At 43.7% G+C, this 72089-nt stretch overlaps 2 protein-coding genes across 3 annotated transcripts in view; one reads left to right on the top strand and one right to left on the bottom strand.

Moving 5' to 3' along the window:
- The window catches only part of Pou2af3 (POU class 2 homeobox associating factor 3), an 8489-nt gene extending 7370 nt beyond the window's left edge, over positions 1 to 1119 (top strand). Inside the window, exon 5 of the mRNA XM_051156440.1 lies at positions 690 to 1119. Within this exon, the coding sequence (XP_051012397.1) occupies positions 690 to 1058 (369 nt within the window). The 3' untranslated portion in view covers positions 1059 to 1119. The remainder of the gene's footprint in view (positions 1 to 689) is intronic.
- Positions 1120 to 34830: 33711 nt separating this feature from the next.
- Pou2af1 (POU class 2 homeobox associating factor 1) lies at positions 34831 to 57973 on the bottom strand. Of its 2 annotated transcripts, none has more exons than XM_051156439.1 (5): positions 57764 to 57973; positions 39722 to 39846; positions 39304 to 39346; positions 38953 to 39179; positions 34831 to 35868 (listed from the first exon to the last, which is right to left on the bottom strand). In XM_051156439.1, the coding sequence occupies exons 1-5, from the start codon at positions 57777 to 57779 to the stop codon at positions 35554 to 35556; spliced, it is 726 nt and encodes a 241-aa protein (XP_051012396.1). In that variant the 5' UTR covers positions 57780 to 57973; the 3' UTR covers positions 34831 to 35553. The 2 variants fall into 2 exon arrangements, with proteins under 2 accessions (XP_051012396.1, XP_051012395.1); XM_051156438.1 differs by having other exon boundaries at positions 38953 to 39218; positions 57764 to 57969.
- Positions 57974 to 72089: the final 14116 nt, after the last annotated feature.

Here is a 72089-nt window from a genome sequence, read left to right as displayed (position 1 = left end):
AGAGAGGAAATTAACACCACAAAGTGTGTATTTAGGTGTATATATAATATATACTTAATATATATAGAATATCTATATTAGGAAAGATATATATATATGTGAGAGAGAGAGAGAGTATTTTAGTGAGGAGAGAGCACATAGTTCCTGCTCTGCTTCCAAGGTGGTCACCATAAACTTAAGAGGTGGTAGAGCTCTGGCAACTAAGGGGAAATCCATTGGTGACAGGATGGGGAGCATCTCATCTTGGAGTGTTCTAGATGCTGGGTCCTTAAGGACTCAGCTTTTCCTATGTGTTTACTTGGCTCCTAGCAGTCAAAGGTATGGAGAGACATCTAAGGTGCCACCTGCAGCTTATACTGTGGCATGCAGCAGGATTTGATGTGCAGGTGACTGAGACACAGTGAGGTTCTGTAGCTTAAGAACAAAACACCCTGCAAAGCATGGCTTTTAATAAAGAGGGCAGTGAGGCAAGGCAATTGATTGTTGGGAAAGAGAAAAGGAAATATAGGATGTGGTGTCGCAAAACCACAGTCAGCAAATGAGATTACCTCCAAGGATTTAGGCTGAGGGTTTGGAGCTTATTCTTACCCCTAATTTTCTCATTTTGCACAAGAAAATCCACACTGCTCAGTTCTTTTGATCCTGTCTAAGTTACCAAGCTTTTTGTCCCCTGGTCTCCATTTCTCTAGACTCCAGGGTCACCTTCGGATTCCTCCAGTCTCTCTGGCTCCTTCGACTGCGGCTACTCACCAGCTCAGCTGCCCTCCAACGCTCCAGAAAATCCCACCTCGTCCCCTTCTCTGGAGTCCCTACACTACAGTGTCCCAGAAGAAGGCTACTCCTGCCACCACTGGCCTTCCCACACCCAGCACAACCACTTCTCCCCAGCCGCCCCCTCCGCCTGCTACTGTGCATCCTGTGAGGCAGAACATTTGGATGCTCTCAGAACCACGGAGTTCTTCTACTCCAGCACAGACTGTGTGGACTTTGCCCCCCTGGAAGCCACCCCTGGCGATTTCTATCAGAGAGAAACCAGCTGGGATGCCTGCTACAGTTAGTAGAAACCACACTGGCATGTGCCATGGGTGTATCTGTTTCTCTACCGCGTCTAGATGACACTTCAAACATTCAGCCCGTTCACAAAATATCCCACACGTGGTTTACAGCTCACTGTTTGCAACTACCCAACAACTAGCGTAGGAATCAACACGAAGCCTTCAAACCCTGGTCTTGTGACACTCTTATTTTGTATGCTCACTGTTGACAACTTTTGTATGGATTTTTCCCCCAGTGCCTTGCTTCTTGGTGTAACAAACAAACTCTTTTGTAAACTAATAAATGACTTTGTATAATATGTGTCGGGTTTTTTTGTTTAAGCTCCACTACTAGTATCATTTGAGTTCAACATTATTAACTAACCAGATAACCACTAACTGTACTTGAATAGTTTCATCTAACTGATTTGTGCATTTAAAATTATTCTAATATAATGGGATGCCCTGAGTGCCATAGAATAGAGGGGTAGGCATCACTGAGATGCTGCAAAAGGGAAAACCTGCTTTGGTTAATTGAGGATGTGCTTTTTGGAGCAACATCAAACAAAGACAGGATGACTCACTGGTCTCTTGTATCCAGCATTAGTCAGTGGAATGTTAATGTGACCAAAAGCACACACTTTACCTACAGCAATGGCAACCCTGAGACAACTCTTTTGCATCCCCAAAGTACTGTTTTATAAACTTTCTCAGCAAATATTGATCTTCTTTCTCTTGGCATCTGCCATATAGTAGATCCAATGCCACGATCTGTGGTTATCTTCTCTTCCTGAACTCCTGCCTAAGATCCTTAAATATGTATCATGCATGCCCACACAGAAACTTCTAAGGCTGTCAGTGTTGTTTACAGCCGACTTCCAGAGTTTGAGTCATCCAATCAATCGGCTAAAGAGCCCAGCTGTCTCTCAAGGTCAAGGAAAGTAATGGATGTGGAGTCGAACTGCTCTAGTCAGACAGATGACACCCACTAATCTTGTTTGCTGAAGGCATCTGGACGTAATCACAGGAGTGAAATCTGGGGTGCATTTCCCATGTCCCACCTTTCGACACATGGGGCAGTACTGGCACCACAGCTACAGTCCTCTGAGCCCTTCGTATGTGGTGTGCTGTGTGCAGGTTTCTTAGGCATTATCTCATCCACTCTTCGTAACAACATGGAGAGCAAAATAAGGAGTACGTGGCAAAAGCATTATTATTTATTCATATTTTTATCAAATGCAGAAGTTATTATTTGGACCACTATCATAGAAATTAAAGACTCAGACACCTGTTAGGTTTTTCATATGCCTTAAACACTGGAGTTGGGCAGATCTTAACCCCCTAAACTACCTTGTTGTCTCCCAGCCACACATCCCATCCAAATTTCCCATAAACACTTGCACATGCTCAATTTGGGCTGCTTCTCTCCATCATGCCAATGCTCAGAGCAAGCTCCTCCCAGCCACATGCTTCTTGTTCACGCTAACCCATAGCGACTTGCTCCTTTCCTCTTCCTTCCTCCTCTCCTGCATCTTCTTGTCCCATGATCCTTCTCCCCTCCAAGCCTGCAAACCTTAGCCCGGCCCACCTCTCTTTTGCCCAGCCCAGGTATAGACAATTTTATTGGCCAATTAGGGATAATTTGGGAGGCAAGGTTACACAGCACCACTTGGTATACACGAGCGCTTGCTCGTAGAACAGTAATGATCTCTGAAGACAGGCAATTAACACGTGTATACATAGTCGTTCCATATCAACCACAACACAGAATACTTAAGTCAGTGGCACAGATCCTCCCTGACAGTAGCACCCGAACGTGAGTCTAAAGGAACCCCAAACTCTGCTCCTTACTCTTGAGTGGCAATAAGTTAGAGGCACCTTTTGTAAAGCACTGTTAAGTAGACTATGGAATCATTAAGCCCATTGGGAAGGTCTGCTGTCAGCCCCAGGGCAGTGTGAGGTCCTAAGCAGGGGGAAGCTGACTCACTGCCACTCTGAGGCCTTCTCTTTATGAAAAGACAGGGGTGCTTTCAGAACAGCAAGCACCATGTGTCCTCTCCCTGGGAACTTAAGTAAGGCTTGGGCAAACAGGACAGGTTCTAGCCTGCCTCAAAGAATAACTGTGCCATGGAAATGAACGATTGCTGCCAACAATATTAGACTTTTGATGGCCTGAAATTAAACTGATACTGGCCTGAAGTCAGCACATACCTATTCATACGGTCCAAGGCCGCTGCATACTCTTCATCCACCTCCAGCAGCTGTCCCCAGGGGAGAGCAGGGGAGCAAACACTGCCCAGTGGTTGGTGCTAATACATCCCTGCCCTAGATTCCATTCCTCCTCGTGTCCCTGCCTCTCCTCTTCCCCCTTGCTCTTCTTCTTCCTCCTCCATTCTCCTCTTTCTCCCATCAGTTTGGTACCTTCTCAATCAATTCCCTCCCAGTTTTAACAAAGCATTTTCTGACATTCTTATTTTCTTGTTCTCTCTCTCTATCTCTCTCTCCCTCCCTCCCTCCCTCCCTCCCTCCCTCCCTCCCTCCCATCTCCCTTTCTTTCTCGTATGCACATATCTGTGTGTCACTGTGTGTGGAAGCCAGCAATAGACATCAACAGACAGACAGACAGAAAGACAGACAGACAGACAGACAGACAGATAACCATTTAACCTTAAAAATAGAAATTTTGATTCGAAGCCAGACCAATAGGTCAAGTAACGTATGACTAAGTGGATGGACTCTGCCCACACATCTGCCACAACTCACAGGGAAGCCCTGGAACTGCTCATCACCAACAGCACAGGACAGCCTAAACATGTGGTTCTCAACCTGTGGGTCACAACCCCTTTTGGGTTGTGCATATTAGATATTTACATTACAACGCATAAAAGTATCACTGTTAATGAAGCAGCAACAAGATAATTTTGTGGTTGGGCTCACCACAACGTGAGGAGCTATATTAAAGGATTGCAGCTTTAGGAAGGTTGAGAACCACTAGCCTAGACTAGCATCAGCACACACCTGGACACGTGGACAGCATGCCTGTGCCTCAGCATGAGAAAACATGGCCAGGTAAGTGTGGGCTGGGGCCAGGTGTCTGCGTGTCCTCCATGCCCTTTGTCTACACTGCATATGCAATGCCCCCCCCCCCCAGTTCAATGGAAGGACCTATTAGCATAATACTAATCACTTATTTGCTCTGTGGCTCCTGTATCATCTTGCTAACCCACAAACAACCACACAAGCGTCAGATCACTATTGTCTCATTTTTATAAATGACGAAAATGGAGATAAAGAAGTGAAAGAAAGTGTCCATGTCACGACGCTTCTATTTTCCTTCCTTCCTTCCTTCCTTCCTTCTGTCCTTCCGTCTTTCTTTCTTTCTTTGTTTTGTTTTTGTTTTTATTTGAATTTTAGAGACAGGGTTTCTCTGTGTAGCCTTGACTGTCCTGGACTCACTTTGTAGACCAAGCTTGCTTTGAACTCACAGAGATCCACCTGCCTCTGCCTCCCTGTATGCTGGGATTACAAGCGTGTGCCACTACGCCCGGCCAATACTTCTAATAAAAATTTTTACACACAGGGTATCTGAGGATATAATCCAAACTCCCAAAGCTTCTTCTGTATATGCTCTGTATATTATACCTAAAAAAAAAAAAATAATCATTTTGGAATTCGACCTTTCACCATAAAGGTTATAGCTGGCTCTTAGCTGGTTCTTCACACAACAGAGACCTTTAATGAAATTATAGTTGGAAACTTAAAAGAATAAATCTGTTATTCTCAAACTATCTGAGAATACTAGCCAGTATAAAGCAAATGCTAAGTAAGAGCTTTCAACGTGCAAAGGGAAGGACTGAACGGGCACTCAATTTTTAAACCTGAGCTCTGTGTGAAGTTCAGTTTGGACGGGCACATACTTACTTTCAAGTCCTTTGGAAATGTAAATTATGGGTCAACTCTTGAACCCAAGAGAGATAAAATGACACAGAGCATAAGGTAGCAAGCGCTTGTAAACTATTACCTCATGTAACAGCGCAGAGCACAGACATCTTGGTGACTAGTCTAAGCCTGCAGTGAACATGTGGGAGGGCCCCTGTAGATATACAAGGACAATTGAATGATGGAAAGGGGGCTGACTGCTGATACATGTATTTTATTTGTTTATTTATTTATTTATTGACAGGATTTCTCTGGGTAACCATGGCTGTCCTGGACTCACTTTGTAGACCAGGCTGGCCTTGAACTCACAGAGGCTGGCCTGCTTTTGCCTCTCCTATTACTGGGATTACAGGGGTGTGCCACCACACCAGGTGATAAATGTATTTTTATTACTAGCTTGGCAATCTAAAAAAAGATGGTTTAGAAAATCATTAGATTATGGTCAACGCCAATAACAATGTGAATAACCAAAGTCAAAATAAACAGTCTCATCATCATTTCCACATTCTTGAACTTGTATAATCAACGCCTAGTACAACACACTGGTAACACTGCTCCAGAAGGTGACCTCACCCTGTCACCCTTTCTCTTACAAGTAGCAGTAGGGAGACGACCCGCTGGTGAAAAGATCTTGATCAGTGAAGTATCTTAAAGCCTTGGAGCTAGGTTTTGACGTGGCCAGAGGATGCCATTTAGAATGCACAGGCTTTAAATGCAGAGTAATTAACCTCTGTACTTACACTCCAATAGGCCTTTGGGAATATTAGGGACTAAAATTATCAACAATTTGAATACGGTTTTGCATGAAAATAAAGCATCATGTGCTCTCTAGGCCAGACAGCAAAGTTGGTTTTGCTTAATATAGATGAGGAGTATCCTTCAGGGCTTTGGGAAATATAGATGTATAGTCTCTGTCTGTCTGTCTGTCTATCTGTTTCTCTGTCTCTCTCTCTGTCTGTCTGTGTCTCTGTCTCTGTCTCTCTGTCTCTGTCTCTGTCTCTCTCTCTCTCTCTCTCTCTCTCTCTCTCTCTCTCACACACACACACACACACACATAGTGAAAGTTTTGATTTCTCTAAAAACCCAGATATGTGAATATGTTTTTGTTTTAATCCCAGGTGTGGAATAAGAGACTGGTTCATAGCAGGTCATTATGATTTGCCTTGTGCACTAAAAGAGGCTGCAGGTAATTTAATTCTGGGGACTCTGGTGAGAGTATAAATGTGAGAGCCCCAAGAGGACCTGTGGCAGCTGCTGCTCTCCTTGCTGTTCTCCCCACTGCTGCTAGTTTGTCCTGCTGCTCCCTTTGCTCTTGCATTTGCTGTTGCTAGACTGCTGGACTGCTAGACTGCTGGACTGCTGGGCCGCTGGGCCGCTGGGCCGCTGGGCCGCTGTGGACCGCTGGGCTGCTGGGCTGCTGGGCTGCTGGACTGCTGGGCTGCTGGACTGCTGGACTGCTGGACTGCTGGACTGCTGGGTATTCTGACAACAAAGATTGAACTTGCCCCAAGGAACCCAACACCCCTAACCAGCAGAAAGTAGCCTATAGAGGTCTATGCCCCTCTTTCCCCTCTAACTTTCCTTTCCTCATACCTAGTGTTGGGGAGTTAGAAGGAATTAGGATGAAATACGGGTTAGAAGGGAGATGCAGGTATACGAATCCAATCAAATATCTTTAAAATATGCCAATACTGTGTGTGTCTTTCTCTGTATGTGTGTCCATATCTCTGTCTGTCTCTCTGTCTCTCTGTCTCTCTCTGTCTCTCTGCTCTCTCTTGTCTCTCTCTTTCTTTCCCTGTCTCTGGTCCCCTCTCTCTTCTTCTCTCTGTCTCTCTCTTTCTCTCTTCTGTCTCTCTCTCTCTCTCTCTCGTACCTCTCTTTCTCCTGGCTGGGGGTGCGGTCTCTTTCTCTTCTCTGTCTCTCTCTCTCTCTCTGTGTGTGTGTGTGTGTGTGTGTGTGTGTACATGTGAAGGAGGTACTCTCCATCAGCTTTCACCTGGATAATTAATGGGGAGAAAAGATGAGACATGTATCAGCCCCTTAACCTGGTAGATTAGTTATGCAGTAAGTAACACAGCTCTTCTGGGCTTTCCTAATGAAATCACCTCCTCCCTCCCTTGTGTAATTTTGTTAGCGAGTACTTGAGAAGAGTTTTGCTAGGATTACCTAAGTCCTAGGATTGCCCTAAAAGAGGGGAGATGTGAATCCTGGGTAGGGGTTAACTTGAGAAATGTTTTCTAAACCTATGGGAAGGTGGGAAAACACTTGTTTAAAAAGCATTATATACCTCATGTCCAGCTTTCTCAGATGTCAATTGTCATCTTAAGGAACTATAAAAAAACAGCACACTCAGGAAGCTGACGCTGGTCCTGTGCTGTGCAATGGGCTACAGACATTGTTCCATTTTCACCAGCTTTTACGTATAAGCAGAACTGCTATTTTTATTAATTTTTTAAGGTTACATTTTAATTTTCAAATTAGATTACAAAGTAATGGGTCTCCATATGGGATTTGCACACACATTTCCCTTTGGTTAATAGCTTCCCCTCTCTACTCCCCCCCCCCATGTCTCTTCCTTTCATCTCCCTGCCCCTCTTTCCCTGTTGCTCCAGCTAGCCCCAGCACGCCCCTCTCACTTTGTTCTATTATCTTCCCCACCTCAAATCACATGAACCTCCTTCGAGCTCTGCTGGCTCTATCCGTCCTTAGTCCCACCTGGATAGTTTACAGAGCCTAGGACCTGCACATGAGAGAACACATTGTCTGTGACCTTCTCAGTCTGGATCACCTCATTTAAAATGTTTTCCTGTTCTACCTGCTTTCCTGCAAATTTCATTTTCCTTCACGACTGTATAAAATTCCATTGTACTTTTTAATGGTATTTGAATATTTTAATTCATGGGGCAGAGAACTTGGGGGTCCAGTCAAGCCAACTCTCATTTTATGGATAAAGACATTGATCAAAAGGCAGAATGACTTATCCCAAAAGAGGGGCCACGAAGGCAAAGGACACCTGGGTCTGCTGTCCTTTGCTGTACATGAAACTCACGTCTTCTCCCTTGTGGGATATAGGTCAATAAAAAGTTAATTTCCTCACATGGAGACACAGGCGTATGTGTGTAATTTAAGTCATCCTCGGGCACAAATGAAACTTTTAGCAGTCATTCCAACCTCAAAATGTTTTTCTTTATTGGGGGTACGGTGTGTGTCATACATCTTGGGCTGACTTCAATCTGTGTATCCAAAAATGCTTTTGAACATCTGATCCTCTTACCTCTATCTCCCAAGAACTGGGGAGTATGGCTGTAACAGGTGACCCCAGCACTGTGTGCGTCCCGGCCAATCACTGTACCACCCGAGCTGCATCCCCATCCCTCAGAAGCTTACAGACAGACTTAAGAAGCCATGAAACACACGAGCCTTGGCAAATAGCAAACACAGTCTTCCTGTGTTACTGTTATTGAAGAGTGCTGACTGAGGGGAGTCAGGGTCTGAGATGCTGTAGACACTCATTTCTGCTTGCTCTATGTTGCAAAGAGACTTTCAGAGACTGGAGGGCACATAGTAAGGCTTGCCAGTGTGACCTCCCACTAACTGCTTCCCCAAGTACGTCCCTTATGTCCCTTACGTTTCTGCTTAAGCCTGTGGCCAGGCACATGAGAGGACTCACACATTCTGTAATACCCAGGGTCTTCCTGTCAGTGCTCTCCTGCACTGAGTAAGCCCCATGGATGGCTTCCTTCTCCACTGGCCTGCTCCTCACACTTTGAGACACAGCACATGGGAAACAGCCCAAGGAAGAACAGGATGGCTTCATCCCAAACCTTTCTTATCTATTCCTCGGCATGCCACCCTTCCACTGAAATTAAAAAAAAAAAAAAAAAATGCAGCCAGGACATTCCCCTGAGACTGGAGCTTGGGGAGCTACAGGAGATGTGATGGTGAGAAAAAGGCTCCCCTCTGGAAACAGCTATGGTAGATTAGAACTCTGAGCTACCAGCCTCCTCAGGCTCAATTCCACACTCTGCTCCCAGAACCTGCTTTTGGCTCACAGGCAAGCTTTCGATGTCAGTGTGAGGAGCTAGACTCCCAGAAGCACCTTGTCCCTCGTGCCACCCACTTTACCAGCCAGAACTAGACACAGACAGATAGAATCTCAAGGCGGCTCCTTTAAACTACTTTCTGGAGAGTTTTAAGCACTCACTGGCAGCCAAGCTTAAAGGCTCAAGCCTTTGTTCCGGCTTCCATAAGAAGATAAGCAGGAGAGCCAAGAGAGTCTGCAGAGGTGAGCTGCACTCGGAGGGCCCCCACACACCATCATCGCCATCCTGAGGAGGCTTATAGGAGACCTGCGAAACATTTAGCCTAGACCTCACCCCCCTGCCTGCCTATGTGCTACCTTCCTGATCCACCTGGGATGCAGCCAACAGAGGCCTGTGGGACCCCAGGAACATTCAGGTCCACCTGAGGCACAGCTACCAGAGCCACCACCAAGAACAGCCAGATGGCTACAGGCCAGCTTAAGGACGCAATCAGCAAGAGCCAAGGCAACATGGCGCCATCCACGCCCAGCTATCCCACTATGACAAGCCCTCAATATCCTAACACAGCCAGAGCACAAGAGAATGACCTAAAATCCAACCTTATAAGGATGATAGAGGCTTTTAAAGAAGAAATGAACAAATACCTTAAAGAAATACAGGAAAATACAATCAAACAGGTAGAGGCCTTTAAAGAGGAAATAAATGAATCCCTTTAAGAAATACAAGAAGACAAACAGAAGACTCAAGGCTTCGATGAACTTGGATGCTATTCTCCAACCCTTCATTTCCCCTCCTGATGGAACAGTAAGAGGCTGTTTGCTTGGCAACCATTTCTGCTACCCTTAGGGACTTGGCCAAGGAACAGGAGCTCCATGATTTACTGGAGGAAGCCGTCTTTGGAAGACTAAAGGAGCCTGGCAATGCAGTAGCCATGAATGCCTGAGCTGCAGCATACCCTCAAACCCACTAGAGAGAATGGGGGATTCATTACTGCCTTTCTTGGTCCAAATAACAGAGAGGGGCCTCACCTTCCCAAACTCTACTTCCACATAAAGCAATATAGTCCAGACTTAGACTCTAGTGCCAAGCCAACCTGAGTTTGATTCTGAGCACTTACTTTGTGACATTGGACAAGTGCCCTAACCTGTCCCTTTCTGGGACACAATTTAGAAACCAAAAGCACACAGACCAATAGAGTAAAACCTCAACATTCAGAACATGGGTTTCACCCTGGGAGCAACTTGTGTAATTTTGTTTAGTTTTGTTTGTTTGTTTAGGTTTCTGTTTGTTTGCTTGTTTGTTGCACTGATCATGGAGAGAACACATCTGGCACTATTTTAGAGATCCCAACTCCTTCCCACAGCCCAGAATACCTAAAAGCTCCCCAAGTTCTTCAAGATATTGAGACATGAAACCTTCTTCATTTGGACGGATAAAAGTATCAGTATCATCAGTGGCACAAAAGTCTGAGAAAAGTCATTGTTGCTTCAGCCATCCACCTCTGCTAACATCCCGCACCCACTGTTTTGTCCTATCAGATCCCCTGTTAGACTGCAAACATCCTCCGTTTTGTCCTATCAGATCCCCTGTTAGACTGCAAACATCCTCCGTTTTGTCCTATCAGATCCCCTGTTAGACTGCAAACATCCTCCGTTTTGTCCTATCAGATCCCCTGTTAGACTGCAAACATCCTCCGTTTTGTCCTATCAGATCCCCTGTTAGACTGCAAACATCCTCTGTTTTGTTCGTTCCCTATACCCAGCTGTGCTTGTTAGGCTTTTGTCAACTTGACACACGTTCTGATCCTCTGGGAAAAGGGAACTTCAGTTGAGAAAAGGCCTTCATCAGGTTGGCCTGTAAGCAAGTGTAGGAGGGTTGTGCCAAAGAGCAAACTGAGCAAGCCATGAGCAGCAAGCCAGTGAGCAGTGTCCCTCTGTGATCTCTGCTTCAGTTCCTGCCTCCAGATTCCCGCCGTGAGTTCCTCCCCTGACTTCCTTCAATGATAGACTGTGGCCTGCAAAGAGAAATAAATCCCTTTCTCCCCAAATTCCTTTTGGTCATGGCCTTTATCATAGCAGTAGATAGAAAGCAAACCAGAGCACAAGCTAATACCGTAGGTGGTGTTATCCCATTTCCAGACGAGAAGCCAGGTTCAGAGGCTCAAGTCAACAAATCACATGGCCATAGTTCCAACATAAACCCAGAGGGACTCCATAGTCTATGCCTTTCCTCCCCCTGCCCCTCCACCCCCAGAAAGGTCAGCCTTCTGGAATGGAATTCTCCTGCTGCAGGTAATGCAAACAACTGGCCCTCTCTTTATTCTGCTCAGGAATGCAGCAGAATACGGATCCTTCACACTGACCCGGCAAATGTAGTAAAATGTGAAGTAAATAGAAAGATCCCAGGAACTCTGACAGGGTGTTCTGGTGCCTGTGAAGGAACTGCTCTGGTACAGCCTCATTTCAGATGGTGCCTTTGAAGTGTGTGTGTGTGTGTGTGTGTGAGAGAGAGAGAGAGAGAGAGAGAGAGAGAGAGAGAGAGAGAGAGAGAGAGAGAGAGAGACAGAGACAGAGACAGAGAGACAGAGAGACAGAGAGAGAGACAGACAGAGACACAGAGACAGACAGAGAGAGACAGAAAGACACAGAGACAGAGAGACAGACAGAGACAGAGACAGACAGACAGACAGACACAGAGACACAGAGACACAGAGAACCAGAGGACAGCTACTTCAGGTGCAGTTCCTCAGGCTCTGTCCTCTGTGCTTAATTGCATTTTTAAGACAAGGTCTCTCATTGGCCTGCAACTTACCTAGCATTGTAAGCTGGCTGGCCAGGGAGCCACAGAATCCACCTGTCTCTGCCTCCTCATTTTTGAGATTTCACGTGTACTCTATATGCCTAGTTGGTTTGTTGTTGTTTGTTTGTTTGTTTTTTGTTTTTTAACATTGGTTCTAGGAATTGAACTCAGGTCCTTATGCTAGCAAAGCAAATCTTTTGCCAACCAAGTCATCTCCCAGGTCCTGACCTATCAGCCTAAAAGTCCTGAAAAAAAAAATTGCAAGGGGCATTCTTGCAAAGAGCTTGAAGTTTCCAGGCTGTTCTCTACTCAAAAGACATTTATTGCATTACTACTCTATACAAAATTCTGTGCCAGTTACTCTGCAGGTGGAAACATGGCCAGGACCTATTTTATCCCTCTTGACAAAGGTTTGTTTTCACATTCCTAGGTGAAATTCTTTTACCAAATCAGAAAACTAAAAACTAAATAAAAAAAAAAACTAAAATATGGAAAAATATAAGTAAGTATTTAATAAGTGGTTACTATTTTGTTTTCCTCTCTAGTGTGCAGACAGGTGTCTACATGCTCTGCTGAGCTGTGGCCCAACCCCTACCAGGTAGAGTAATTTGGAAAGCGGTGAAGTGTTGGCTTAAAAGCAGGTGCTGTTTGCACAGACACAGTACTTAAGTGTATCCATGGATTTGGTTTCCAGGAGACTTTGTTGTTCAAAAGAACATTCTTTTTTTTTCTTTTCTTTTTTTTTTTTCCTTGTAGTGTCAAACTTGGAGAATTTATTTAACATCTATGCCATTCACCACTCTGTGAAAAATGATAAAAAGAATATTTTACTGCATAGATTTGTTGGGAACATTAAGTGAGACAATGTGTGGGAAAAAAAAATGTTTTAAGCAAAATATTGGTGGGAGTTGGTGATTGTTGTCAGTCGCATCATGGTGGGCAATTTGTTTTCATAGTGAAAGATTCTGCTTCTGTAGTGAAGGAGTGTTCTTTAGTGACTGAGTTCTCTCTCCTTTCAGTTATTTCCTCTTTGAACAAAACCCAGATGTGTCGGTCCCATCCTCAGACAAGGAGTCCTCTAATGTGTCCGTGTGCACAAGGATTCACTGGGGATCCACTTGCTGAGGTAAAGGCTCTAATTTAGTAGCCCTGGATCCCACATTTCTAGCAAGCTCCTGGTGGATGCTGACGTTGTTTCTCAGCCGACACACTCATGCGTGTGGCAACAGCAACTCAAATTGTAGTCACGGTGCCTGGGAGAACATGATAGGCTGCTGCACGTCTAATCCAACCCAGGCGGAACGTAAAAGCTGACGCACACACGTTGTTTTGCATCATTGAGTTTCACTGTGAGTTCAATTGCCTCACTCCAGTCCCTGATCCCTGAAAGTGTCCTGAAAGTCCAAAACTATGCTTTCCTTTTGGAGGTGGAAAAAAATTTTAAGGGGAAAAAAAAACCCAAAAATACACAAGTAACTCTAAGGTTTGAATGCCCTGAGGATATATGCTTGAGTACAGGGCTTAGCCTTTCCTAAGCCTCAGTTTGCTTATATATAAATGGGAATTCCTATGGACTCCACAGAACGGTGACGAGCATCTCAACCCTACACCTGGCATAGAACCACATACCAAAGACAAAGCTATTTAACCTTAAGGTTTTGATTTGAAGTTTCCGTGGAGACATCTTGTGCCCTGCTCTCTCTTACATCTCTGCATGATGACCATAATGTATGGTGATGAAAAAAAAAAAAATCAAGATTTCAGCCCCCAGCGTTTCAGGGCCGCTATGGTTGGAATGTCTGGTAACTAGTGTTAGAAGATTAACTTTTTCCCTGTTTCGTTGTTTGGGTTTGCTTTGCTCTGTTTGCTCTGTGGCAGGGGCTTACTGGGAAGCTCGGGCTAACCTGGAACTCCCAATCCTCCCACTCTGACTTCCTGGTCCCAGGGTTACAGGAACCTGGCACCATGCCATTCCTCTGGTGTTCTTCAGAAGGATTCAGTCAGTGACTTGGAGCTCTGAGCTAAGTTTAGTTTTTCTAACTACTACAAACTGTTGTCAGCAAAGGAGTGAAAAAAAAAAAAACTGAGAAAGAGAAACTTGAGACTTGCCTACCTAGTACCCCAAACCACTTCTTCCCTCTGAGAACGAACCTACGCAGCCAAACCAAGCAGCTGGGGTTGGCAACATGGGGCTAAGGACGGGCACCAGCTGCTCCTGAGAGACGACGCAGCCATTAGCTGCCCTGAGTTGCCCAAGCAACAGCCAGCTCAGAGCAGATCTTAGGATGGCTCATGTTGCCATCTTTTCCATCGTGTCATGGGCCAGGAAGGTCAAACCTGACTGATAAGTGTTTCTGGAAAGTCACCGCAGATGTCATGCCAGTGTGAGCTCAGACTGGCTTCAGAGAGCTCAGAGCACTGTTAAGAAGGCAAGACTATGGATAAGGATCCAAATCAATAGATTTTAAAACCATGGAAACATTAAAGCATGAAAGAGAAGTCAGGAAACCAAAGGATGGGGATCATGAACATATCATATAAACTAGCTCAAAAGGAAAAGAATCCAAGGTGATGCTAATAAATGCATCTTTACTCCCCAGGAAGAGAAAAAGACTCTCCGAAGAAACCTGATGGACACTGGCAGCTTATCCAAGGAAACGGAAGAATTAGGTATGCTTTAGTTTAACTGTATTTCTTCCTAAATCTAGTTGTTGCCAACGTGGCATAAAGATGTAAGGCCTTTAAGATACCCATGCAGGTCCTTAGGTCATGCAATGGCAGGATTGGGTTCTCTGAAAATGGCCTTGGAAGAAATCTTTCTACTTGCCCTTTTGCTTTCTGCCTCCTCCAGGGGACTCAGCTGCCACCTTGGGACACAGCAGTCCACCACTGCTTTGATCTTAGACTTCTCAACCTTGAGAACTGAGTAAATTTCCGTTCTGTACAAATTATGCAGCTCTGGGTTCTCTATTAGACCAGCACCAACACACCAAGATATGACTTTCCGTCTCCACTTCCTTCTACTGGCAGCCCATCATGCTGGAGAGATGGCAGGATCCTGGGAAAGAGACTGAAGGATGCAACCAAGCTCTTACACGTGAATCTGAGATACTGCCCCCACGCCTACCCCAAGCTGCCAATCAAAGCAATCTAAGACCTAAGCCATGCATCTTTCTCTTGCGCCTTTCTCCAACATTCTCTCACCAAGTGGAGTAAGAATTGTACCTGACCGTTCACGTTTAGAACTGAGCAAGCTAAGATCGGACAGAGGCCTCAAGTTCACAAGCAACTCGATGGGGTTTGCTTTTCCTGGCCTAGTGCACAAAACTATGGAGCCCCCGTCCTCTTTTTCTTCTCCTTTGGGATGAATGGCAGTCAGTATCCATCTGTTTCGGCTGCTCCTTAAAGGACTAAGCCAGGCGGAAAATGCAGCTAGAGCTATATACAGCAAAAACTAGAGTGAGTCTTCTATCTTCTGTGAATTTCCCCCTCTCATTTTCCAGTAGAAAATAGTTCCTATTTGATCCCCAGTTCTGCCATCTCTCAGGGAATCACCTAGATTTCAGCATCTCAGAGAACAGCCCTGAATTAACCAGTACTTCCTGCCACCCTCCCACACAACTCTGAATTATGACTTTGGGGTGGGCTTCAGAACTGACAGCCAGTCAGCCACTATTTAGGAAGAAAATGGATTTGAGGCCAAAATTTTCTGGTGACTCTCGGTAGAGTCAGACCCTCCCCTCCTAAAAGGTCTCCATGGAAACACGTGGCAGTCCATCATGAAGCTTTTTTGACAATAGCAGCCTAGAGAATTTTTACAACATCTTAAAAATAGCCTATTTGCCAAATCTGACCCTTGGCAGTCAGCCCGCAGTGCCTCCTGCCATCAGCCAAGGTCTCATAAAATCCAATGTTTGGACCCGAGATTGTTCTCAGAGATACACTATGTAAATACCCAGTTGGTATCAGCAGAGGCCAGGAATTTAAATTGAGAAAAACACGGTCACTGAGGACCCAGAAGACGTCTCAAGCTGGATAGCTGTATGGTCCAGGTATCTTCCAAAGGGCCACAGTGGGACCTGGCGTGGTCCTGAGAAGACATTTCAATCTGAGGCTCAGGTGAGTGGTCTTGAGCAAGTAGTTCTTCATGGTGGATATACTACCACCAACATCTTAGGGATGCTACCAATGCCAGGGAAAGAGGAGGTTAGGAGAGCCAGCCCTTATGGCATAGAAGTCCAGCCTCCTGGAGCTGTTACAGAGAAAGAATGCACAAAGGAACCGAGCTCTCCTCATTCAAGAAGCATGGGGAGCGAAGTTCATGTAGGTGACAAACTATTGTGATTGACAGCTACGGTGTGGTCCTTCTATGCGCCCCTGGACACACTATGTGAGAAACACGCCCATGAGGACCATAATCTCACCTCTGAGACATGGTACTCAAGCAGGTGATAGATTTGAACCAAACCCTTTCCCCATCAAGGCTGTACCTCCTAACGTGCCCCAAACAGCATCTTTAACTAGGGACAAAATGTCCACATACTTGAGTCTATGGGGCCATTCTTATTCAAACTTCTATAAACAGTTAATGCCATTAAGTATGGTGATGCTTGTTGTTGCAGTTGGTATACACACACACACACACACACACACACACACACATACACATCCATCCATCCTAGGGCCTTATACATGCTAGACAAGTGCTCTACGTCTGAGCTACAATCCCTAGCTTTCAAAAGCATATAAGGATTTTTATCAAGTCCCCATAAACATAGCTCAGGCTTTTTCTAACAGCTAATATTCAATATTAAATGAAGAGTTTTTCTTTTAACCACTCTCATTTTATGGTAGTAAAAACAGAGAAGTGGAGAAGTAAATTGATCTGGCTAAACTGCTGGGCTTAAGAAATGTCAGGGAAGGAGCCTGGCATGGTGGCGCACACCTTTAATCCCAGCACTCAGGAGGCAGAGGCAGGCGGACCACTGTGAGTTTGAGGTCAGCCTGGTTAAAGCGAGTCCAGGACAGCCAAGGCCACACAGAGAAACAACAAACAAACAAACAAAAAAAAAAAAAAAAAAAAAAAACAGAAAGAAAGAAAGGAAGGAAGGAAGGAAGGAAGGAAGGAAAAGAAATATCAGGGGAGGATTCAAACCCAAGTATTCTTCCACAAAACCAGTACTTGACCCAGGATGCTCTCAGTCCACAATAGCACATCATCACACCAGCCCCCTTTGAGCCAGACTCTCAAACATGCAAAAAATTGCTGAGTAGGCAGCAATGCAAATACCTATCTTTCCTATCTTTCCTGACAGGGGTCGCCCAGGTGGCCACTTGGCCATGGAATGTGCCCAGCCTGATAAGAAGGCAAATTCCTAGCACCTTGTGAGATCAGCACAAATATCAGATTTTATTACTGGGCTGTCAAAGCAGAATCCTAGGTGGTCTTTGCATTTAAGGACTGGCTGACACTGCAGCCCACAGTCTGACATGGAGGAGAAGCCCAAACAATGCCCAGGGGCATTCCATTCACTCAGAGCAATATTCCTAATGCCATCTCAGTTGACTTAGTTCTTCAGCAACTTAAAAACAACAACAACAAACCAAAAAAAAACAAAAACAAAAAACAAACAAGCAAATAAAACCCCAGCAGACTTAGAAGCATATCCTTGTTATCTCCCAAAGCCCACCTTCCTTCAAGGTCAGCTCAAACCTGCCCTCAATGGTAGAGTTTCAACTGCAAACCCTAACTACCTCTACCTGTGTGATCTTGAGTTATTCAGGATACTGGATAACTTGGCACCCTTCTCTGAATAAAACAAAAACGAAACTGTCCACCTCCCAGGGATGTGAAGAATTGGGGGACCCTTCCCGGATAACTTGAGACAACATATTCTCTCTTCCCTGAATTTCAATTTTTCGGATTGTCTGCCTCACCCAGTTAGCATTTTCTTAAAGGCTTGGTTTGGATCTATTTAACCCATCACTTTCCAATCCAAGGTGGTTCTCATTTCTTCTAGAGCTCCTCGGTGTTGGACTTTCTCTTACCTCCATATAACTTGCCCCCTCCCCAGACACAGTGAGGGACTCTAATGTGACCCAGCTGTCACTGGTGGGTGGGAGCCCCTGAACATACAACACTGCTCAACATTCTACATAGAGTCCTAAACTGTAGTGTGCTACATGGCCTGGTTTACATAATTATGCTTTTCATCCTAGAAAAATGAAGCAGGTTCGGTTTGCATTCACTCTGCAGGTCTTAGTTGAGTAAAGTACTCAGAGGTACAGTGTGAGAGTAAGGAGACCCAGGGCCTAAATATACATCCATCCAATCCTGAAACTCATGCTTTTAACTAAATTCAGAATCTTCGTGCCAGTTCCATGGTCAGGGTCCATTCCCCTGGCAGAACGGAGTGTCCCTCCAAACAGAAGGAAGCATAAATAGACAAGGGAACGCCAAAATAAGCCCCGGGCAGCCAGGGCTGCAGGCTGTCTTCCTCCCTTGCCTAGGACTGACCCAACTCTCCCAGCTGCAAGCCTAGTTCATCGCTGGTAAACACACGCAGGAACTGGTGTGAGGTTCAAAAGCAAAACAAACAGAAGTTTCTCATTAAGATTTTTCTCCTTGAATACTTCCTTCTTCAACTGCCAACAATGACCATCAGATACAAAAGGCTCCATCTCTATAGGAAATAAAAACTGATTTTTGAGCTTTTAGTTATAAAGGAAAAAGAACATGCTCACTTTGGAGCATCAATCCATCTGTCTGTTATACCTCAAATTAAACCATTTGCATACTTGCTAAAGGGTTTTTTTTTTCTTTCAAAAATTATCTATCATAACTTGAAAGCCAAAAAGCAGGGAGTGGGGGGAATAACATGGAAGCCAGTCCAGACTCGTTTCTGGGAGCTGCAACTGAAATCCACCTCTGTGGTTGTGGGTGCTTTCCCCATAGACTCTGTTGACTCTGCTTGTGGTCTGGTCTTGGCCCAGGCCAGCCTCTCCGACCTAGGCTGCTGGAAAGGAGCCCAGCCTGGTTCTATCAGTGCCACTAAGCCCTAGCCTAAGCTCGGGACTGACTGTTGGCTGCTCTGTCTTCCTCCTAAAGCTTGTAGCTTCCAAGAAGTCAGAGTAGATCTTTAAAAAAGGTGGTCTTGGGACCCATGTCACACTCGGGCAGAAAGGGGGAGCACCACTCCAGTGCCAATGACTCTCACTGAGCTATACAGCAGCTCAGAGCTCAGTATAGTGACCTCCAGATAGCCAGGTCACTTTCTTTTAGGCTATCCTCCATCAAAAGACCCTGATTTCCCCCAAACATGGAATTAACAACTCTTTAAGGCCACTTTGGAGAAGCGTTTGTCAGTGTCTATTAAAAATGTAAATGTGCATGCTTCATCACACAGCAATTCCACTTCTGCTGCCTTCCAAAAGTACTCATCAGAGTACATAAGGACCTCTGTTCAAGGGTCTTCATCGAAACTAATGATCATAGATGTTTGATTGTAACTTAAATGTTCATCAGCCAGGGAATGATGAGAAACAGAAAACAGAACACAGGGAACCAGAGCACATTCTTACTGTGAAACGTGAGGCCATGGCATTAAACGATGAATGAACCAGCTTACAGTTGTGAAAAGAGCATCAGGATGAATTATGGTATTAAAATGTCATCAAAATAGCATCCGTGTGTGATGCCATTTATCACAGAACAGCAGGAGAGGCTAGTGCTTTCTGTGCATGCATACATAGGTATGTGTGTCAAGGAGAGGGAAAGCAATTGGATAGGGTCCAGTGATTACAGTTCCTCACTGAGTGGGGAAAACCAGTAGAAAATAAGGATTATTGCTCAGGGGGATTTCAGCCTTATCTGAGCACCAAGTCTTGCAAAGAATAATGTACTTACGCATCCCTTTTGAGGTTGTAGTGAATATGAGATAATGTCAGTGGGGATGGAGAGATGTTCGGTGGTTAAGAGCATTGGCTGCTTCCCCAGATGATCCTGGTCAGATTCCCAGCACCCAGCACTCACAACTGTCTGTCACTCCAGTCCCAGGGGAGTCAGAAACCTTGTTCTGGCTTCCATGGGCACTGCATGTAAGTGGTGCACAGCCATACATGCAGGCAAAAGACCCATTCACATAAAAATAATAACTGATTAAAATAATAAAAAGTAGCTTTAAATGAAGTTCTTTCCACCTGAGAAATAGTAGCACACAGTAGTCAAGGAAACTGAAGACTCAGATTACTCTTTGTTTTCATCCCAACTTGGTCATTGAATGGCTGGATATATGACCTTAAATAAGTTATAGGGCTTCTGCACGTCTCTTGACCTTCACCCATCAAATTAAGTTAAACAAATAATAACCCTTCTGAAAATATAAAATAATGGATAAATCCCTAAACTCTTTGCTCAGAACATAATCAATAATTATTGGCCTCACTGACTCCGTAAGTCCTGTGAGGAAGTGTTGAGATGGGGCATGGCAGAAAGCTGTTGGGGAGGGCAGAGTAGCATCACAGCTACAAGAGTTTTATCAGAGGGATGATGAGAGGTTATGGCCTTCCCACCCAAGACAAATGCACAATGTGTCTGCGTGTGTGTGTGTGTGTGTGTGTGTGTGTGTGCGCGCGCGCGCGCGCGCGCACGCACGCGCACACACACACACATGCAGATACTCGCAACACAAGAGAAGACATGGAGGAACAGATGATATACACCAGGCATTCTGGGTAGGAAACAAAGCATACACTTGTCTTTTGAGATCAGAGGACACATGGATCAGGAGGCAAGGCTCCAAGTGTGGATAATCTAGTTCTGTCCTGGTTTGACAGAACTCAGGAATCCTCTTAGCTCTTAAATCAGGAGGCCCACCCCCCAGGGAGAGCAGATCCCTAGAAAGAATCATTTGGAGGTAGAAGGAGAAAGAAAGAAAAAAGAACTTGACTTTTTTTTTTTTTTTCCCTGTGAGGCCTTCAGTTAGTTGGTTGACTCTGGGTAGACAGGGCAGTGGGAACAGGAAGAAGGACCAAGAGCCAGAGTGCTTTTTGTAGAAAATAAGACATGAAGCTTCCAGCCTTGGTCCCCTCTTAGCCAAGCACAGATCCAAACTGCCAACATGCTATGAAAGACACAGGGACCTGGGGAACTCTATGGCACAGCACACTCATCTGAATCCCTATGACTGACTCTGGGAAAACAGGCATGTAATCTCGCCCTTAAAACTCATGCCAGGTACCAACATGCCTCCCCTTGGCTCCCCGCCAGAGCCTGCAAACTCCTAAGTGCAAACTCCAAAGTCCTAAGTGTGGCTTTGCAGAGTTAAATCCCATGTGTCCTGATTAAATATTGACAATGGCTCTCCATGCCTTATCTAGAGTCAATGGAAACCCCATCCCCAGAGAGATACGTGAGTAAAATGTATCCCCACATCACAGCCACCGATGCTATCACACACCAGCTTATCGCATATACTTAGCATACATATATACTGAGCATATACTGGTAACCCTAGAAGATCTAAATTCACACTTCTCAACAAAATCAGCTTTATGAATTTTTAGGCACCCAAACAAGTCCCCTTCAAACATCTGAGACCTCAGATGAAAAGAGTGTTATCACCTGTGGAACTTAATTCATTACTCATTAACTTCCTACCAGTAGGTTGACTTGTATGTGGGGGAGAAGGCTTGGGAAGGCTCCTCAGTGTCTAAACCTTCCAACAATTGCATGCCTTCTGGACCAGAGGTCAGAGGACCTGCCCAAGTGCAAGATGACCAAGAGTCCCAGACCTCAAGGAAAGAATCAGCCTAGAGGGAAGTTTCAACACCAAAGAGCAGCATGCCTTTAGGGCTCTTCTGTGTCACCCAGCCTCTTCGTTGTCTTTTCCAGGAAACATGGTAGGTTCCTCATCAAGATTCCAGTCTTCATTTCCACCAAAGAAATGGGTTTGAAATATTATCTTCTCCCTGAAAGCGAGGAAGGGAGGGCCCACTGTCCTAGGTAACCAGAGAAGGATAATGCTGGGGGTAGAAAGATTAAATAGGGGGCTGCAGGGCTGAAGAGTCAAGAAAATGAGGGCTAAGTAGAAAGAAGAGTGTGTGAAAAATCAAATGGAAACCTACTATCTTATAGTCCAGGTAAAGTATATATAAAAGAGATACTAAAGTAACGTACCCTGCATGACCAAAGGATGCTACTCTTGGGTCACTAAACGAGACTCCCAGTGCCAAGTATGGCATGCTTTCTGTAGGAGCTGAGGTCAAAAAGGTTCCTAAAACAATAGTCTTATCCGTCTTCTTGGTGCACATGCAGACTAGACAATATGGCCCTATGGCTGAAGATCATACAGATGTGAAGGCTACACATCTTTGAGAAAATGCTCTGGAACTGACCTGTAGACTTCTACCCCAATTCCTTCAAGTGCTGGAAGGGGCTATGCAGGTTTCTAGAGCAGAAAAGGCATCAACAGTCTTAGCTAGCTGTGAACCTTATGAGCTATGAAACCAACCTGCTGGGTAAGATGGGTCCACCTGAACAACACTTCTACAACTGTTATGGGGGGCAACCAAATGCTCTCTGATTGGATTGAGGACTGTTCCACATGATGGAATCCACGCTGGTACTGTAAAGCAGGTTAATAACCCACGGTGGGCCAAAGGCCCTGGAACTTTGTATTGCTGTTTCACTAAATTGATATAACATTAAATTGCCTTCCTAATGTCTTCTTATATAAATAAAGAAAATCTACTCTCAGCCTTAATTAGAGAAGCCTCTATTTGCAGTGAATGTAGACTCACGGCTGTTGAAGATGCTGAGAATAAGTGAGAGCTGAGGGTTCTGCCCTAAACAAGTCATCTCCACCATACCCTCTGAGGCTCAGGGAACACTGCAGAAATGGGGACGAGAAGAATGTAAAAGCTGGAAGGTAAGAAGAGGGGCCGAGAAGGGTCATGCACTGGGCATGGCATAGGCATTGCAGTCGCGAACTCACAGTGACTGCTGCTACTGGCATTGGGCCTGCAGAAGACTGTTCCTGTCAATACTCTGCCATGGATCAGAGAAAGATCCATAGGGTCCTACAATTTACTGATGAAATGTTAGCTGTGGATTCTGGGAGAGGGGGAGTCAGTCATTGTCTTCCAGTGGGTAGCTCCAAACTTGTGGTCACAGACAACTCTGCTTAAACTCAGAGGATTTGGGCAAGAGGAACAATTATACATATGAAATTGTCCATGAACAATTTAATTAATAAATAAAGAGGCTATTGGGTTCACCTCTCAAAGAAGGCTTTAATTAATGTCAGAAAGTAGGACAGCTAAGGAAGGGAAACTATTCAGAATAATGGTGGGTGTTGGCCCTTTTAACTCCAGATAGGGATGTTGCTGTGATTCTGAGCCAGGGTATAATATGCCTTATATTGGTATCTTAGTTTGGGTTTTATTGCTGTGAATAAACACCATGGCCCTGGCAACTCTTATAAAGGAAAGCATTTAAGTGGAAGGCCTACAGTTCAGAGGTATATCCATTGTCAACATGGCAGGAAGCATGGTGGCATGTAGGCAGACATGTTGGAGAGGTAGCTGAGAGTTCTGCATGTGTATCAGCAGGCAGCAGGAAGAGAGAGTGACACTGAGCCTGGCTTGAGCATCTGAAACCTTAAAGCCCACCCCCAGTGACACCTTCCTCCAGTAAGGCCACACCTCCTAATAGTGCCATTCCCATGAATCTATGGGGTCCATTTTCATTCAAATCACCACAATTGGTGAACTTTCATGTACTGATTGAGTTCACTGAGGAGTTGGATTTGGAAAGAAGGTTGGCTCTTTCCCCACTTTACACCCAAGTATACTTGTCTCACAGTATTTTCTAAGGACCCTTGTTGTGAGATTGGCTGTCTGCTGCTAACTCTGACAGGGAAGAGAATAGCAAATCACCCCAAGAGTGAAGACATTGAGCCCTTGAGAACATCTAGAAGGTAAACCATCTCCAACAGAGACTGCCATTGTTATCTGCCACTGTAAAAAAAAATGCCAGTGGAGAGAGAAATAGAAGTTCAACCATGGAAAGGTCACCCATTGAGAGAAAAAGCTTAATCAGGAAGCCCAGATGACCAATTCAACTTCCCTAGTCACTTTCTGCTTGCTGTTGTGAGCACTCACTCAATTTGATGATGTAAGTTCTGTCTGCAGCTAGCTGTTCTTTTTTTTTTTTTTTTTTTTTTTTTTTTTTAAGCTTCATCCAAAGGGACACCTTGTTCTGCTAGAGACTCTCTCTTCTGGGAACTCCAAATGTCTGCCTTCACAGCATTTCCCTGTTAGTTTCTGTTGGATGTTTGTAAGCCTCCGAGTTGATGCTTAGCTCCCAGTTGTCATTTGTTCTTTTGCTTGTAATTCTTACCCAATAGAACACTGCTTTCCCCAGGACCCTTCTCTCTATCAAGAACTTTAGCTGACTCTCTAACCATGACTTCCCCTGTCAATTTTTTTTTTTTTTTTTTTTTTTTTTTTTTTTTTTTGGTTTTTCGAGACAGGGTTTCTGTGTGTAGCCTTGGCCATCCTGGACTCACTTTGTAGACCAGGCTGGCCTCGAACTCACAGCGATCCGCCTGCCTCTGCCTCCCTAGAGTGCTGGGATTAAAGGTGTGCGCCACCACGCCCGGCTCTCCCCTGTCAATTTTTGTTGGGTGTTTTGAACAACACCTAACTTGATCATGTTCTGTCTATCTATCTATCTATCTATCTATCTATCTATCTATCTATCATCTATCTACCTACCTACCTACTTATCTGGCAATCTATCTATCTATTTCTTGTTTTTTACTTTGGCTTACTATATATTTAATAAAGTTACTCATTGAGAAATCAGTGTGGTTATTGTAGATAATACTCCAGACTGTACAAAACACAACATTTCTACAGACACTCAAATGCACATGGATGAGCTTTCTCTCTGGACATCTCTAAGACTCTTCTCGGAGGACCTCTGGTTCAACATCATTCCTTATTCCCTTCCACACGGCAACAGGTAGCAGATCTGAGCTCATGAAGATTACATATGGATAGGTATCTGGGTACCTCTGATAGAGTGCCAGAACTTAGGAGGGAACCTCATATCCCAAGACCATTGTAGACAATCTTCTGCTTATTCATCAGGTCCCACAAACTCCTTGAGAGAGAAATAACTCACTCAAGGAACATGTTTGACTTTGCCCCCATCATTGTCATCAGAGCCACCAATTTTGAAAGATATTGGGCCCTAGTCCCCATGTCTTGCATGTATCATCTAATCTATTTTTATAGCAAGCCTTTCAGGTTGCATTTTACAGATGGAAAGACTTAAGCAAAAGGATACTTCCTGTGTGCATGGTTTTGGGCATCAGATGTATGTGAGGAAGGTGAGGTATAGACACTGCAGATATAACCACTACATGATATGGTTAAGGGGAAGGGTTTTACTATAGATTAAAAAAAAAAAAACAAAAAAACATTGAGGCTACCAAATGGTAAAAAACAAGGTTTGACTTGATATCTCTATCACTATGTAGTTCATGGTCATGGCCAGTTAGCCACCAGAGATGGAGTTTTGAGGATTCAACAGGGTGAAATAGTTATGTCTGTTGAATATTTACAATAGGGCCTCACCCACAGTAAGCACTACAGAAATGTTTGTCAAATAGTAAGAAGCTTTCTGAGATTGTGGAAGATGTCCTTGTCCATTTATGCTGTCAGGAGCCTAAAAAGAAGCAATAGAATGGAGGTTGAAGAGTCCCACAGCCTTCTATAGACCATTCAACTCCTGACCTTATCCTTAATCCCACCTGGCAAGGAGAAAGTAAGAGTCATCTCCAAGTTGAGTTTCATGGTAGATATAAGAACTGTCAGGACTTTGGGAGCCTCTGGGGAAGACGGAAAAAGGTATTCTCCTAAAAGGTACCTGGGATGTACCAACGGGCACCCTTAGCCTCAGCTGGAGTTGTTTTGCATTGAGATTTCAGGAACTGCATATTCCAGGAGGTAGGTCTGCATTATGCAAATTATTTGTGCCCAGATTCTTCAGAAGCCAGGCAAGTTGGAAATTGCTGAACTATTTAACTTTTTCTCTCCATCTACGAAGCAAAAGTTGACATTCAAATAATACAGGGTATTTCTATAGCCCGAGATCCTGCTGAAAAGAAAGGGACCACTTGGAAAAAGCTCGGTGATTAGCGGGTTATGCTTGCAGGGTTTAGAAGCCAGTGCCTATCCCATGCCATCTCACATAGGTGATCTTTAGGCCTCTCAAGAAAGGGAATGACCTCTTCCAAGGGCTTTGGGAGTTCAGTCACTTACTCTGACTGACCAAATGGTAGAGGATTTTTTTTTTTTTTGAGGGGAAAAGTGGTCTTTGAACTGGACATTGGAGATGAGTCATCATGGAGCAAGGCCATATCAAACACACAGGGGTGGGAAGTTATTTTGGGAATACAAATTAGTTGAAGTGAAGGTTAAAAGATTGAGCTGGAGTGTTTGTCAATGGAATTGAATTGAAGTTTGCAACATAAGCCCACACACCTATGGACACCTGATTTTTTTTTATATAGAAGCCAGAAATACACACTGGAGGGGGGGGGGAGACAGCATCCTCATAAAATTGGTCAAACTGGATGGCTACCTGTAGAAGAATCCAAATAGATCCATACTTATGACCCTGCTCAAAACTCAGCTCCAAATGCATCAAGGACCTCAACATAAGACCAGATACACTGAATCTAATAGAAGAGAAAGTGGTGAATAGTCTTGAATTAATTCACACTTTCTGAACAGAATAACAATAGTGCAAGCACTAAGAACAACAATTAATAAATGGGACCTCATGACTGAAAAGCAAAGACAACTACCATTCAGACAAGGACTGCAAAATAGGAAGAGATTTTTTTTTAGCAACTACACATCTAATGGAGGACTAATATCTAAAATATACAAAGAATTCAAAAAGCTTGACATCAAGAAAACAAGCAGCCTTATTAAAGAATGGGATACGTATCTAAACAGAGAATTCTCAAAAGAGGAAACTCAAATGGCCAAGAAATGTTTGACATCTTTAGTCATCAGGGAAATGCAAATCAAAACTACTTTGAGATTTTATCTTACACCAGTCTAAATAGCCAAGATCAATAAACCAAATGACATCTCATGTTGATGAGGATGCAGAGTGAAGAGAACATTTGTCCATTGCTGATGAAAATGTCACTGTGGAAATCAGTGGGGCAGTTCCTCAGGACGTTTGGAATAGATCTACTTCAAGATCCAGGTATACCACTCTTGAGGAGATAACCAAAGGATAATTCGTCCTACTACAGAGACACTTGTTCAACTACGTTCACTGCTGCTCTATTCTTAAATAGCCAGAAATTGGAAATGGGCTAAATGTCCATCTATGGACGAATAGATAAAGAAAGTGTGGTACATTTACACAATATAGTATTACTCAGCTATTAAAAAGATAAAATTCAGGCCCGGTGGCATTCAAAGGAAGGATAGCAGGCTACCAAGAAGAGACTTGATACCCTATGAGCATATACGGGGGCAGGGGGTGGTCCCCCTCAGTCACAGTCATAGGGGAGGGGAGTAAGGGGAAAATGGGAGGGAGTGAGGAATGGGAGGATACAAGAGATGGGATAACAATTGAGATGTAATATGAATAAATTAATAAAATATATTTTAAAAGAAAAAAAGATGAAATTCGCAGGTAAATGGATAGAGATAAGAAAAAACATCCTGAGTGAAGTAACCCAGACCTAGAGAGACAAAATGGTGTGTATTTGCTTATATGTGGATGTTAGCTGTTAAGTCTTCAATAAGCAAGCTACAATTCATATAATGATAGAGATAGAGATTAGGTATAAAGTAAGGGACTAGTGGGAAGGGATTGATCTCCCTGGGAAGGGAAAATAGAATAGTTAGCTTTAGATGGTTGGGGTACAGAAACAGGAGGATCAAATGAAGATGTAGAAGGAAGAGGGGGATGAGAGAAAATACAGGGAGGGACAACTAAAACTAAGGGCCATTTGAGGAGTCATAAGGAATCCTAATACCGTAGAATCTTCATATATATATATACACACACACACACACACACACACACACACACACACACACATATATGATCTAAATGAAATCACCACATAATGAAGGAGGCAGAGCCCCAAGTGGACATCTCTCATCACCAAATGAAGCCTTCAGTTCTGGGAATGGGTTACATCTAATCAAACTGTTCAACAAAGGGGTCTCGTGAGAACCCCTATATTGTAAAGGTTATTGCTTGCTCTCCACAAGCCGATGGTATGGCCCTATTGTTGAAGAGAATATCTACACAACTCATTGAACATGAAGAAGCCGACTGGTGTCTACCTAGAGCCTCCACAGCTATGGTACTGAAAAGTATTCTGCATGCTACCAACAGGAGAAAGGCAAGAAACCAACCCAGCTACAAACTCTGTAATCTACAATGATGACCTCACTGCACATGCACTGTTACAGTATACACAATTTGTAGGCGTAACCAACCAGTACCTAATTGGATAGAACTCAACCCCCACACTACCTGGTGGCCAAGAGCCTGAAGCCAGGTAGGCTAGGGAACCAGAGGAAAATCAAACCCTACTGTTGTGCTAAAGGAATGTAGCTACAAAATGGCTCCTAACTATATGCTGCTATACCCATGCCCAGCCATCATCAGAGAGGCTTTCTCCCGCAGTAGATGGGGGAAAATACAGAGACTCACAGCTCTCTGTGCTGAGAGTGAGAGACCTGGGAACACTCAGTCCTAAGTGGGATGTCTCCATCAAATCCCTCCCCTCAGGGCTCAGGGAACCACACAGAATAAAAGGAGAAAAGGATGCAAGAAATGGAAAAGATGGAAGACACCATGGAAACAAGGCCTTCTAAATACAGCAGATCCAACACATATATGATTTCGCAGGGACCATGTGGCAACATATTAAGGGCCTGCACGGGTCTGTGCTGGATGGAGTCCCAGCACTGAGAGAAGTGGTCACAAATTTCTATCGCTAACCCAGAAGTTGTCTCCACTTGATAGCCATTGGCAAAGTAAAAAATTAGTTCTGACCAGATGTACAAATCACTCAAGTGCAAGGCCTCATGCCCAGAAGGAGGTGGTCAATAAAAAAATAAAAAATAAAAAATAAATGGAACCTCAGTGGTGTCTTTGGAAGTTCTTTGTCTCATAGTATTTTGACAGGGCATTTTGGTTTTGTTTTTTCCTGTATAGGTCATTTGTATATGTACATATACATATGTATTTTTATGGGAATTCTCTGTGTATGAATGTATGTGTCTCTTGTCTATATGTGCTTCTCACATTTTTTCTGATACTTTTTTCTTCTGTTCTTTTGTTTGTTTTGTATTATTCTGGTTTGTTTTATCATAATTCTTTAGATTCCTGTTTGCTTTCTAACAAGAGACAGAAAGTGTGTATTCATTCAGACATGTGGAAGATCTCAGAAGAGCTGGGGGAAGGGAAACTGTAATAAGAATATATTGCATGAAAAACCCTATTTTCAATGAAAGAAAAAAAATAAAATTTAAAAACTCAATTGCTATTTCTGTAACTTGAAATCCTGGGTCTAGCAGAAAGAAGTGATCCCTAGGTGGACCCATAGCTTACCCATGTGGGACTTAGAATCCCAGATTAGCCACAAGGATGGGCTCCTCTGGGGAATGAATCTAAAAACAGCAGCATTCTGGAAGCTCACATGAGAAGGGCTGTGGGAGCCTGGAGTAGGCAGCCAACTGCAGATCGCTTCAGCCATCATCCCTCTAAGCCCAGACAGAACTGCATCACACACAGCACAGCGAGGATGAGTCGGCAGTTCTCTTTATGTGTAGGTGATGTCACAACTATATTCTCCAGTGACGAGCTCAGTGATTCCTCACTTCCTGACCCTGACAAGGTCTCTTTTTACTCTTTTTACCTTTGTGAGCTGCACAGAAACCCAGGAGCAGACCTCTGGTCACTTGTCTCTTCAGATGACCAAGAATGTGCCACCTTCTCCACATTATGAACAACAAGAAAAAATAAGAATAAATTAAACTTCAAATTAGTAGGTGAAAGAAATAATAAACACCAGAGTGGAAATAAGTTAAGCAGACTTAAAACACACACACACACACACACACACACACACACACACACACGCCCTTCTGAGACACTGAGACTAGTAGTGTTGCTCTTTAGTGCTGACTACTTTGCATCAGATAAACACTTGGGGAGATCATCCTGGAGAAGATGGATTCTCCCCCACTTCAGCAGCTGTTAATTGCCTGTAGCGCATCATCTGGGAAAAGAAATGCCAACATGATTGATTACTTAAGAGAAACTGCCAGATTCCTAGAAATGAATAAATATAAAATCTAGGTAGACCAATCATCAATCACAAAACTGAACCAGTAATAAAAATATCTCCCAGAAGCATACAGCCCTATTATTGAATTTTACTGAATTCGTAAGGAACTAATACCAATTTTCTATTATTCAAAAAGATTTTTTTTTTAAAACCGCTTATGCATGGTCTTGTGCAGAAAGAAAGGGAGTAGATTTGGGTGGTTGGGGAGGTGGGGAGAATCTGGAAGGAGTTGGAGGAGAGGAAACCTCGATCAGAACATATCGTATGAAAAGTAAATCTGTTTGTCTTTCAAGACAGGGTTTCTCTGTGTAGCCCTGGCTGTCCTGGAACTCCACTGTAGACAAGGCTGCCTCAAACTCAGAGATCTGCCTGCTTCTGCCTCCCAAGAGCTGGGATCAAAGGCCTGCTTCACCACCTCCCAGCAAGAAATTTAAAAAGGGATTAAAAAAAAAAAAAGGAAGGAAGTTCTGTTGGTTTGAAGGAGAATAACAATCCCCATAAGGTTCCGAGTTTGACAGCTTATTCCCCCAGGTGGCGGAACTGTTTGGGAAGGATCAGAAAGTATAGCCATGGTGGTGATTTGGCACTGGGGCTGAGCTTTGAGGTTTCAAAAGGCATGTGCCATTCCCAGTCACAAACATACACACTGCACACATGAACACACATACTGAAAAAAAAAATGTTTGGATATAAATTTCTCAAGTTTTCAAGACTAGTGGGCATTAGCAAAAACAGAAACTCACCGATCATCTTCAAAATAAAGCATGCACATGAAACAGATGAAAAGGATTTCTTAATGGTTTTCTTTAGTTACTTAGCATAGTCAATGATACACTGTTTTTATTTGGATATCAATATTGTCCTATAGCATCGTTTACAGCATCCATTCAGAGCACCAAAATCAAATGAAGTTGAACCCTATTTCATCACAACACTTTGTACACCATCAACACATATAACTGTGATAAAATTTTAATGGGTTGAATGCATGAATAAAACTTCTCCTACAGTACCCAGAGCTGAAGAACTGACAAACAGGTTAAGAATACCAGCTAAGGGATGTTTTTCTCCAAGCATTCTGAGAAAACATTTGGGCAGTATTCTGTGTCTCTGGCTCACTAAAGAAGATACCAGAAAAATACTTACAAGTATTCATGTCAATATTTAGGAACACCTGACAGAACCTCCCAAATTAATCCCCAGTTCTACAGGGGAATCACTGAGATTCTCACAGATTAAGTAAATCAAAATTTTAAAAACAAACAAACAAAAAAGTTAGGTATGCTTTCTGGTGTCAAAAACCTCATTATAGAGGAATTTCAATCCAGCAACAAGGCTACTCTGGCAAGGGACCACATCCAAAGACCTAGGTCTGTGTGATCTGGATAGAATACAGACTCACTCTTAGTAAACACCTTTAATGCCGCTGCCTGGAATTTAGTTCATACTTTTAAGCCCAAACAATGATGTCTAAATGATGTCTGGCAGGGGACCACATCCGAAGACCTAGGTCTGTGTGATCATTGATTTAGTTCATACTTTTAAGCCCAAACAATGATGTCTAAATGATGTCTGGCAGGGGACCACATCCGAAGACCTAGGTCTGTGTGATCTGGATAGAATACAGACTCACTCTTAGTAAACACCTTTAATGCCGCTGCCTGGAATTTAGTTCGTACTTTTAATCCCAAACAATGATGTCTAATTGATGGGCACACAAAGTGACAAATCAGAGAAAGATTTGACAGAATAAGTCAGACATAGGCTATGCCCAACTCTCATGAGAAGAGACAAGAAAGAGACTCTACTTAACAGAAGTACATGGCAGAGGGTGGGGCAAAGAGTTCATAGAGACAGTACAGTTTGGGAATACAGTACAGTTCAGAGTGGTTCAGTTAATGTGCAGTTGAGTTTGTGGAATTCAGTTTATAGAGTTCAGAGGCGTTTTTATTGTTTTTTCCAAGTAGAGCAATTCAGTGAGAAGGCCAGAGAAGCCAATTTGAATCAGTCATCTTGGAGAGGTTTTTAAACCAGAACTTCTGAGTTGAACCAGCCAGCTAGATAGAATTCAAAATGAGCTAGAAAGGCTGAGTTTATTCAGCAGTGAGTCTTGGAGGCTGCAAACCTTCTAGGCTTCAGTTAGTAGACAGAGGCCAGAAGCTGAAGCCTTCAAGGTCCAGGCTTACAGAAGATCAGATTGTATGGAGGCCGGAGGCTTCCAGGCCTAGGGGTATTTAGATATAAGTGCTCTGAGCTCAGCCCAAGCCAAGTATTCATAAAGCTTAGGTGTACCTCTCATCCCAGCCCCTCATGTGAGAAAATAAAAACATTTACACCTCATGTTTAGGTAATAGCGGCTGAGAAGATGACTCAGTCAGCAAACACTGTGCTAGGCTGAGAACCCCAGTTCAGAACTCCAGAGCCCTTGGGAAAAAAACAAATCAAGCTTTGTGCACCTATAATCCTAGCAATGAAGAGGCAGAGACAAGAGGATTGCTGAAACTCTCTAGCCAACTACTCTGGCTGAATCAGTGAACTCCAGCTTCCATGAGAAACGGTCACAAAATAATAAAGTAGAAAGCAATTAAGAAAGACACTTTACATTGTCCTTTGCCCTTAACAGGCACCTGTGCATCCATACACACACACACACACACAAAGAGAGACAGACAGACAGACAGAGAGACAGAGACACAGAGAGACAGAGAGAGGCAGAGTGAACTTATCTTCAAACTTCCAATTAAAGGTCAGTGTTGCCTGATATTCAAATGACTTGGGGTCACTCTGTTGTAACCTTGATTCTTTCTCTGTGGTCAGCTTTGCCTGACCACACGCTTGTCTGCTCCTGGCTCCTTTCACACTGAGGTGCATTGCTTCAGATGAGAGTCCTATACAATACCAATCTATACCAAGCTGGCCTGTCTCTTCCCATCAAATCCTTTTCATCCTGTGTTTATTTTTTTCTCTTAAGTTGTACATTTATGTGAAGAAATAATCGTACTGATTGTTCAAGTGCCTCTGGCCTCTGGAAATGGCTATACAGCAGAAAAATGTGGATGACTTACAACAGTGACTCCAATAGAGCCTAACGGTGAAGGCAGTAAACTCAGAAACTAATTAAACAAATAAATAAGATCGCAATTTTTTTCAAAATCACCAAGAGAGCCCCCTGGAAAAGTCTTACTCACCGCAAGGATGGGGGGGTGGTGACTGCCTTCTCAGGCCTCTCTTTGTGTCACATGGCCTCTCTTTGTGATGTATGTCCAGGGTCCTTTGCAGAGAGGCCTGTGGCAGAAGCCCAGACACCCAGCATCAAAAGAAGTTATTCATGGAGCACAGTAACAGGAGGATTTTCTCCCACTCCGCAAGCCCCCACTTTCCACCATCCACATGCATGGTCCACAATGAAAAGTGCCCAACAGACACAGTGCGGACAGATCAGTTTGCAAGACCGACACTACTGCAAGCTTCTTTCTCTAATGGCACATATGACCAGACTGAGAGACAAGAGGGATTAACTAGAAAAGAAATAAAACACTTTGGCACAGAAAGTCATCTACAACTCTTTATTGAAAATGTTGCACATGAGTAAAATGCCTCAGGAGGAAATATGGGTGGACACCTGCAGCCAAGAGTTAGGGGTCTCAAGATAAGAAGAGAGGGGACGCCAATTCAACCCTAGCAAATGCTCACACTACTTTCTTAGCTGTTCTGGTTTTTTTTCCAGCATTAACTCCAATGTGGATGCCACTCAGGCATTGTCTCAAACCCTCAAGTAGCTGGAAAAATCTTGAATAGTGTTTTTAAATGCAACAGGACCTTAATTAAATAGGCTGAGGCATCCCCCTCTCTTTATTGTTCACAGTAACTACCAATAGAAGTGTAAACTTATCATCTAGAATCTAACATTTAATCTAACCATTAAAGAGGAATAAAACTCAACATAAGCATACCAGGATTTAAAGCAGATATTGAGATACCTGGATCAAAGTAAACACAAAGCAGGAAAAGAAATGGAAAGAAAACGTGGGTGGGTTATCAAAGGTACTGTCATTTTCCAGAAACATCTATTACTTCTACATGAACTCTACAAACTAAAGATTGTGCCTATGTGATAATGGCACCATTAGCAAAGAGTGTACCAGCTGCCCAAAACACATCTTCCTCGGGAGCAGAGCACTCCCGAAACATCGAAACACTCCATACCCAATGCTCCAGCAAATACAATAAAAATTGAAATGAAACCTGCTAACTGGGACTCTAATCCCAGAGGAAGGTGCTAAGTGGGTGGAAGAATCTGGGGCACCAGGATGGCTGATTCACAATAATTAAAAAAAAAAAACCCACACGGAAGGACCAAGCAGGACCCTCCTGGCTGATGGGCTTCACCTGTGTCTTTTCCTGTTGTTATGGCAATACCCTGACAAAAGCAATGTAAGTGCTGGCATACAGGGGCAGAAACAGGCAGACTGGTCATTTAGCCTGTTTACCACACCCAGCTTTCCTCACAGTTACTGTCAAGAAGAACAGCTAGACCAGAGTGATGGGGTTTTTTGTTTTTGTTTTTGTTTTTTCAAAGCTGCTTTTATAGTTGGAGCTAGATCATCCTCCCATCCTTACTCCCTCTCTAAGCACAGGCAACACACCAATTGTCCTGCTCCTCCCCAGCCCGGTCTCCCATCACTCACTGACTGGTCCTACCCACCCTGGTAATCCCGTCCCATCCCCTCTAGCAGACCAGAAACATCTGATTACACTGTAAATCAGACCAGGGCTCAGAACAGCAAAACAAAACAAAAAAACCCATGGGACGTGAGAGCAGGGAGGCCCTATCCATGGGGACTCAGCAGGGAGGCGGTGGCCCCTTTGGTCTCCCCTTGGGACCCTGTGCATTTCAGAATGGCAGAGGAGGTAAGTGGTCTTAGAGTAGAGCAATGATAATACTGCATCCAGGAAGCAGGAGGCACCTAAGAGAAAGGCCACTTCCCTAATGATGTGACACCGAAGGGAAACTCTGAGCTGCCTGCTTCGTGACTTCTGGCATAAAATTTTTCATAGTATCACTATAATCTCCCCCTCTAGAGGAAGAAGAAATAAGAAAGAAGTGAGATGGGGTTGGGGGAAGGGAGAAAGTAGAAGGAAGGGAGGAAGGAAGGAAGGAAGGAAGGAAGGAAGGAAGGAAGGAAGGAAGGAAGGAAGAAGTACAGCTTAGCCTTAGGGAGAAAGGAAACCTATGAAACAGCTACTTCAAACAGACAGAACTTGGGCTTCGTCTGACCTCATTTTAAATCTCAGTTTCCCGTGAGGGGGTTGTTAGAATGCACGCCAGCCCTAAAAGCCTTCCACCGAGAGGGTGTGGTTAAGCTCATACGTGTTGCTTTCTTCTTCCTCCAGTAGCAGCTTGTCGATGGTCAGGGAGTTGATGGCCCTTCTGGGGTCATCCATGTCCTGAAGGACTGGCTCTGGGATAGAGATTGGGAGCTGGACGAACTGGGGCCCAGGCAGAGCCGGGGCTGGAGGTTGGTACTGCAGACCGGGGGTGGGCAGTGTGGAAAGAGGCTGAGGCCACGAGAAATAGGTGAGGGGCGCCTGGTGCTCGGGGCCCTCCAGCTGGGGCCCCACCGTGGGCGTAGCTGTGTTCCTTGGCTGCGACAGAAAACACAGGACCAATGATTAGCAGAACTGGGGGGTGCCCACCTGCATCCTTACCCCATCATGACCCCCCCCCATCATACCCCACCCTACCCTTACTGGTGTTTCACTTAATGGGGCTCTGCCTCCTTCAGATCAGTCTCCGAGACAGGGGAGCCTGACAAGTTTCAACTGTGTCCCGCCTTCTAACTGTATGCTCAAGCATCTTTCTAGTTTGGAAGCTTCTTTTTTTTTTTTTTCATAAAAAGAGATGGAGAAAATAATGATGTCATACCACTGAGTAAATTAAAGGGTTTAATTTAATTAGTAAATTTATAGGGTTTGTTGAATATAAAATGTACTCCAAGTGCAGAAATCTTAAATTATGCAAAATATATGCTTGATAAACAATGAGCTGGTCTCACAGCCTTGGAGCTGTTTCTTGGAGATGACTACTATCTAGCCCAGACAGAAAGGTGGCATGGCCCCCATAGACTCATGTGTTTGAATGCTTGGTCCACAGGGTGTGGCAGAGTTAGGAGGTACAGCCTTGTCGGAGTAAAAGTGTGCCACTGTGGAGGTGGACTCGGAGGTCTCCTCTGCTCAAGCTAACACCTAATGTGGCCCACAGTCTCCTTCTGCTTCCTGCGGATCAAGATGTAGAACTCTAGGCTCCTCCACTACCAAGTCTGCCTGTGTGCTGCCGTGTTTCCCAGCATGGTGATAGTGGACTAAACCTCTGAAACCGTACGCCAGCCCCAATTAAATGTTTTCCTTTACAAGAGTTGCTGTGGTCATGGTGTCTCTTCACAAGAATAAAACCTTAAGACAACCTCTGAGCTTCTTTGGCATCCTTGGGTCCCCATGGGTCAACATAGCTCCCTCAGCTCTTGCCTTTCTAGTACTGACCAGCATTTCTGTGGCATGGGAGCACTGCTGTGCTGGCAAACGTGGCCTTTTCCTGCGGTTGCCTGGTACCTGTCCCTGCTCAACCCCCTCTGTCTCTGAGCTGCTCCCTGTGGTGTAGGGTGGGGGATGGGGGGCGCTATTCTCCCTCGTGTTCTACAAACCATACATCGCATTCACATAACAGCTACTCTCAGAGCCCTCAGGGCAGCGAGGCCAGGCCTGTGTTCCTGCCAGCCTTCCACGGCAAGCAGACGGATAAGAACGTTCTCAGCACAGACAGAAACAAGACCCCCCCTTTCTAGCCCCATCCTCCTCCCACCCCCAGCCCCCCCCCCGCCACACACACACACACACACACACACACACACACACACACACACACACACACACATCATCTCCTCAGCTGCCACTGCATCTTGAGAGTACACTACTAGAGTCATCTGGGGAAGAATTTTCATCAGTCCCCTAGGGCATTCCTCGAAACATGGATCCTGATCTCTGAGGTTTGGAGTAGGGCCTGGGATTCTGCCAGGTCCAGTCAGACCTCAGGGGATGCTAATGTGCCTGGTGTGGGGGCTCCAGTTTGAGAAGCAAGGCTTTGGGAAGTTTCTATAGTTGGACAATGGAGCTGAGGACCACCAACGTGCAGGCTGGTGTGTACATCCTGCTGCACATATTTCTTGCTCTCTTTCAGTGTGAGCCCCTGCTCCCTAACATGGCTTCCTGAAGACAGGCAGGACCTGGGGAAACATTCCTACTTCCGTTATTCCAAAAATCCACATGGACATCATTCTCCCGTGGCTCCTGTACCTATACAGACCCAGGGCAACTGCTGGTTCCTTGCTGAGAGATAGAACCGGAGGTCTTATCTCTGCTGAGAAGTGCTAGGCTGGTAGCTCAAGCCAGCTTTGATGAGTTAATTTACAAAATGTTATCTCTTAACAAATGCAGTTTTCTTGATACACAGAACTTTTCAAAGTGGAAGGTAGGGAGGGGGTAATGGAAGAGGATAAATAATGAAAAGAATCCTCAGTGATGAGATGGCTGGGAACCCCTATATCCTGCACTCCAGGCTCCCTGCTATGGAAATGAGCTGCCTAGGGACCTTCCTATTCGATGTCATCAAGATCCACCCCCAAATCAGTTGGGTAGCCAGGTGAGTATGGCAGGGGAGACCTTGGCAGGAAAGTGCTTTGAAGCAGAGACCATGGGCACTGGAATGGCACTGGACCCTAAAGGTAAACAGAGGGGACATGGGTGCTAAGGCAAGCTCCATCACCCAGGTGTGTGATCTCAGGAGATTCCAGCTGTACCATAGGCCTGGAGTGGAAGTAGTTACCACTGTGCTCTAGGCCTTTTCTCCCCACAAGCACTTAAGTAATTCTCACTCTTTTGGAGACATAGGCACCAAGCATGTAAAACTGTAACTCCCTTCCCCCACTCTTCAAGGATGGGAGGCCCTCCCATCCTACTGACACTTGAAGGCAGTCATTTGTTGACACTGTTGGCAGACTATGGCCATGAGGCTAATAACTAACACTAATGGTGTGCCGTCTGCATGCTAAGCACACAGTCCCATATGTACCTGCTAGCTGATCCCAGGAACAAACATCTCATCTTAGAGAATTCTGTGCTCAGACAGGTCAAAGTACTAAGCACAGAGCTACTAAGAAAAAAGGGAAGCGTAGTGAACACAGGTTACTTGACATTACAGTGAGAAAAAAAAAATACCCTACAAGTAGTTTTCTTGATGAATACTATCAATTTTTGCTTTTCCTGGAAGTATTATCGTACTCCCCATTACTAAGTGTAATACAATTACTTGCTAGGTTATCTGAACTGACAGGAGCACAGATACTACACAGATCTCACTGAATACCCCATCGACTAAATTTCATTTACTGAGACTCACTGCTTACAGAGCAGCTGGGATGGGGGGGGGGGGGGGATGGACTAGAAGCAACAGATCTTCCCAACCCACAGGAGTAAAGGATGTGACAATTCAAGCATACAACGTCTTTGTGGAGGACAGTGTTAGTCAACAGGAATGGTGCCAAGTCACCCTGGAGGATGCAGTGACCTTAGCTGACCCCATAATCATAGAAATTGATAGCCAAGAAAAGCAAGAGTCTCCTCAGGAAGTGATGTCAGCTTGGGTAAACAGTGTTCTACTTTCACCGTGTGACATACCGTGACATTAGTAATGAGTGGCGGGGAAGCATAGGTCAGCACCGAGGAGGGTCCCACCACTGTGTAGCTGGGACACACGGGCTGCACATACATGTCAGTAGAGTAGGGGCAGCTGACAGCTTCGTGAGGCACATACTCCGTGTAAGGTGTCCATGGGGCCAAGGGCTGAAGAGTGGCCGGAGCAGATTGAGAGAGCCAGCCAGCACACAATGTCCCCTCCTCTGTCACTGTGGAAGCAGAAACCTCCATGTCAAGACAGGAAGGACCTGTGGGGAAAAGGAAATTACAGAACTGCAGGTTCCACAAGAGACGGTCCCCAAAGACACCAAGACTGCAGAGGAGAGCTCTTACCCACTGTGCTGTAGGTCGCCAGGGGCTGGTGGGGCAGTACCACCTAGAATGGGGACAAGAAGACCAGAATGGGTGTCTATCTATCTGCAGGAAGCCCTCTATAGGAACTCTCAGGGGCCCAGGGTAGGAGGACTATGGGGGAAACCCCAAGCACCACCATCGACATTTTTGAGGGATTTGTGTTTTGATTTAGCAAGAAGGCTATAGCATTATAGAAACTTTCTGAATGCCCACAACTCATACTAGGGTGTGTACCACTGGCTCCCTGAAGCCTCATCAACAACAAGAAGCCCCTTTATTCCCCTTACAACTCGAGGAACCTCCAGTTTAGTGCATCTGGGTCCACCTTCTCCGTGTAATCCACTGCCTTCATGGCCCATGGGGGGGGGGGGCGTGCATGAGTCAGGGAGTCCCTTACCGCAGTTGGTGGGCCAGCTGCCCCACCGCTGGCATGGCCACGCTTTCTCCTTAGTAGCTCTTTTACTGGCTCCTTGACTCGAACACCCTGGTATGGCCGTGGTGGGGCAGGAGCTTGCTCTGGAGCTGTGGGTGTAAAGATTCAGAATGTCACTGGAACCCATGGCCCTTCTCAGATTCCCCCCCCCCCATCACAAATGTCCATTTCTTCTAGTGCCCAACTCTCTGAGTTGTACTTGAGCAAGGAGTGACTCTCTATGAGGCTTCCTGGAGTAACTTCTCCAGAGACTCCTTCTGTCCCCAGCCATTCTGGGGCCCTTACTGTATTCAAGTAATTAAGCTCTGTCCTCTTTGTCTAAAAGTGATAGAGGTTCCCAATGGGATTGGAACCATTTCTCTGACCCTGCATAATCTGGCTCCAACAAGAAGGCCTTGTTATACTCTTGTGCATGCCCTTCATGTTCTCTCTCTCTCTCTCTCTCTCTCTCTCTCTCTCTCTCTCTCTCTCTCTCTCTCTCTCTCTCTCAATTACTATTTCTGATAGCCAGAATTCTTGTCCACTCTCTGACCCCTGCAGACTGTAGAATTCCTCCATCCACCTCCCCAACACATCTAGAGCTGACTGGCATTCACATAAGTGGGAGGACGGGATGACGATTAGGACAAGAACTCTAGAGCCAGGGGTGACCAGATTCAAGTTCTCTCTTAATCACAATCCAGCTATGGTGTCCTATGAAGTATTTAAACTTCTCTGAGCCTCATATCTGCAGTTTATCAGCTGGATGTTGGGCAGGGTAACCTGTAAGTTTACATGCATATAAAGTAATATATGTGTATCATATAAGATCTGGTACGGACCAAGCATTTAGCAAACTTAAGAGTTTCCTTTGTTTTCTTGCCTCCTTGTTTTGTTGGTGCTGTGGATATAACCCAGGGCCTTAGACATGCTATGTGAGTGCTCTACCACTGAGCTACACCCTTTACCTCCCAAATTCAATAAGTGTACAGCCTGCTAGGTAATGATTAGTTATCTTTGTTGGTATGGATTAAAGTGCTTCCGACTAGTTTATAAACCTCTCAAGATAGTGTGCTGTTTCTACCTCCTGGAGTGGCAGACATATCTAATCTCTCTATAATCTTAGTCATGACTGTTCATTAATCAAGGGTGTGGTGCTTTCAAATGTCCTTCCTTTCATCTTCTTCTCACTGCTCCTGGACTTTTAGAGTTCATGGACTGAGGAAAGAGAAAATGGCTTCCATGTCCTCGGACACACCCAACGCTGACCCATGTGTCCTAGAGCTGGGGTCCCCACCTTGTTGCTGCTGGGAGAATGTTTCCTTTCCCCTTTGTCAAGAAATTCAGGAAAGCATTAACTAAAACCCAAGCCAGGGCATAGGGTTTTCCCTAGCCTGGGAGATCAGAGACAACCTACCCACATAGATGAAAAGGCCCGTGGAGGGCAGACCAAGATCTAGGTCATCCAAGATCAAGAAGCAATGGTCTCTGGGATTTGCACAAGGAACCCATTATCCTCCCCTGATAAGGGTCCATGGGCCTAGGCTCTGTATCAAAGGCCCGGAAGTCTGGGTATCAGTCAACCCGGATCCACAGGGCTGCCTTGGCTGAACTTTGTTCAGTAAACACCCAGCTGATACTGATAACAACTTGTGCTTCGCTCTGTGCAAGACTTCCTGCAGGGCTCCTAGGCTCTCAGCACCAACCCAGTCTAGTGCTGAAGGGCCAGCAGGCAAAGAAGTCATGCACAGCCAGCAAGTGGAGGGGGGAAACAGTCCCAGAGGCAGACAGTGAGAGTCAGGACCCACCACCTGACAAGGCATCCCCTCCCTAACTGTGGAGTAGAACCAACTAGAAACTGATGCCAAAGAAAGCTACCCAGAGTCTTACTCCCATGCAGTATGACTTGGGGGATCCTCTTAAGGCAAAGAGTCTGTCTGTCTAAAAGTGCTTGCAGTGTTTTCAAAGATGACTGAGTTAGACTCTATACATCATCCCTGAATGAACACTAGAGCCACTCTAGAGAATCTCAGTAGGAGATGGTCCTCATGTTAGTGTCCTTGACAGTAAAGGGAATCTCTGCTCTCATCCTCATTCTTCCAAAATGTTTCTGGATACGTGTGGATGTGGCCCCCTACTCACTTGGATTGTAAAGTATAGCAGAGAGGTAAGGAATAAAATACCTACCAATGAGATGAATGTACCAAAGGAGAGGTTTGGACTGACATAAGAGTATATATCAGAAAAATAAAATAAAATAAAAGTAGATTCATTTTCATTAAAAAAAAAAAAAAAAAAAAGAGTGTATATCAGGCTGGGCCTGGTAGCACATGCCTTTAATCCTAGCACTTGGGAAGCGGAGGCAGGTGGATCGCTGTGAGTTTGAGGCCAGCCTGGTCTACAAAGCAAGTCCAGGACAGCCTAGGCTACACAGAAAAACCTTGTCTTGGGGAGAAAAAAAAAAAAAGAGTGTATACCAGGAAGTGCCAGCATAGCATTTGTGCCCTAAGACTACCTTCATCTTCCACAATAGACTTATGAGCCAAATATACCTGCATTCAAATATGACATGTAACTTATAGAAAATTCCCAGATGTATGTAATGGCTCTAGACCTCAATCTCCTTATCTGCAAAATGGAGGCACATTTTTAAAACTTCTTGGTGACATGTTTTTAGCCCCTAAGTTTCCTTCTGAGTGCATCAGTCCTGCACAAGTGCTGCTTACACACCTTGTCTATGTGTGCAAGAGTGATGTGCAGTGCTTCCCACAGGCACAGTGTGTATAGACTGACACGAGAGACAGTAAGAACATTTCTGTCTCTACTTCATTCTGGGCCCTTTCTCAGGATCACCATAACCCACCAGCTTTCTCCACAGACATTTGCTGTGCTTCTCTCCCCTCAGGCTTCCTGTCATCCCATAGGCACAAAGCCTAGGCTAACGGACTTTACTCTCAGAAGTACACTGAGGCCTGAGTCAAAGGAAAGGCAAGGCCTAAGTACTATGGTCACCCTCAGAATTCAGTCGGGGAACAGTACACGCACATCTCAGCCCAGGTCAGAGACAGGGGATTGGCTCATGTGCTTCTGATTTGCATGTACCATCTGGGGAAGGGCCTAGAGGCCTCCAGGTCCCACTCCCACTCTAGAACTGGACACACCATGCACTTGGCTATAAAGAGACTAGCTGGGCACTCCCAGATGTTGTGAAGGAAGGATTTCCTGCCCCATGTTGTTTTTAAAAATCTATGAACCAAGAAAGTTTTGGGGAGATGTTGTAAACACAGGATACCACCCTTGAATGCCTGGTCATCTCTGGAACCCACAGAATTAACAGATGCGCCCTGGCATAACAGAGCATGCGCAGAAAAGCCCGGATCTAGTACAGCTGCAAAACTCCCACTACTCTGTATCCACAGCCAGCTGACAAGGCTCCTGTAACCGACTGTACCTGAGCAGGCAAGCGTGGGGATACTTTTGGCCATGCCTCTGCATGGTGCTGGTGAAAGATCAGAATCCGAAGCGCCAAGACATCTCCCTAGGAAGCGCAATAGGCACGAGTAATTCGCAAGTTGAACCTTGCCTACATTTCACACTAATCTGTGAGGAGCAAGAATCATCATGACTCCACAGTAAGCACTGTGACCTCAACTGTCACCAGCACCAGGCCTGAACCCACTATGGAAACTTGGAAGAAGGAAAGTTTCTCCAAAGTCGCGATGGCCTTGACTTAGGGCTGCTGACTCCCTGAACTGATCTAGCTTGCCAGTAACAGCACTGAAATACTACGTGAGTTTTTAAACAACATATTAAAATAATTTAAGATAGCAATTTTTAAAAACAGTATCTGAAGAAAATAAAAGAGAAACCTAAAATGACACTGTCGGCAAAGAAGAAAAGTCCCGGAGTAGCAGTGACTAGAAAGTTTAGGAATTCCCTAATCAAACTGCAGCTCTGGGCAGCACACTGGTGCAGCTTGAATTTTTCTCACCCTGGAAGCTTCTAGAATGCATCACAATGGAAAGTCAATCTATCTGAACATGAACCTCTGGGATCCTTTTTGGACAGTAGTTTGCCATACTGTTTTTCAATGGTATTCGAGGAAGAAAAAAAAAAAAACACCTTTAAAACGCCTTGTTGATAGCAAAACCCATACATTTGGTCACAGGGAGATCTTCCCTTTAACAAAACGACCAGTCAAAGATCTGGAGGTAAAAACAGTCAGCAAAGGTCATTTCATTCCTCCGCCACCACATACCCAGACATGCTGTCTATCACAAAAAGAAGAGCCCCGCGGCTGCCATTTCACCTGAAGGTGCAGGACATGATAGGTTGTATCCAACAGGTCACACATCCTCCAGTCCCTGTTGGCATCTATGCTCACCCTCCACCAAGCTGACTAAACACGAGTTTCTACTGAGTTAAATAAGCATGGCTTCCTCAATGAAGTCCAATAAAATCTCACTAAAGAAATAGGCAAAATCACAGCATCTATTTATTTAATAACCCCATAGACACCACAGCACACATGTACTCATAACTATGGAGACAGGAGCAGGGCCCTAATCATCTGTAACTTGTCTTTCAGTTTAGCTTTTAAAAAGCCCCTGTCCAGTAGGTGTTTTCTGAGAGAAGACCCTTGCCTCAGCCACTGTTCTCTTGAGATTTCCCATGGGTCGGTCACCAGGCCAAGGAGCAGACTGGACAGCAATTAAGAGTTCTGCCCTAAAAACTACGTAATATGGATTTGCATCACCAGGGAACCAGAGAACAGGAATTCTTACAACCATGGGAGTTCTTCCATTCCAAACTTGACAGACTGTTCAAACTTCATAACTACTTGAACCTCAAGGCTTCGGCCACATGGGTTACTTTGAAAGATTACAGACACACACACACACACACACACACACACACACACACACACACACACACACACATAGATGAGGAGGTCACATGACATACTACCACTTAAAACACTCTCTGACTCACTCCAGACAACCACTGTGAATATTTTCTTCCACTGTTGGTGTTCAATAGTATCAAAAAGAAAACAGAACTCATCCAGGAGAAGAAAGTCGACTAATACTCCCTTTACTTGTAGCAAAACCAAAACAAATAATTGAACAATAGGACTTTAAGCCTGGGGCTAACAAACTTGTCCTGAGCCTCTACAGAACACAGAGTCTGAAAAGTTGCTGACACTTCAATGTGAAGAGTCGTGTTGGTGTTGGTGGCCTGAGATAGCTGAGGCCTCCTGGGAAACTTGAGTACAGGTAGGCCACAGGCTTATGCACATTCTCTACGGAAAGGCTGCCACAGATGCTCTTCTTAGGGTACAGTTCTCAGTCAACGTTTTCCAATTTATTCTTTTCATTTATGGACAATGGCTGATTTTTTTTCCTCCTCCAAACAGGAAGACTTTGTTCTTTGGCTGGAGGAACTTGACATACTACAGAAAGACTTTCCTGTCCAATGTGCACTAAATTTTCTTTCTTTTTTTAATGTAAGCCAACTAAAAGATCCTGTATATATGCAAATGTGGGCTTTCTATTCACTAAAGCTTGAACAAGGAGACCCCACAGATGGGAACAAAAAAACATGCCATTCATATATTCTAGCAAATACTCAAGCCAGAGAAGAAACAGAGGGTGAGAAAGGAGCAAAAGCAGGGAACATAAAAGTTGTTCAGAAAATGGAACTGCATTTGAGTTATGATATGATATTGCTCACAAGGCTGTTAGTGCAGCAAGGAGGGAAACAGGGATGCCCTGGTGAATGCCCTGAGAGGTCTCTACTAAAAGGTCCCAAAATGGTGGTTGAATCTGGCTTAGTCAGACAAGAGGAAAGCATTGGTGGTTTTCTTCCCCTTCCCTGAGACCCCCTCCAAAAAAAAAAAGTATGTTCTTCCCCCATCTGTCCTGTGGTGTTCAACATCAGCCACAGGTGAGGCCACTGGGAAAAGCTCAAGGAGGGCTGTAGTCACTAAGAAAGTTCTCATAATTGTCCAAGGCAAAAGGACCCCTAGAAACAAGCCTGGTGGTAAGTAGATCATTTCTGAAGCTGTTTGATGTGTCTGCAGTCTTGAAACTCCAGCCCACAGACCAAAGTTATCTACTAAGAGCATGATTCTGTCTCGAGGAAACTGTAGAGATCAGAGACTGAACACCCAGGGTGATCCCAACAGGCATACCTCTCATGTTACATTAGATGTAAAAAAAAAGAAAGAAAGAAAGAAAGAAAGAAAGAAAGAAAGAAAGAAAGAAAGAAAGAAAGAAAAAAGAAAAGAAAAGAAAAGAAAAGAAAAGAAAAATTCATTTATACACAGCTCATCCTGACTTACCACACTTCTGCCTAAAGTGTTTCTTCAATTCTGCCCCAAGACCTCACTCAAAGGCAGCCACAGGTCGCTGGTGTGGGAACCTTCCTGTATGATGAGATTCCTCGACTCTTCCCTCACAAACACTGCCACCAGGATTCCTTTTCTCCAGTGCCCACTGCGCCTTCCATGCCCTGTCCACACTCTTTCCACATCTACTGTGAAGCAGCAGGGTGCAGAAACCTGCTGCAGAGACGTCTTCTGTAGGCAAACCCATTTAATGCTAAATGAATGAGTGGCAACAGTCCATGTGGTTCCAGGCCATAATCTTAACTCCGAGGGACTCTGAAATTCTCACCTACATTTTCATGAAGTTCTGTGGTGTACTTCTCAGAACCTCCGACATGAAGGGTATCATGGGAGGCTGCATCACAACCTCTAAAACAGACAAGAGATGTCATCTGCTTTCTACCCTCCTTTCACTGATGAAGAGGATCATGCTTAGAGGTATTCAATGGATTTTTCCGAGGTCTGTATCATCAGAAGTTCCATTATCAACCAAATTTGGACCTCTGACTTGAAGAGCTCATATTTGTTTCACCACATACCTTCTTCTTGCCTCTATGTATCTATTTTTTCTCTATGTAGCATTGAAGATCAGTCATCTAAAGGTCCCTGGACCAATCCTAACCCTATTTCCTCCAGTTGGAGTATTGGCTTGAACCATGTCATCATGTCTTTCTTGATGGCCAATTCTCCAAAAAGAAAATGGTGTTTTCCAGGCGAGAGAGTCCTCCACAAGAAACTTGCCAAAAGTCTACTCACATGAGGAGTGACAAGAACTGAGAGACTCAATTCCTGGCAAGGTTTTATTTTGGGTATCTTTCTACTGAAATGACAGCAAGATAGGTCCACCTGAGAAACCAGCTGCATCTGTCTGCCTTTTATAGAAACTAGGGTCACCAGAGCAGAAAGGGTTCCCATCTGAGATATACCACATCTCCGATTCAGGGGCAAGAGACATCTGGTAGACCATTTATCTACCAAATACTTGTTGAGCAGATCAGACTATGTCCCTGCCCTTGGGGAACTTGCAGCCCACTCAGGTAGCATATGCAGACTTTAATGAAATAATCACACAAGCAAATGAATTACAAACTGTAATGAAGCTGTGTCTGCTTCAGAACGGAAGCGTTCTGACTTCTGCCTCTACCTGACTCGGTTATGCTTGAATGATCAGCAAGCAGTCTCTAGAGGCATATAAAGAGAGAGGCAAGAGGCATGACAGGACAGTTCTCTCTCCACTGCAGGGACTGACGTGGGGTCAGTGGCTCAGGCCACACCATGAGCATGAGAGTATGAGTCTTAGCCGGAACAGGCAAAATGACAGACCCTCGGTGAACCCTCAGCATGGTTCACCAACTGTTCTCTGCCCTTTCAGAAGAAGAGCCCCAAGGACTCAGTAAAAGATGAAAGCCTTCTAGATTCAGAATCTCCACAAGGTCTCAAGTGTTAATTTCTTTTCTTTTCTTTTTTTTTTTTTTTTTTTTTTCTTGTGTGAGCATGTCTGGGAGGGGCACAAGGGGCAAATGTGTGTGTGTGTGTTAGGTACACACATCAACCTACATGTCATTTTAGTTTTCTTGTTTCAACTTTCCTAGCACTGGGAGTATATCCACATGACATCAAGCCTGTTCTAGCGATCAAACTCAGCACTCTTACTAGCATGGCCAGAACTTTACTGGCTGAGCTAGCTCCAGTAAGTATCACTTTCTGACACTCAAACTTGCAGTGACATTTGAGACAGTGTAGAGGCACCCTTGGTGAAGCCATAGCCCGCCCCCCTCTAGGGTGGACCTATTTCCATTGAAAGGGGAAGAAAAGGCCAGTGCCATTCAAAATTCCTTTGCACCAAGACACAGTGTGGTACAGGTTAGGACCAGACAGACCTAGTTTGGAAAGCCTGCTACATTGCTTATCACCCGGGTGACCCTCAGCAAGTAACTTAATTGTGTAAGCCTCAGTCTCTCCGCCTGTAAATGAGGATAGTATCGTCTCTTTCAAAGGGCTCCCATGAAGATTTTATGTTAACTGACACATGTGGCATGTCATAGGTACCAAGTCACCACAGCTTGTTGCATACTGAGACTAAATGAGCATGTCCAGGACTCTGCTACCTGCAAAGCCCATCTCATTTCATTTTTGCCATGCTCCTGGAAGTGACCTTCAAAGTCCCTGAGCCCGAAGTCCCCAAGGGAAACCTATTTGGGAAGCAGAGAAGCCAACAATGGAGCAGGATTGCCCAAAGACAACAACCCTGAACAGGAGACAAGGGCCTAGCATTGGCTTTTGCGAAAATTATATGAGTAGAACATATATCTGTCTTCAGAAACCACCAGACAATTGGGCTTGTACTATAGCTAAGGATTTTTAAAGCCGCCCTTAAGAGTAAATACCTTAGATATTTTTGAGTGCTCGCAGTTAGGTGGGAGACAAAGTACAATGGCATGCTCTTGCCCTGACCTCAGATGCTAGCCAGTCCTTAAGAAATCTGTAGGTGTCTCTAAAAAGACATGGACACAGCCACAGCTGAGGCTGGGTTGTAGATATCAGTGGGTCTGGATAGCTAGGAACACATATCATGTATGAAGTATGGATGCAGCTACATATACAACATGAAATACAATTCAAGAATGTAGTGCTCAGGGAGGATAGGTGTTGACTCACCTGTTAGGACAAGGCAGACTCCTGGTTCACCCAGTGGACATTACCTCAGCTTCACAGTGAGCAGCAGCCTCAAAGTTGGAGGTGAAATGGCCTAACCTGAGACATCATGACCATCAGTCCACATGAAGCCTACCCATCCTACGGCCAACTCAAACTCTATGGGAAAGCAACTCCACCAGGAGGGATGGGACCGAAAAGAAGACTACAGCTTTCTTTATGAAATAAAGACCTGGATCAAGAATTACTGGCTCAAAATAAAAAATATTATTAATAAAAAAAAAGACTTATTGGATCTATCTGATGTGGGTCAGAAAGGAAATCTGTGGTGAGGCAGCTCGAAGAGGCAAGTAGGTACTCAGTTGTGAGTGTCTTGACTTAAGCAACACCTAGTTTTAGATTTTCAAGGCTAAAGGTAGTCTTTAAAAAAAAAAAAAAAACTTTTCCTTAGATCCTTGGGTAAGTACCACTCTCTTCAAGGACTTTTGGGCACAGGAGTAGCGTAGGGTTTGGTCCACATGTAAGGTTAGTCCTGATGACTGACTCATGAAGAAGAACATAACTTGTTGTTGAGATGAGCTTTTGGGACAATTCTGAGAAATATATCTCTAGGTCATTTTTTTAAGGAAGTTGACTACTCCCTTCCTTATTCACCAGAAACTCACACGACTGAAGACATGACCTTCAACAGCTGCAAAGCTTGATGAAAACCAAGACAACATGCTTCCCAGTGACTCACGCTGTAAGCCAAGAACCTGTGACTAGCTATCAGTGCTCCTGGTCAAAGGAATAAAGGAACTACATTAAAGGGTCACAGCATTAGAAAGGTGTAGAATTACAACAACATTTATGTGCCTCAGCCTCGACATCCTTGGATTCTTATTTGAATGCTACAGTGCTGCTCTATCTCCCAGAATCTAAGCAATTAACCTAATTGTCATCATGTGTCTTTCTTGACCTACAAATGTCCCATGCCATCATTACTGATCCTGTCTTCCCTCTTGCTGAGGATAATTTATTTCATTGCTTCATTTCTCTAGGAGTTCCATCACTAGACTGGATGCTTGTATGCGTACACCCAAGCATAGCATAAGGAAAAGATTGTTGACTTTCTTGCTACCCTTTTCTTTCCTGAGCTGATGTAGCTTTCATCCAGTATTAAAACTTACTATCTTCAACTCTTTTTCTCTCTTTCTTTTTTTTAGCTCCTCAACATTTGTCTTTCTTGGGTTTTAAGAATCTTTAGTATTATCTCCTTTTCCAGTAAAAGCTTCACTCTTTCTAATAGATTAAAAGGGAACTGAGCTTTCCTGAAAGGTGGCTGACTCCTTTTGGTACCAGCGCCTTGTCTGAGAATGATTCTGGCTGCCAGCTTTTCCCAGAAAGTAGTACTAATGAAACCATTACTAAGAAAAAGAGGCAACACATTGTTGTTTCGGTTTTCAGTATCATTAGTTCTATTTCTTGACTATTTCAAGTGTTGTTCTCCTCACAACCAATTTATAAATACCTTGGTCCAAACTTGTGAATTAAAAAAACAAACACAGTACAAGCCTCATGCTAGCTGATGAGAGTGGTCAGGAAGTCATGGACAAGTGAATTTCAAACTGATTGGCTTTGCCATCAGCATTGACCCTGATCGCAAGTCCTGGTATTAATTATAGGACCATGAATATGTACCCTGCCACTTCACAAGTAATGCCAAACTCACAAATTGCAATCTATATTTAGTCTGTTCTTAATGAGAGAAAATAATAATAGCAATAAGAACTTATTGGGTGTTTATTTACTGTCAAGCATGGTCATACACACCCACCACAACCCATGAGGGAGGAACCACATCCTTGGTATATGCAGAAAGAGCGGGGACTTACCAGCATCACAACCAGTAAGACATAGATAGGTCTAGGTCTCAAGCTCATATCTGATTGGCCCTGATGCTGGTCTTCAAACTCCTAAAACAAAGAGCAGCAATATCCCTTTATGGCTCCAAATAAAATCCCTACTCACCATAGCTTTCCCTCTCATAAGTAAACCCATCACAAATGAATTCTGAAGGTCTTCTGTACTTCATCTAACTGCTGGCCTTTGTCTACCATGGAAAGCCTTGGCTTTCACCAAGTACATCTCCTAAGTCCCTGAAGGGAGCACAGCTCTTTGGCAGGAGACAGGGCAGCTTACTAAGTCAATATTTTGAGTCTGCTCTAGATTAATTTTATCTCATAGGTGTTACTAATATAATATTTAAGCTTCAGTTTCTTCATCAAAGAAGTAGATCCTATAACAGGATCCATGGCGTGGCGGTTTTATGAGAAGTAGATGAAATAGTACAAAGTGTGGCAAAGACTAGCCTTTGTCACATCCAATGCCTACTTGTTCCCACCTTTTCAACAGCCCTTGCACTGGCGACATGCATATCTAAATAATTATGTCCTTCTCCCTTGTAGCTAGAGTAGCCATGAGGTATTGGAAGAGATTATCTGTTAGGAGAAGAAACAGTAAGGAGGACTATATAGAGAGAGAATATATAAATATATGTACACCAAGGAAGAGAATATATATGCATACTTGAAGAATATATATATTATATAATATATATTATTTTGTAATATATGTTACATATATATATATATTCCTCTTTTAAGATTTAATGATCATCCATACCGTGGCTCAAGTTACAGTGACAACCAGGAATTTTTAAAGGCAAAATTCATCTGCCCAAGACATCAGAATAGAAAAACAAAATAAGCCCAAATAGTGTTGGCAGTACAGAGACTCTATAGGGCTCTGGGAAGCCCACTCTGGACTGCATTTGTGTCGTAAGAGGTACAATCCACAATCTTACTTAAATTCCTACTATGTCACATCTCTATGTTAACAACCAAATGTCACCCAAACTGATCCAAAAGAAGATTTTATATTCTTACTAGCACCAAGTCAGTGCTGTACACCCCACACCTGCCATTAAACACTCTCAGGACTGTTAACACCAGTACAAAGAGCCAAGATCCAGCTATCTGCACTAGTAAGTCACAAAGGAAGAAGTTGTTCACTCTCACTTCTTTAATTTCTAGAAGTTACCCTATTGGACCAGAAGTATGGTGCACATGAATAAATATAAGTATGGCATAACGAAAAGATGGCTAAAGCATGCTCCTATCTCTAACTCTTTTGCTTCTCTCCTAACTCTTCTATCTCAACATTTCCCAGGCCTAGAAAGTTTAAGCAATCTTTATTCTCACGTCTTCTGTTCAAGTCGTGTTTGGAACTGGGTGTTGCCACCTGCTGAGAACAGTAGGAAACACTTACTGCAATCCATGAACGGAAAACTACATCTTCATGTATACATAATTCCTATTCCTGGGGGGCAACTTAACTAGAAGCTCTGGGTTGTGGCAGAGTTGCTGATATTCCTTAAGTCTCCCTAAAACATCCCAGTATGTAGCCAACATTGAAAAGAGCTGCTCTGGGCAGATATAAGCTTCTTTTCTATTAACTTAAGAATATTTGATTTAAAAATAGGGACATAAGAAGACTCAACAAGTAGAGCCTGAGTTCAGTCTCCCTAACCTTAGCTAGGAAAAGACTAGTTGACAGTGGCTAGGTAGTTGCTGAAAGGCCCTCGCCTGATTTGTAGGCTGGGATGTATAACCATGGGTATAGGAATAATGCCTCTGTTCACAGCCTCACACAACCAAGGCACTCGGGGAAGGTTCTCTCATCCAAGGGATTCCCCACTCTTATCAAGAAGTTCTTCCTATAAGTGAGAAAACAGGAGATGTCACTAAGGATGCTGTGGAGGGAGCATTATAGCAGCAATCACAATCAATTGCCCAGCTTTGGTTTGGTTAGGTAGCAAGAGAGGTTTATCATACATGTTCAGTTAATTGGAAACTGAGCTGCTGTAGGAAAGTCAGGGTGAGGGACCTGGTCCACCTGCTTTGCATTGGGAAAGCTAAAAAGCAAACATTCACGGAACTTCTTAATGAATCAAACATCCAGACTTTTAGTGTACAAGTGTAGACCACCTTGACTCTCTTTTGTTCTTCGTAAAAGAACAGATTTTCAGAAATGAACTGAAAGGCCATTTTCAACACTTCCGGCAAATATTAAGAATCAGGGATGCACATATTGATATCTTTCTCTAGCAGATATAGGAAGACAAGGAAGTTGTCTACCATAAATATCATTTGCTCTTTTACCAATTACACTGTATTCTTGTGTTGTGGAATACTGTTTTCCAACTGGCAGCATAGCTGTTCCTATTTTAATCAGTGCCTCCATGATCATCCATGAGACCTTCACAAGACTGAGCTTGCTCAAACTCTATCATGGAAGCAGAGGGTTGGAACAGTCATTAGACCCTCACCCGATTCCTGACTCCTACTCTTTCCCAGTAAGAACTCATCTCGGGAGGTGCTAGACAAAGCTTACATGAAATAAAAAGTTAACTAAAGGAGGCTCCATCTGTGCAGATTTAGGGAAGTCATTACTCATGCTAGGGTAGAAATTGTTGGTCATACAGATCTGGGGGTCACCCATGCTCCTGTAAATGAGTCAAGTAAACTCATACAGCCTCCAACTTACACTTGGGTAAGATTGTGACCCTGGTCTTTCATAGGTTCTTGGCCTGGGCTTGTAAGAGATTTGCTCCTGTCTCCCAGGTAAGAACAATGCAACAGCCCAAGAGATGTGCATCTTCCCCAGTCTACAGTCTACCTCCATTTTGCCTGCACAAAGAACTTGTGAATTTACCTCTCCCTTGGGGTTCTACTTGTTAGCAGTAAGAACCCTGGCCCTGCATAAACTTGGTCAGGGAGGTTTTTACTAAGCTCACTAGGCAAAGGCCGCATCATAGAAAAGTTAGAGGCTGTCCACATTTACTTCCTGTTATAAATCTGAATTTACGCATGAGATTTCAAAGCTTCAAAAATCACATGCATAACCCTGAGTCTCTTTAACTACCCTTAAAAATACATCTCCTAGCTAGTGGAACCCTAGGGTAAGTCCTAAAAGTAAACTTCACTATTAGTGAGAATTGTGGGTCCCTGGTTTATCTTTTAAACCTCTCTGATCTGTCCCAGTAGTCTGACGAAGGCATGTGGGCATAATGATTTGTTAATAACTAGTTCCTATGGCTAAGGTTACCCATGACTTACTACAGTTAAAACATAATGTGACCAACTCCATGGGGCATGAGACAACCAGTCAGTGCAAAGGGAAAAAACGGTTAACCCTGCCTCTCGCTGTCACGCAGCTCTTTCCCTAATACAAGAAGGAATGATAAAAATCTCATCTCCCAGCTCTTTTCCATCAATTCTAAGGAAGCTTTTTAATTAGATTCTGTCATTAAGCTAGTGAATGAATTGTCTGTGTGGTTCATCTACCATTGAGGCTAACACTATACAAATCCAAGATACTGAGTAACCAGGGAAATGAATGCCTCAAGTACCAACCAGGCATCTAAGCCCAGAGTGAGCAAACTTGTTCTAGAACAGGACCATACAGTAACATTACAGGTACACAACTCTGCTGTTATAGCAAAAAAACAAAAACAAAACAAAACAAAAAACAAAAACAAACAAACAACAAAAAGAACCCACCAGATCTGGGAAATACACAAATCAGTAAACATAGCTATGTTTCAATAAAACTTAGTTTATAAAAATAGACAATAAGCCTGATTTGGCACAGGCCATATTAGCACATCTATGTTGTGGACCTTTGAAAATGTTGCTAGTGTCTATCACCCAAGAATATTCTAACTGGAACTAATTAAGGTATAGGCAAAGATTTGCAAGAGGGATGCTGGCATAACTCGAGGAATGTTTAATGGAAGGAAGCCATTAACTGACCTCTGTGGCTGTGTATTAGGGACCCGAGTTTCATTTCACCTGCATACATTTTCTCCTAAGTTCTGCCTTTCAATAAAAACTTTACATCAAGATAAAATAACCTTCATATTCTTGAAACTTTTTAATAAGAGTTTAAAATATGACCTTGAACTGAAATTTTCATTTTTTATACAAGTAATATTGGTTCATTCCAGTTGAAAATGTGTGATTCAAATGGTTTTAGAAGTTAGTGTTTCACATTTAAGCAAGTTAGTGCCTTGCTGAATTCAGTCTCTAAAGCAAAGACAGTGTATGCTGTGATGCCATGAAATGATTTTATGTCATTTTCCTGATTTTTTTCCTCACTTTAAACAAACTTATGGTTTTAAAAGTAATCAGACAGCTGGCATGTTAACTCATGTGAAATCTAATTGTTATAGTTACATTTTATAGTGGAGTATTTTCTCTATCTTACAATTTTAATGACAGTCATTGTAAGAATGGTGTCAACATCAGCTTAGCAAAGGAAGGGGCATGTGCGTGGGGAGCAGATGAGAACAAAGCAGAATGACACATGTATGAATATGCCATGATAAAACACATTACTTTGTATATTGACCTGTTTTTAATTTAGCAGAGGAAGAGCAAACTTTACAAAAATTGCTTGCACAGAAAATATAATGTATATAAGTGATGGTTAAAATAATACCCAATCTGGTGTCCCCAGTATGTACAGGCAATATTGGCCAGAGGCAGTTACATTTTTTACTTTAATTCTCACCAAGACGTTGCGAGACAGGCATTTGAATCCCCATTTAAGAGTGAAGAGAGGTGAGGTTACTCAGGTGCAGAGCCAACTGTCAGGCTCAGCCCTGTCTCTGTCCAGGGCATCTCAGCTCTCATCTACACAAGGTAGGATGACCAACACAGAATCCCAGGAGACAGTCTGCGGATGGAGCCACCTCTTTATCCAGCTGACAACTGAGAGGACCTCACACCCAAGGCTGGGACCTCAAGGCTGTCACATCTCAATGTCAACAGTTCTGAGCTTTGTCACACTGCTCTCCTGTCTTAACCAAAGCCTGTGCTCACCGTGAGTCCACTGCCAGAAGTCACGAGCCAAGCAGAGAGGAGTCAACATGTGCAATATGACTGTTTCCTTAACTCTCTCCACCACCCTGGGTACAGTCATTTCAGCTCATGCCTGAAGGGTGTTTTCTGAAAAAAGAAAGTGCCTTTTCAGCACTCCTAGTGTCTGATTTCAAATCCTGCCCTACTGGCCTGTGACTGTAAGTAGCTACTGGCACTGCCTTGGTTTTACTGGTTTTCCCACAAGTCTTAAGTCACTCTGGTGACCGTGGGTCTGGTGCACAAGTCCTTTCCTTGTGTCCCTCGAGTCCCTCAAAGGACAGTTTAAGAGAATCTTGACTTTTGTTCATCTGAACACACATCAGTTACACTACTGGTGAACTCACAGTGTGGTCACTGTTCTAGTACATTCCGGTCTACCTGGCTGGCCCCAGAGGTATGAGCAACAAGCAAGCCCTCCAACAACTCTTAAAAAAAAAAAAATCTGTTCATCTCTTAAGTGACACTGGAGAAGAACGTTGCTGTGTGTAACAGCACTAGGACACTATGGCAGCTTCTTCACGTAGGCAAGCAGTCCATACCTCAGGGGCTAATGCCAAGTCAGAACAATTTGGCATCATTTTGGTGGCACCGCTGGTTTATTAAGAGCATCTGTCTATGCACAGTGGGATTATTTTTAACCCCATTTTAAATATGCAAACTCTAAGAGCTTAAAAAAATAAAAGCAGCTCGCACAGAACCTAAATGAATTCACTCTCTAAGCAAGACAGCATATTGACACTTTGAAGGTTCCAAGGGACATTAAAAGCCATGGACCCACACCCTTGTAGCCTTTCCAATGCTGTTGGCTGCCACTCTGCTTCCAGGAGGATGAGGTTTTGCTCTGGTCACCTTCTCATATGAGTCCCATGCTAGCCAAACTAGAATATGTGGTTGTAACTCTCAAATCCAAATTAAAGTTCATTTCTTTTTATTTAAAAAAAAAATCTTGCTGGTATCAATGATGGGACTTACTAAACTGAGAAATGTTTAAATTGCTCCTCTGAGTCACATATTTTAAAAAAAAAAATCAATTCCAGAGAACTTGGAATTAAGAAATAAAGAGTGAGTTGATGATAACGTGGCTGTGTCACATTGTAATCAGTGAGGCAGTATTTTTCATATTTTTTATAAATAAAACCCTCCATAATTTCTTTTTCTTTTAATCTGGATTATCATAGAAGTTTGAAGAATGGTGTACCTAAACCAATGAAAGATGTTTTAAGAAATTAATCATCTTACAAAGAATGATAGGAAAATTTCTTGATAATAGCTCTTTACTTGAGGAAGTACAGAACTGAGCCTTAATAAGGTTCAACTTCTATGAGCCTCTTAGGTTGACTTTGTTTACCTCATGGAAGGAATGTTGTGGATAATGTCTGCGCAGCTTCCACTGTCGATAACACAAGATTCTTTTCAGCCCATGGAACGGAAAATACAGTTCACAGCAGCTCCATTCAATGCAGGGATCAAAATCAAGGTCAAAGATAAACCCACAGCCCCTTTGCAGCAGAACAGAAAACCAGCCATGCCACGGAATAAGGAAGAGACGGAAGAGAGGCTAGAGAGAGATTTGCTTTGCAGAACTGAGTTTCCAGCCCATCCCAGCACACTCACGGGAAGGAACCATCTTTGGCAGAACTAAGCAAGCAGCCGAAGAGCCGGTGTCCATGAAAGTAAAGGTCCTCACACGGAGGACCTGCTCCAAACCCATATCATATGTGGTTTCCGTCTCATGAATCATAAACGGCCCTTCCCTCACCTCAGTGATTCATGCACAGAACCGGAGAGATGCAATGAGCTGGCCCACCTTGGGACACTAGTTCGTTCCCCCGGGTTGGAAAATGAGCATCACCTCTGACAGGATGGTTTTGCCATCAAGCTCCATCTCGCCCACGTCAGCCCTCCTTGCTTCCTAGGCTCTGAACCTAGTCCCCAGGCTCCCAGCACCAGCAGCAGCTGTCTTTTCCTGGACCCTGCCTCTGCTTACTTGGCTCTGACAGCCACGACCAAACCACTTACATTTTTGCCAGAGCATGGCCTGTGACAGGATGTTGCCTTTCCTCTTTGAAGCAGACAGTTTGGCTTCTTTAATGTGACTGGGCGTGCTTTCCTCCTGTGGAACCACCGTTTACTCTGAGGCTGTTTCTTCAGCTTTTTAAAGGCCCGAGTTCCCGCTGAGTGGGGCCACGTCATCACATCCTCCCACCTCAGGCAGAGCTGTACTTTTTCTTCAGCACCACTGGCTGTCACCCCACTGTGTGCACCCCAAAGGACCCCACCCCCACTGGCTGAAGAGTGCCAGTGAGTTGGGACTAACCACCACACAGCACAGGGGGCCACACGGCCATTTGTACACAGCCACAAGAGCGTTTGCTGCGTGTGAGTGTGAGGGTCTGGAGGATGAACACAAACGGTAGAATATGTAGTCAAGGATTGGCACTCCTTGTGTGATGAGGGACCCAAGAGACAATCCAGATTGCCCTGAGCTTTCTGTGGCGGTCACACATAGTCCCATACTATCGGACCATTTACAGGACTCGCCTCACCATGGGTGCCCGCTCAACGGGAAATGTGATTCCCAGGGGTCACTATTCTCAACATGGGAGGAAACACCTGCCCTCCCTTCAAGCCTCACTAAACAGCCTCTTCATTCTTTTAGTGTTGCTTTTCTGTTTATTCCACTGTGAAACTTAACGGCTCCTCCCCTTGCCCCAGTCCACAGCAAAATGGCAAGACATAATAGTGTTTAAATTTAGGGGTCACTGGTTCAGATAGTTGATACGTCTAAAGAGAAGGGAGCCAGTTGACCCAAAGGGGGGAGGGGAGACACTCTGGCTTCATAAATGAAGCTGGAGCCAATTTCTGAAAAGTGACTTGTGGATTTAAGAGTACCAGGCTTCTCTCTTAGGTCCCTAATCTGACTAATAGCTTCTCAAAGAAAGAGTCAAAGATTCATCTTCTGTAGAGCTTACAGAATGAGGCTACACTCTGCTGCTGTGTATCTGAAACCCACGCGTTCACATGCTCCATCCCTGAAACCTAATTATTCTGGGGGGTCAAGATCATTTGGTTATGATCCCCAGGGTGGTCCAGAAACCTTAATATTTTGCCTTCCACGGCGCCTCAGGATGATCTCACAAGTCCTGAGTCTGAATTGGCCACTCTCCAGCTTTAAAAGCCTTCACCTAAAGGACTACAAAGCAGTGATGCGGCACCTGCCTGGTGGTGTAAGCCTGGGTCCAAGCTCCACTACTGCCAAAAAGAGTCTTCTTCCTCCCCGGTTGGCCACAGAGCTTTTTTTCACCATGAGCCTTCCTCTCTCCAGATGTATGCATATTTTTTTCCACGTTGGGTTCTTCTTCCTGGTATTTAGTTTGTTTCATTCTTCAAAACTGAAAACAACAACAGCAATAAAGTTCGTTAAAGCCATATTTAAAAGAAATGTTCAGAATCCATGACAGTGTTGCACAAAGGACTGTTCAGAAAAAACACAAGCCACTCTTCCTAGTGAGAGCCTTTGTTTTTAGTGCAGTTTCTCTGAAATGCATGGCTTCCTCAGAGCTGCCTATTTGAAAGTCTGGGTCCTTTCCTTAAATAATTACTTCCATTTTCCATTGGCAGGTTAATTAAGATAACTGATTAAATACCTTGTATTTTCTGAATTATTATTTTAAGTCATTATAATGTATTCAGATTACATCCTGATTGTTATTCCCTTGCTTATATCTTCCTGCTCCCACCCTCCCTCCCTGCTCTCCCCATTCCCTTCCCTAGACCTCTCATTTTAACCTATTGGCCTTACCTCCTTGGTCTTTTCTCCTCTTCCCCAGCTGAAGAGTACACCCCCCCACACACACACACAGCCACCCCTCTTCTTTCAACAAAATCCCACTGAAATGGCACTTTGGCAGGTGAAAGAATTTTGTGACTCACCAAGCGTCCTGGCCTCGAAATTACCAGTCCCCCCTTTTGTCTGTTGTTTACGTGATGGTAAAGTATCACATGACTCTGGAGGCACCTCAAGAAGGCATTTTTCTTTGTGCATTACATGAGACCAAAAGCATGCTAACTCTCAAGTGAGACGTCACCTAAAGAAGTTATAGATTACACTTCTAATGGATGGTTGGCTTGAGGACAAACACCGGTCACACAGTAAAATAACTCAACAGATAACATTCCCTCCTAGACAGATCATCAGCCTGCACTCAAAACCCCCTGAGCTCAGCATGATGAGGGGGACCTGCTCAAGGGACTACATGCCACAAGCCAGCCTAGCCTAGCAGGTGCCAGTGTCACAGAGCCTTGAGCCTCACTGAGAAGTTTCTACCCAACAGGCCTGGCTTGTCTGTAGGAGATATGCATTTCCCATCAATGCTCTGCCACTCACTGGCTGAGTCCCCTTAATTGTTCTCATCTGGGCTTCTGTGCTTGTAAAATGAAGCATTCTCCAGATGCCTCAGACGCCTAAGGAGGGAATAGACAGGCGTTTCCTATGTTGTTGTTCATATATTGGTTGTTTTGTTCTAATGCCATAAAATTGGGTTGCTTTTTTTGTTTGTTTTTGTTTCTTGTTTTGTTTTGTTTTGTTTTGATTTTCTGATTTGTCTCTATATGGGCTAGCATAATGAGCTCCACCAAGCAATGTAAATAACTACTTGCTACGGCAGTTTACTTCCTCACAGTGAAATTATAGATTCAGACAATGAGGAAATGTGTGTGTAAAATACTAAAGTGAACACAGACCGCCGAACCTGTCTCTTTAAAGCACGTTGAACTGTCACTCAAACATTTTAGCATAACAAAAAATATCTTGGGGCCTACGGAGCCCCACATTAAAATTGCTCTTGGAGGAAGTATTGAAATAAAAAACAGTACTTAGGAGGATGCTGCCAGAAATGCTAGAACAAAAGGCCGTCACATACCCGGAGCAAGTCTCTTACAGAGACATTCTTAAAACAGGGAAAAGAACCAAATACCAGCACACTTGCAAAGTTCAAAGAATAAAATTTATATTAATTGTATCTTATATCTAATGCTGTTTTGTGTGGTCCTAGAAGAACTCAGGAGGATACTTAATTGTACTGTTGCTACTGTTGTACAGAGAGGCCCAGCCTGCCTCATCTGAGACGAGTGGGACCAGAAGCATTTCAAATGTCGGATTCTTCCCAGATTTTGGAACACTGGCACATGTGACAAACTATCTTGAGGTGAAGTCCACGTCCATTAATGCACACCTACGCCTTACATATACCCTAAAGGTAATTCTAGGCAATATTTGTAGTGTGTCTGTACTTGTTCTGTCACAAGAGTTCAGGTATGACATTTTCCACTTGTGGCACCATCAGCATTCAAAATGTCTGCGATCTGTGGACATCTTGGATTAGAGGTTTTGAGATGAGGATGCTCAACTTGAAGAAGATAAATAAACTTAATAGCTCAACCCAGCACTCGGGAGGCAGAGGCAGGCAGATCGCTGTGAGTTCGAGGCCAGCCTGGTCTACAAAGTGAGTCCAGGACGGCCAAGGCTACACAGAGAGACCCTGTCTCGAAAAACCAAAAAAAAAAAAAAAAAAAAAAAAAAAAAAAAAAAAGCTCAATTCAGAAAAGAGACCTCACCACAACCTTAAAGTAAGGGGGCACACCTCCATTCTTAATATGAGATCAGAAATAGAATATTTTATCTTTTAGGCTGGATAAATTTGGACATCTCTATGGAAAATAAGAAAAGGATATTTTTTAAATATAGGAAAAAAAACAGAAGATGGTAAGTTCTTAGTGAAGAAACTATAATGAATATGAAATTATGTTCACTAATTAAAAGAAATTTCTAGATTAATTTGAATATTTTAGAAGATCTAACAATATAATGCCATAGTTATGATCAAAAAAAGACTGACGGAAGTTTTCAAATAAAAATAAGATAAACTATAGGGCTGTAGAGATGGCTCAACCATTAAAGGCTAGGCTTACAACCAAAAATAAGATAAAAAATATTCTGAAACTTGTATCATCTAGTTTTCTTTTAAATAGCTTATCAGTGTAACTTACCACACTGTTGAATCACAAGAGAAAAATTATAAAATTACCTAATGTATAAAGTAAGTTTTATAAAGTCTAATATGTTCTTATGATCTTAAAAATAATTCTTAGAAAATTAAAGTAGAAGAAAACTTCCTTAACCTGATAAAAAAAAAATAATGAAATCTAGAACAATAATACACATAATAGAGAAATACAAATTATTTTCAATAAAAACTCGGTCTATTACATGAGATTCATTTCCAAACATTTTTATCTATAATTCTCAGAAACAAATATTGAATACAATAAATATGTAAACTATACCACATAGTCACACCTTCGAAATATAACAATAAGCAAAACAGAAATTATCAATATCATATAACCATAAAATTAATGCTGATAGACAGAAAATCTAAATGACTTTTTAATATAAGATTTGTTACCAATGTTAATATTAGCGGAGTAGACATTAAAAGAACTGACGGCCCACAGGTTTAGTAATCCCTAGACTGGGAAAATTGTGTGTGGCTGGAAATTTGTCAAAATCCTATCTATAGAGAGAGATGTGCTGACTTTGGAGGTGGATACAGAGGTAGGTAGACCCAGGATAATTTTAAAGAGTGTCCCTAGATTTCTCATATAAAATGTTATGTGTTTTTCTTGGGAGATAGTCAGTACACTTTGTGAGACTCTATGGTTAAGACTCTCTACTCACTTAATAGGAGAAGTACTATGACATCACATTTTAAAATAAATGAAGTACCTAAGTCCCAGCCTGGATAAGGGACTCACTCCATTGCCGTCTCTGAGAACTCTCCTACAGTCTTTTCTGTACTGAGAGGGCTAAGCCTGCCTCTCCTAGTGACTGTTACTTCATTCTGCTGTGTAGTTTTCCAACGGGGAAGGCTAAAGGGCATAGTGAAATGCTTCTGTTGAGTTGGAGAGGCTGGCTTGCCGTCTGGCTGTACTGCAAGTATTGGAGAGCTAGGCGTTGTTCATGCTCTCATAGTAGCGGTTTCTTCTTCCAAATGGAAACAAAGCAACCATCTCAACAAATAAGTGCAACAGCTTAGTGTAGAATCCTCCATCCACACTAACTGCATCGTCAGATTCCAATCGAGAGACTGTGTCAACCAATTTCCTTTCACATCTTTGTTCCCCAAACTCATGCATAGCAGGGAACCATTCAAGCTTTGCCAATTTCTTCTCTGCCAAGAGAAGAACAGGTCCCGTTGCCCTTATCAAAAAACAACAGCCAGATCCAGACCATACTTCATCTCTTCAAGTTCTCGGCAATCATCTACAAATATGGCTGACAGCTGGACGGCGGGTCCTTATCTAAAAATGGATTTAGTGGTTGGGATTTCCTGTATAGTCACACCTCAAATAATTGGACATCACAATCAGGCGCTATAGAAAAAGGAAATCACATACCCCTAACCAAATGGTGAGTGAATCGCCCACGTGGTCTGGACTGGAGCCAGTGTTCAGATGCACAGGCTTTACTGTGTACAACAGTCTGGCCTCCGTGGCAAGCTGGAGAGTGCCCAACTCTCTTTATGGCTGTTCTTGAATGGCCCCTGGCACTAGACAGATGGCCTCTAGCCACAGTGAAGATTTTCCATTGACACAGACATCTGGTAAATGTCCATGTCCCAATTTGTAGATGAGAAAATCAAGGGCCCGTGGCTTTGTTATCTGTGAGACAAGTGTGCCATAAATGATTGTGGGGGCAGTCTAGACAGCCTGGTTGCTTTTCTCTTTGATGCTCCTGGGTAGCCTTTGCCGAACAGAAAGGCTCCTGGCTATTCTACCCACTACATGGTTCTTTCATTCCAGAAAGACGTGTTTTTAGCATATTGTTTGACCACCCACCACTGAATAACCAGCTTTATTTGATATTTTTGCCATGTCACCAACAGTGCCTTCTTCCTACTCTGTACAACCAATGGCCAGGTTCAAGAAGCATCTCCCAGGATATTTCTGCATATGCTAATTGGACACAAACTCTGTGCTGGAAAGTGGGGTTGCTATGACAAGGAAAATAGAGTTCTCATGTTCACATCGGTGTGAAAACTGTAGCTTTATTTCTTACGAGATGAAGAGGTGCCTTAGCAGTTAAGAGGACTTGCTGCTCTTCCAGAGGACCTCAGTTCAGTTCCCAGCACCCACGTGGTGGCTTACAGTCATCTGTAGCTACAGTTCTAAGAGATTTGACATCCTTTCTGAACTCTGAAGATTCCAGGAACACACATTGTACACATCCATACATGCAAACAAAACACTGATATAAAAAATGTTTTTTAACAAAATGGTTCCTACTCAAATTACATGGGATATTTATTATAGAGGGCTACTCATGAGCTCCATTCAGAGAATCTAACTCAGTAAGTAATGAAGTGGGCCAGAGTGAGAGTCCATGGACAGGTTTAGGAGAATTAGGGCGTGTGTGTGTGCGTGCGTGCGCGCACATGCTTTGCCTTTTAAACAAATCTGTCAGGTGGCATTGTTCTGACATTTGGAAATTACTAACCTAGACAACCAAAATTGGTCCTTTTGTCTCAAGATCTATTTATTTTAATCCATCTTCTTTCAAGTCTTCTGCATTTTACTAAAATGTCCTTAAAAGACCTGATAGGTCATAGACTCTAGGGGAAAACTTACTGTTATCTTGCTAAATGAACATGGCAATAAAACAATTGCTAATGATACATTGTTACATCCTTAGATCCAGCAAAGCTTCATCTTGCAGCAGATGGTAATTAGTACAGAGACAATGTACAGAGCATGGAGGCTAACCTCGGTTGCCAACTTGACCACATTTGGAAACAACTGAAACCCAAATAGCTGTGTGCACTGAGAGACGTTTTTCTTGGTTGGACTATCCAAGGTCAAAGACTCACCCTAATTCTGGGCCCATATAATCTGGTAGCAGCCCATATACAAGGACATGGGATAAGGAAGTGTGTGCTTTCTTCCTGCTTGCCCTCGCTCTCACTGACAACTTGATATATCCTGACCCATTCCTTCACTGGCGTTAGAACCTACTTGAGATTCCAACATGGGCTGAAAACTGATAACCCTCTAGGACCTCCCTGGGACTCCAGCATCAGATTGGGAATGCTGAGACATCTAGTCTTGTGGACTAAACAACTCCTAGAGCATTACCCTTCCTTCAGGAGAGGAACGTAGGCCAGCAGCAATTGCTGTCCTTCTCAGATCAGAGTCTGTAAACCACTCAAATAAATCCCATATCCCATTTACATATATATATATATATAATGTACATAACAGTGTATAATTATAAAGGATACATATAACAGTTCTCCTCCTTAGAGAACTCTAATACAATGTGAGAGACTATGGACTCCTCATCCCTAAGTGGGATGGCTCTATCACAATCCTCCCATCAAGGCTCAGGGACCAGAGGTGGCAGCAGAAAGAGCCAGAGGTGGTAAGCAAACTCAAACAATCAGTGTTTTCAGACACAATGGGGTTGATGTACATAGGAACTCACAGAAACCATGACAGCATGCACACAGCCTACACAAGTTCAGACTAGACAAAATCCCGGCACAGAGGAGAAGTAGGCACAAAGCCCCATCCCTAGGCAGGAAGTTATCTGAAACTGATAGCTGGTGGGAGAGAAAATAACTCAGTTGTTTTCAATGGAGTGACGCTGGACACATCAACCACACTCCAGGCCAGGCCCCATGCTCAGGAATAGTTGGCCAACACAAATCACACTCCATGGGTTTTCTACAGGGATTGTAGTTTGTTTTGTTTTTGGATTTCTAAGAGACAGAAAGAATATGAATTCAGGTGGGGGACAATCTGGAAGGAATTGGGAAAGTTGGAGACTATAAATTGTATGAAATTCTCAAAAAATGAAAATATAAAAAGTGTGAAAACCAAACCCTCCAGCCTAAGCACAGCATGGAATATTCCTTTGTCTAGATAACACATTGCTATTATCTCTTGTGCATAGGAGAAAACTTGGCCCCATGAATGCTTTGCTCTCAGACACTATCTCATTCCTATAGTTGTCCTAAGGAATACTGACCTTAGGTGACCCACAGACTCAGACCTCTCTGCCTCTTGACTTCTCTGGGTAGTATTAAGAGAATTTCCCCAGATTGATGGTGAAACAGCCTAACACCTTGTTGCCCGTGGGCTGAAGGCTCTCAGGAGTGAGGTAAAAGTAGCTTGTCCAATAGTTAGAACAATTCTTGTCAACCACCCATCCATCTGAAGATGCACAAAGGAAACTTCTTTCTGAAAGGCTAAGCCCTCCAGTGACTCAGAATTTTACCAGGTATATTTTGTAATTTGTGCCCAAATACTATGAAAATGGGAATTGCAATAAAAGCAAAGTCCATTTCCTTGTGAACAAAGGGACAGTTTACTACCAAAAGGCAAAGGTTCCAGCATGTGAGGACAAGTAGATTTGCATATGAGCCAAGCTCCTGAGGAGCTTTCAGTCGCAGGTGCAGGTGGAGAGCTGGAAGCTACATGTTTTGTTTTAGACTAAGAAGACAGCAACTCGAATAGGTGAGTGGATGGATGAGTGAATGAGATAATATGAAAAGGACAAACACAGAAAGGTAAGAGGAGGAAGAAAACCGTGAAAATGAAACTTTTTTTAAAAACCTCAAAATATAGGTATCTTTAAATTCCAAAGGGGGGAAAAAGTGTCTCCTAAAACAAAGCAATTCATTCAATTAAGCAGAAATGCTACATGGATGTTTATTGGCCATGCTAACATGAATATAATGTCAGTTAATGAAGTGAGCCAAGCCTGGATGGCCTTTGTAAACCCAGAAACAAAGCCAAATAATAAGATCACTCACTATCTATGTATATGAGATCTATTGCCTTGGCCACTAAATATACAATACCTACCACACAAAAAAGGCTCTATAGATTGTGCCATTTACTATCGTTACCGTTTTTTATTAATAACAAATATGAAAGCTTTTAATTTGAGCCATGTGCCTTCAATTGTGAGACAGACATTCATGAAAGTGATACACAGACATACAGCAGTTAATTGACATGAGCACTTTTTCCCCTAAAACTAAATCACCCTTAGTACATGTTCCACAAACAGACACAGGCATGCTAGGGGACAGGATAAGTATAGTGGGGGAATGGAGGTCAAACAACTCTAAGAAGTCTACGTTTTAGCTCCCAAACCCAATACAGAGAAGTTTCTAGGGCTCCTATTATATATTAGGAATTATTCTATGTGCTCTGCACATACTAGTTCATATAATTTTCTTAAGCATTAGCCTCTTCTAGCGTATCTATAATCAGACGTAATGAAGTTAAGAAACTTGGCCAATGTACATTGTTCATAAAAGAGGGGAGCAGGGATGTAAAGTGCGCTGACTGCACAGCTACCAATGACCATGTCACACTATTTCCCTACAACAGAAGCCCTCAGACAGCGGATGGCTTATCCATCCACTTAGTCATCCATTCACACTTTCATGGATCTACTCACCCATCCAGCAGTTATGTGTTCAATGCTCTCCTATTGTCACCTCCCTGTATTCGGTATTGGGGACCCAGCACTACATAGTAATGCTATCCTGACTCTACGGCGCTTACATTCATTCAACAAGGAAAGCAGTGGAGGGAGGACACACCCTCAAAATAACATCTTGGGCACAATTCTAGAACAGCATTTTTAAATTTTTTCTGTTATAGATACAAATAAAAGAAATCAATGACATCAAGCCAGGGTACTCTGTGTTCAACAGATTCAACAAGCATCCCTTGAATATTCTCACAGTGAAAAGGAGAAACTGAGAGTCAGAGCGAGGGATGGTGAGCTTTTCAACCTTTCAGACTTCTTGGGATAAGGGGTGGGCTGGAGTTCTGGGGTCATGAGGCTAAACGTTTAATAGGACTCTGTTTATCTCTGCTCTCCCTCTTTTTCCAAAGACTTCAGGGTCACTTGGGAAAGCCCAGATGCAGCTTAGACAAGCTATTTCTTTGAAATTCAAGGGGGAAAGTGCAAGCAGAAATGGTCCCACAACTTGCCCTCCCTTTGGTGCCAGTCTCCAGTGCAACAGAGTCACCACTCCCGGAATTCCTGACTTGGAAAGTGGACCCAGGGCCAGATGATTGGCATTTTAACAAGTCCTAAGGGACTGCTAGTTTTTCTGGTCCTGTGATCACATTTGAGAATCATTATCTTATCTCTTTCTTCAGAGCACTTATCTGTCTTTCTCAGAAAGCAAAGCCTGGCTGGACTCTTTCAGCCTTCACTTCTGGGCTCTGAGCTTTGGGACGACAGACATCCTAATCTAAGGTGTGACCACAGAGCTTGGTGGTTAAGACCTCAGACCTGTGTACCAAATGCCCCCATCAATCTTATCACCTCGGGATACCTATATTATCGGACTTCATTAAAGGATTAGATGACTTAACGTGTACAAAGCAGAACAACAGTGCAGACAAAGAATAAGCATATTGTTATTCTAATCCCACGAATGAGTTTTAGCCTGGTTCCTGAGGACAGTCCTGCCTGGACCACTGAAAGATAGCTAAATATACAACAAAATGATAACAGATTTTGTTACACAGGCATCCAGATTCACAAATGTACATGTCGACAGCAAGTACAAAGACCACTGGTGTAAGATACCACCGTGAGCTGATGCTAGCTAGCTCTCCCCTCTCCACTATTATCATGGAACTCTCCTACAGTCACACAGGGTCACGACAAAGGGTCATGACACCAGGTTAGTAACTCATGGCTTTTAAATTTCAATGAGGTGCATAATCTAACCAAGGCAGCCATACGCCCCCACCCACCAGAGGCTACAATGTCAGCTCCAACTGATTAGATAAATCAGAGCAAATGGCAGACATTCAAATATCTGCTCCTATCCAGGCCTCCAACACCCCAGCAACATTAGTTGAGTGTGGGACACGGTATCCCATGGACACCCATGAAGTACATATTAAACCAGGTGACCACTAAGTATGGGTGCTGGGATGTGGCTGTTTGAGAAATGCACACTGGTCAGTATGTGCATTTCCATGGGCTCAGTATGTGCAGATGCAGTCAACCAGATTGAAACCATTACAAAAAATCTAAAAAGAAGTGTTATGCCTATAATTTGTGCATATGGACATTTTCTTGTCATTATGACACAACAAGAACTCAAGGCATCCAGTATTTTCAGTGTCTAGTGATGATTTGAAGCATATGGAGAATGTGTATAAATTACATATGAATCCTATACCCTTCTATAGAAGGGCTCAAGCATTAATGGATGTTAGTATCCAGAGAGACCCTGTAACCAATCACCATGGTCACTGAGGGACAATAGTATTTGGAGATTTTCCTACTCTAGTCTTACATGTACCGTCGATCTCTGAAGACAATCTCATTGCCTACTGCTAGCCTTAGATATGGCTGGAAAGAGGCTGCAAAGAGAATCCACAAAGGAAGGATTCTCAGTTACTAATGAAAAACCAATGTCCAAGGTCAAGCATGGAAATAGAGGTTAAGGAGGAAGGACATGTCCTCAGGCGCCATCTCATGCTGTAATGCCAGGAGCTCTGTCACCTCTTTTCTATTAAGATTGTCTCAGACTAGAAGCCTGTTGCCCCCTTCCTCTGAGCAACACTCAACATAATTGAGATCAGCTGGTACTGCCTAAAAGGTTCCGTTAAAAAACAGTTAGGAACCTGATCTGTGGAATCAGATAGATTCGGGGTTCAAATGCAAGCTTTAAAAAGTATAACCGACCCTTGAGAAAGTATTCGACACCCTGTGCTACAACCTCCGCACGTGTAAAGCACAGATGAGACAGCTCCTCAGCAGGCTGATATAATATGTAAAATAGAAAAGAATGTGTCCAATCATTGTCATTTTATCACTAAAAGCCAACCTAGGAAGCTTATTCTAAGAACATGCCCAAGAATACGAGGCACAGGGAAGAAGTCACAGCCACAAAGCCTCACTCATTCTTTGTGCACTGCAGCTCCCATCCTTTCCATATATGGAATTATAATTCATGTTGAATAACTGGCCCAGTTCCCCCTAACTCCTCATTTCTACTGTTTATCCTCACATGGACTCACCCTGACATTGTCCTCAAATATCTGTGCGTATCCCTGTGTCTGGTCTAAGAAGTGTGCCTTGTCCTTAAATGGGTGACTCGCAAGATGGTATCACCTGGTGATAAGACTACACTCACTCACCAAGACACAGTTCTAACCCTGATATCCCAACAGTGTGATCACAGTGGAAGAACCTGGCATACTCAGAATCGTTCATTTGGTTTCATATCAATGAAGAGCCTATATGTGTGCCCGCTCATTCATTCTCTCTCTCTCTCTCTCTCTCTCTCTCTCTCTCTCTCTCTCTCTCTCTCTCTCTCTCTCTCCTTCCCTCCCTCCTTCTCCTTCTTCCTTTCCCCTCCTCCCTCCCCTCCCAATTTTATCAGAATTTAGTGTCTCTGCCTAGGAAACTCTGGCTCCCAGATAGTTGAGTAAAACCAGGACAATCCAAGTTGCCTAAACATAGTAGAGAATTTTCCTGGGACTGAAGGATGCTCTCAATCCCAACCAGGAAACAGAAGAAACTGACAGTGCTAAAAGGGGTGGGGATGGGATGGATGCCCATCCACAACTCCTGCCCTCCTTAATGAGTCCAAGGGATCTGCTGATGGTGTGGTTTAGGATATATGCCAGAGTTGGGTTGGCTCGGGGTCTCACATGGCTTCCTGCCTAGACAAACATGCCTCCGCAGCCCCAATGGCCTGTCACCTCCACAGCCCCAATGGCCTGTCACCTCCACAGGCCCCTCAGCCAGCATGCACACTAGCCCTTTGTGCTTATTCCTGCTGGCAGCTCTCTGACAAGTGCCCACAGCAACCTCAGCAGGGATTTGTCTGATCTGTGCACATTGTACAGGGCTTGGGACCCAGTGCTGCAATGCTGTGACCCTCCTCTGTCTCAAGAGACATTTTTAGAAGCCTGGAAGCAAGGACCAAAAGACCACGCTGTGAAAAGGCCATTCAAATGATAAAGATGTTCAATTCATTTCTATCATTGAAATGTTGGTATTGTTTAGATACGTTTTATTGAGCAGATTCTCAAAATATTAAAAAAAAAAAAAAAAAAAAAAAAGCCCAGGGACAGGTATGTGGCTCACTTTCCCAGCATTCACAGGTCCCTGGATTTGATCCCTAGCACTGCTTAAAGCATAGTCACACACACTTTTAATCTAGCACTTGGGAGATGGAGAGAGAAAGATCGAGGACTTCAAGGCCATCTTTGGCTACGTAGTAGATTTGAAGCCATCCCAAGCTGGATAAGATCCTCCCTCAAAAAGAAGAGATCCAACTCCCATTAACATGGACTTGGTGGGGTCCCTTAGTTGTCTTTGGCGTCTCTACATCTTTGGCTGCCCCAAGCCCATAAGCATCTACAAAGAACCTTGCCATTTGAAAGTGTTCTACCATCTATCATACCCCCTTGGGCTTACCCTGCAACCTGTGTCTTCAGAAGGACAAGCAGACAGGCTCCTTGTATCATCTTGGCATCCTTACACATCTTCTCAACCTAACACACTCTATCTCCCACTGGCACCCACCGGCCTTCTCTCAAGTCTGGTCCAGATCAGACCATCTGGTGCAGGATAGTTTCAGCACTGTGCCCTCAACTTCTGCTCAGAATGGTAGCAAGTGGCTGTCAAGAAGCAACATGAACTTGAGACTGAGGGTAACTCAGAGCCAAATGTTCCCTTTCCAGTCATACTCTGCTGCACAAGAGTAGACCGTCTCCATGCCAAGAGACAGCGACTTTGGGTCTCAGGATAGGAATTTTAGAATGACCCACTTCTGATACATGTAATCTTAAGCTTCTTGAGGAGGTGGTGATATTCTGTGAAGTACGGTGTCTGAGTTATGGAGTAAGCGTTAAGAATGAGAGAAGCCCAACACTCCCCATTCTGAGAAATACCTCTTCAATCTCCATTTTTCCCAGGCCCCTTCCAAACTAATGCCACCTGCCTGGGCAACAGATCTACCCGCATGCCACACCATTCCTGAAATGCAGTGTGCTCCCACAAGAGCTCAACTCCCAGGGGTCCCTCAAAACTCCACTCAAGCCCAGCCTGTCGCACAGAATGAAATCTAATCCTCCTTGTGAGGGGCTTACGGCTCCATTCTTAGCCACGTATGCCCTGAATGCTCAGTGAACATCTCTGCAGCTTTGTTGATTCCTATTACTCAGATATTAGTCTCTTGTGTTCAAGGACCAAGCCTTCCAAGATTCTGCCAGAGCGTCCAAGCAC

This window comes from Acomys russatus, chromosome 14, assembly GCF_903995435.1.
Source record: "Acomys russatus chromosome 14, mAcoRus1.1, whole genome shotgun sequence".
Taxonomy (NCBI): domain Eukaryota; kingdom Metazoa; phylum Chordata; class Mammalia; order Rodentia; family Muridae; genus Acomys; species Acomys russatus.
Note: the sequence above shows the minus strand (reverse complement) of the source record. Positions and strands in the feature narration are given on the sequence as shown.

Coding starts and splice junctions, on each gene's coding strand:
- Pou2af1 (XM_051156438.1), bottom strand. Junction 39,219..39,303: donor GGCGACCTACAGCACAGTGG/GTAAGAGCTCTC, acceptor TTTTCCCCACAG/GTCCTTCCTGTCTTGACATG. Junction 35,869..38,952: donor CACTCATTACTAATGTCACG/GTATGTCACACG, acceptor TTTCTGTCGCAG/CCAAGGAACACAGCTACGCC.